Below are 54,688 nucleotides of genomic sequence, written 5' to 3'. Positions count from 1 at the left end.
ATGCTCTTCTCTTTTTAAATACAAATTTGGTGGAAACTGGGAGAGAGCTATGTGGATTGAGTGAAAGCAGCAACATTAGTAGAACACATCAGTGAAAGTTTGAGGAAAATCGGACTATCAATGCGAAAGTTATGAATTTTTAAAGTTTTGGTATTGGAACCGCTGGATGAGGAGACTACTAGAGGTTATGACGTAGGAGTGGACAACAATATAAAGAAAATATAAAGGGAATTCCACCAAAAAAAAAAAAATTCTCTAGCATAATGAAAGAGCAGTTGACTAATGGCTTTCAGAAAGCAGGGGGAATAATTGCTACCCTTAACATTTGTCAGTATCAAGTTGATGGAGTGTGTAATTGTCATGAAAATGAATTTTTGTGGAATTCTCTTTACATTTTCCTTATATTGTTGTCCACACATACGTCACAACCTCTAGTAGTCTCCTCATCCAGCAGTTCCAACACCAGAATTTTTAAAAAATTCATAACTTTTGCATTGATTGTCCGATTTTCCTCACACTTTCACTGATATGTTCTACTAATGTTTCTGCTTTCACTCAATCCACGTTGCTTTTGGGGTTTGGGTTCCCTTTAAGTTCAAACAAACAGAGCACAATCCTATAGAAGAAGATTTATCACCATCACAGAGAAACACTAATATGCGAGAATGTTTTCGTTTCTCAGTGCCATGGCACGACATTCGCAACGTGTGCAGCCTTGCACGCCTATATAGAACAAAAAGTTATTTGTTCAAGAATGTTATGAAATACATTTTTTCTTTGTTATAGAACTTTTCTTTTCGTGAATTCTTGATAATTTTTTAAATACACTATAATGGTCACAATAGCTAAGTTAAAGTTGTCACAACTGCACACGCAATGGACCATGATTCATTTCTATTGATTTAATCAGGGGGAAAAGTGTGCAACTCAAAAACGGTCCTATAAAGCAATGACATCATACCAATTGATTTACATTTTGGTGACCAACATCACGGCAGCTGCCGGGGGGGGGGGGGATGGTTAGTCGTTACACATGGATCTTCGACAGATTTGCTTAACACTTTTGTTTTTCTGGACCGACTTCTTAAAAATGTAACATTTCTAAGTCAACTAAACAACTTCTATGCTTGTCATTTTTAAGCTCCATTGGTGGGAATGTTATAAGCACAAGGTAAACTTGTCTTGGTATGCGTGCTAACTAATTAATGCAGTACAATTCGTTACAATTTACTATTACAAACACATGCGTATGCACGCCCACACATATACAATATGTGCACACGCATATACACATACACACATTCATAATATTTTATATACATAATAATGATAAACATATTAGTTACTACTTTATCTTTCGGGAAGTAGTCTATTTCATATTCAGATTTCATGACGAAACTTTCACTTTTTGTCTAATTACACTTACGCCTGCTCGAATATAGGCCTACATGAACGATTCACAATCTTGGAATCAATTATGAGAATGAAATCAAGCAAACTTATCATAGACCATTCTTCTGATGTAGTAACAGCTTATAGGCCTACCCTATATTCATGTTGTTGATGACCTTGTAAATGGTTCAATCGGTCTCTCGCATGGAATTAGAACTTTACATGTTTGTTCGTTGTACACTGTAAAAACATCGGTGTTAGATTTAACACCACGGGTGTTAAATCTAACACCGATCAAACTTCAATAGAGGACCACACCCACAGGTGTTAAAAATGCACTGTGATGGTGTTGAAAAGTGTTCACCTGACACTTCGTGGTGTTAATTTGACACTGTACCTGGTGTTATTTTGACACTGTACTGGTGTTAATTCAAAAATGACACCAAATGGTGTTGCTCTTTCACCCGTCCAGCTTCAATAAGAGACCACACCAGCTGGTGTTACTTTGGTGTAAATTTATTTTCACATTTTTTCAAAAATCTAGTATTTTAATGTAAAATTTTTGATCGTCTTGTTTAAATTAAAAATCAACATGAAATGCAGTTACTAAGAAACTCTTCAAAAAACAGTTAAAAATTTGGAAATGACACCCGGAGGTGTTAATTTAACGCCATAAATGAGCACCGAAAATTTAACACCAGCTCGGTATTCACTATTTAACACCGGACTTTTTGCAGTGTAGGCTGCTGCCAATTTGGTGATGTAATATTTTAAGAATGTTCCCTGTCATCGGAAGTCTTCAACATCAGTGACATTGAAAATTTCTTCACCTAAAATGACTCAAAACGAGTCAGAATATGGAATTCATGGTTTAACACTTGGGAACCCGTGGTTTGTCTCGCCAAGATGCAGTTCAACCGAACTAATAAAGCGAAAATATGTCCATATCGATATTCTTGACTGATTAAACCTACAGACGCACGCACCAATAATAACCGCATTGGGCCACGCGCGTCATACATGGCTGGAGAACTACGTCATAATGCGCATGCGGTATTGTGATGCCCTAATATTTTTACATTAGTGTTCAAGCCCGACGCAGTGGTATTCCGTTTACTCGAATCGTAAGCACGCTGGGACCAGACGACCAGGTGTGTGAGAACAGAAACCCAGTCGTACCGCTGGCACACGTATACACCCCAAATAAATGTTTTCTGAGACACACGGGACAGCATAACGAAATGGATAATAAATATTGTCGAAATTCCACACTTGACAGGAATATTGTCCTTGAACTAGCGAAAGTATTTCAAATTCCGCATTGTTTTGACGAGACTCAACAGGATATTATCTTAAAATCTCAGAAAATGTCATATTAATTTGTCAGAACGAGGAAAATGAATAAAAGTTTTCTGATAAAGAAAATGATATAAATTCCTCGTAGTTTATGTAGATTCGTTTGGCATAACATACGCGAATCCAGCAGACAAAGAAAAAAGCTAGTGTTGATTTTAAGGTGGTTTTCGACAATTTTATTCTGAATAACCCCCATTCACACTGTTGTGCTTTTAAGAACCATTTAAAAACACGATTGGGATAGCTTGAATCATTTTCATTCTTCCAATATCTTTTTTACATGTTAAATTATTTCTGAGAAATATTCTTTGTTGCAACACCATGGTAGGAGTACCTCAACAAAGAATTCGGAATGTCCTTTATTTAAACCACAGGCTTATGTTTGTGTGTTTGTTTGTTCATTTGCTTGTTTGTTTTGTATTATGATTATCCGTTCCTAGAAATAGAATAAAGGATTTAATTCAATAAGAACATTTGTCGTTGAATGTTGCAAGGACTCGCATGTATACTGAGATCTTCTTACTCTTTTAGCGAAGTTCGTTCTGATCGCCATTAACATTCGAGATGACAGCAAGGGAAAAACAAAAGATGCTTGTTTGTATGTGCTCTGTTGAGCTTGAATTAGTAATCCGTTGTCACCGAAATATGACAATATTCCTTATGCTTCCAGTGAACAATTGGGTAACACCATTGTTATTTTGTAATTCAAAAGAGATGCGTCAGGCTAGAATTTCTTGGGGGTTTTCGGCGATATAGTGCCTGAAATTCTTTTTAATACAACGAATTTGTCTCTGCACGAGGTGTTCACAAAAAAAAAAATGACAAAGACATGTTCTATGTCGTCTATCTGTCGAAGAGAAAGGTCTGGTCCAACATTATTGTGCCTGACAAAACAAACAAACAAACAAACAACAACTTAAAGTAATACTACGTGATTTCTCTTACAGTAAAAAGCCACCAAAATTGTTAATTGACATTTTACAAATATGGTGAAGTTAAGAAAAAAAAAGAATTGTGGAAGGTTCATTTTAATCGGTCATAAGATGAAATGAGAACTTATGTGCCATTTTAAAAAACTTACGTGCATGTGTTCACGAAACAGCAATATCGATTTCACCCATGTATATGTGATAATAATTCTTAGATAGAACAATGATGTCACCGCCTCACAACTGTATCATTTTAAAAGATCAGTTTGAAGCCGATAAGTTGCTACTTACAACCCACTCACGACGTCATCCCCTCTCGAGTTTCCTATACAGTATGTCCCCCCCCCCCCCAAAAAAAAAAAAAAAAAAATTACATTCGGATTTTCGCATTGATAACACCCAATATGATTAAACTGTCCAAACGCTACTTCAGGGTCTTAAAATATAATATCTTAGCTCTATTTTGCAGAATACCCCATTCAATTTGGTAGAGCGGTCACGGAGAAATGTGGATTGTTGTAAAGCATGGCATGAGTCTGATTCTTCCAAGTTCAGCACTTGAATGATCTTAGAGCTGCACATTAATGTGTAAACACAATAGACAGAACTTGGAGGGAAGAGATTCCTGACATGCTCTACAAAATTCCTCATTTCTCTTTGACCACTGAAGCAAATCAAATGGGGTTTTCATTAAGATGTTGGCAATGAGTTATAGTTTCATATCCTGATATCGTATTCGGATTGATTTACTATTTTTAAAGTTATCATTGCGGAGGGTCCCGTTGTATCTTTTTTTTTGGGGGGGGGGGGGCATACGGTATAGCATGTGCATATAGTGACCTGCTCGTAATTCATTGTTAAAGATTCCTTTTCAAAATCAGAATGTCAAATTAAATTGACTCAACTATAAAAAGACTTAGCATCATTCAATGGAAATAACGAAAACGTTACTTTAACAAGAAATCTTGAAAAAAAAAAGACTTAGTGTACACAAATCAATAGGAGAGTTGTGAGGCGATGACGTCAGCATTTGTCTAATTTGCATAAGGGTTGTGACCAATACCTCTGTTTTTGGAATTTTCCCGTGTCATATCTAACATCATGAAACGTCAATTGTTCCCTTATGTAGAATTTACCGTCTTTAGCGTTAATAAAAACATTGCAGTTACGTTTTAAAAGCGGACATCACATGAAGAGCTGCACTGCACTGGACAACTTCGCATCCATACGAATGTAATGCCTCCATGTCCAGGCCTAGTGTGGCGAAGCTAGATCAATTAGGTTTACCATACGTGAAAAACATCAATTCGCGCTTGTGTCCTGTCGTGAAATACAAATTAATTACGCGGCGATAACTATCGATAAATTAATTTTCCAGTTCAGTTAATGCATTCACCTCCACGCACATCACATTATGAATTCGAGCAGTTAATTTGATTTAGCTCACCGTATGATATGCCGGGATGCCATGGCGGGGGAAGGGTTACAGTCAATTTCATTCAGGAATGGCAACCGTTGCTTGTGATCTTCTTAGCAACAAATACTAAGCCTATTGATAGGCCTTAGATTATGGATTAAATGCAGTTTTCGTTCAATGATTTTCGGATCGCCACACGCTTACACTGTACGGGAGCTAATGGTATCAATGTAACAACTTCAATGAACAAACGAAGTCGCGATCCAATAGACTGGTTAATTTACCAAAGTATACAATAATTCACTAATACACTAACGTTCGTTGTAAAACCGTTATTTTGTATATTGTTCAGGCACTAACTTGACTGTTATTGTAGGTCCTACTGCTTTCTGCTGAATATATGGTTTGTAATAGATATAAACGTCCTGCAGCACCACCGTATATAGCTTGCAGTTGGTGGTTATTGTTTTAGGATTTTTGTTTTTATTTCTTTTGTTTGGTTGGTTGTTTGGTTGGTTGGTTGGTTGGTTGGTTGGTCGGTTGGTTGCTGGGTAAATTATCAAGGGCTATCGCAAGTTATTACTAACATCAAAAGGATATTTCATCAGCACACAAATCATATATAAAGAAATAATAATAATGATAATGATAATAATAGTAATAATAATGATGATAATGATAATAATAATAATAATAATAATAACAATGATGATAACAATGATAATTCCTGAGCAGAACAGGGTATTCAGGAGATTTATTCTTTAGTGTAATTTCAACATTTCTTTTTTCATTTCCATTAAATAAACAGGGAAAATTATATGCAATGCATTAAAGGGTGTGTACAGTTCTGGTCGAGGTGAAGATTTAGCTTTTAACGTTTTGTGAGATATTCAGAAACCACTCTATGAGATGTCACAGAGCATGCGGTTCTAATGGGTATCAAAAGTTTATTCGATGAAAATCGGTTTTGAAATGGCTGAGATATCCAAAAACAAGGTGAAACAAAGAGATACTGATAAAGTTGGGGCATGTCGCCTTTTATTATCAGCACTTTTTTTGATATCTCAGCCCTTTGAAAACCATTTTTCATCAAATAAACGTTGAATCCTTCTTAAAATTACATGCTCTTTCATATTTCATAAGAGGCTTTTCATTATCTCACTTAGGAATGTTCAAAACATGAATCCCTACCTCAACCAGTACTGTACAGTCCCTTTAACAGAACATATTTGTAATAATTTCAAAAACGTTAAATTAACAAAATACATGTGATCATGAGTAACAATATAATTGCATTTTTAAGGTATATACATGCATAGTACAAGGATGGGACTGGAAATGGAGGGTCCCACTAAAAAGCCAATTCACCTCAATGTCAGCCCACATGCCGAGAAATGGCTTAACCTTGACGAACAATAAGATACGCACTGTATATCTAACGAAACTATAATTGTTTGATTACAAGAAAGCATAATTTCAAATTCCATTTCAGTGCCTGAAAAATTATTTTAAAAACAAATATCTGAAGAGCTTGCAGTTTTCTTTCGAAGACAGATGTTTTAAATCTGTTTATCAGTTTGCAAGTGCGTGGGTTTGTATTGGCTATGCGTCTCTTGAATTATTTGAGATCAAGGACATTTGTTGAGGAATATTGCTGGGCTCATTTCTCCCATATTATGCGGATGTTGTACACGCGATTTATAGGCACAGACGCGTATGAATTTTTGCGGTTACCTCTTCGTCTGGAATGTAATCTGGGTGGGAAAATATGAACTCATATTAACCCCTTTTTAATGTCGATATCATCAGCATCCCCTTCCCTTTATCATAAAAGAGTTTTATAATAATAACAAAATAAAGAAATGAAAATTGTTTATGCATACTCCTTGGAATTTCCAGGGGAAGTATTCCTGTTATTTTAACCAAATTCTTCCTCGTCTCGTATTCGTCGTCCGGTGGTGTCTGGATGTCTCAAATACCTTTCCCCTCCTGAGTGCTTGTGTTTATCGTCTTCCGTTACAGCGCCATCCCGGACCAATCCATATAAACAAAGATTCAAAATGAACTGATATGTTTCCTTTTATTTCGGGGGCTTCATTTCTTTTCCGGGCCATCAAAGTAAGAAGAAGAAAGAAAAAAAAAACCGTTAGTGTCGAGCTCAGGGGACATTTTCATGAAGCGTTTTGTCAGATATTTTTTTCTGACAAATTTACTCTCAACCAATTAGATACAAGAAATGATTTTAGTAGCTTATAACAGTTTATCAGACAAAATATCTGACAAAATGCTTAATGAAATGTCCCTTTGAACATAATGTCATTTTAATAATCAGAATAATTATTATTCTGTTATCATCATCGTTATGACAATCGTCATCATCTTATATAGCAGGCATTTACTTGTTACACACGAGTCAATTAGTCTATTCCACATTGTGTAGGGTTTAGGGAAAGATCAGGTAAATATATATATTATATGGAAGTGTCTGATGTGCACTGAAAAATAATAAGAGAAAACCAGTGATTAGTAGAAAGATTAAAGAATTGTTTAAAAAATAATAACAAGAAATTGACTTTCATAGAATAATTATTGTACATTTTGGTTAGAAGGCGTTGTGGACTGATATCAATTCATTGATCTGACAGAAAGCACCTACTCTGACGGGCACACTATCTCTAAACAGCACCAAGGAAAAAGCGACACTCGATGCGATCGAAAACTCGTCGTGTCACCTGTATCTTACTGGTATCACTTGTGTGCGCATATCTTTAATTAGAGTCATGGCTATTTATAGAAAAGCTACCGCGATCGTTTCGTAGCCGACGGCCGTGGTGGAAAGCGAAAACGAGGATCGAAACAAAGAAACCTAAAAAGTATTTTAGACTTCCAAGCATTCCACGAGACAATAGCTGAGGTGTCGCTTGACGAAAGTGCCGACCAGCTCTCTGGATATTTGACAGCGGGGATTTTGCGGTGTTTCTCCGCTGTCAAAAGTTGGAATTAGTGGTCAACTCTGAAATTGACTGATCCTCAGGAATGTCGTATACAGACGCCTCGTGTGCATGTCGCGCTTTTGTTCTCGACTGTGTGCGTGATCACCGCCAACAATAGACCAAAGTAGCGAATTAGTCGCGCCCGATTTCCTCACTATCACCGCTACAAGAGGCCACAGAATAGGCGCCATTTGGGGGACAAGAAAGACGCTTTGTTGTTACTATCAGGGTTGCTACCGACGGACGGTGACTCTTGCAGCTGTCACTTTCGTTTTGACCTCAAAGTTTTTGTTGTCTGTATATTGCATTGTGCGTCCGTTGATAACTCTCTATAGGGCTTGGTCAATATCCACTTCACTTTGTTCATATACATTGTTTGATATGATCTACTTACTACTTATCATCATATTAATTCAACCACTTCATTGACCTCTTGAGCATCATTACCGACGAAGATTAAGGTTTAGATTACCACACTTCTAGGTGTTTAATGATGTAATGATAAGTTACGTTACCATGGCAATTTAATAGGGAAGTCTTCTGGTATGGGCTTCGTTCCATCCTGTCTAGGTGCACTTTTCTCATTAGTGTTATCTTCTTCTTCTCCTTTTTTGTCTCGTTCTTTCATTTATTCATTCATCCATTCATTCATCCATTCATTCAGTCATTCATTCATTATTTCATTCATTCAATTGATATATTGAATGACTCACATGATATGAGGGAAAGTAACTTCTCATTTTTAAATGCACGCAGAGCATAAGGTGTTTTTTCTTTTATTTTCTTTCTTCTCAATGGTTGAGTACGGTATAATGTGCAGAAATGACATATCAAAGGAAGTTTCGAAAAGCTGAACGACAGAAAGTCACCTTGTGTGGCGTCATGTTGTGCCAATCCAATTTGATGTCATTGCCATTGGGAATCTGTTTGTTTTTATTTGTATATAGAATATAATAGGCCCTTCATCCATAGACATTGCAAATATGGGCATCATTAATTGGAATAGTTTACGTCATATCTATAAAGATCATCATTATCGTGAACTCCACATTTCTAAAACGACATTATAGATAACTGCGATCATTTATAAACTTTTCTCAAGGAACGGGAGTGTATGAGAAATCGGACTCACACAACCGAAAAACCCAATTTGAATTGTCAGATGAAAGTGATATAAGATAATTATATCGAAATTATGATAAATATGTAAATGTATTAAATATTTCCGTAATTATGATATCACTATAACTATCAACATTATACTATTTTCATTGCCTGTGATCGATAGCAGGGTTGTCGTTATTGCTATCAACAAAGTTTCCATCATTGTTGTATTATCCATATAATATTGTATTGACTTATATTGACACCCATGCCTTGTTATTAGGTTTCATTTGATTTCAGGATATATGAACATTTTTATTTTGTTTTGTTTTGCGTCACTACCTGTGTGTCTTTGTATGTTGTTGGTTTTTTTTTTTTGTCATCGTACATCCTGGTCGCAGCACGGCTCAATGAATATTGTATAAAAATTATTATACTTATTATCATTTAGCATATTTTCTTCTACGTTAAAACAAGTACTGTCTACAATATGTTTTATTTCATTACCATCATAATGAATTATCCATTGCTTTAACTGTATTAAGATTAATTTTTGATAATGTTATTGGGAGCTAGGCTTATCTCGTGTTTGTTTGGTTTTCGTGTGTGTGTGTGTGTGTGTGTGTGTGTGCGTTGTGATCCACTTCTCACAATCTGCGCTTTTTAGTATATCACTCTTTCCATTTTTTTTTTATTCTTTGTTTGCCATTGCAAAGTGTAAGTTGTTTTTTCGTTGTATGATTATCGGTACGTGTATATTTTGGATTATCGTTATGACTTTATGACTTCTTTTAGATAACAACAATATAGATTAACAAATGCTTACATTGTACTTTTTGTTTTGTTTGATGGGAATAAAGTAAATATTTTGGGGGAAATGAAATTGAAAATTATATCTTCCACCAAAATCAGTGTACTCCAATTTCCAGCACGCAACCAAGAAATAGAGAAATGATCTGAAATGAAATTGGAGGGGAGTTCATTGGTGAGGAAAGGATGGAGGCAAGTTCATCCAGGCAGGAAATCGGGGTCTCTTACGGAAGTAGCCGTGGATCGGAAGTCTTTGGGTATAGTTGGCCGATATTCAAGAAACAGTTTGTTAGGCCAATGTACGTTTATCATTGTTGGTGTTATTTTTCAGACCACGCCAGATGATTGACTTTATGGATGAGTGTCAGTGTGGTATTCTTTTTAGTTGTTTTTCTTTCTTCTTTTTTCTTTTTTTTTTTGGGGGGGGGGAGGGTGGGGGACGGGGAATCTTTCACGATCCAGCCAATAAAACCACCGTGACATCCGATCGGAGACGTGATGTTATCTCGTGCCACTGCACGCGTCATTTCAAGGAGCGGTTTGAAACGCTGAACAGCAGCACGACAGAAACATATTTCCATATATGATATGACATAAAGAGAATTCAACATTTTTTTAAATCAAAAGTACACTCGGACTTTTTAATGACAGACGTAAAGGGTAATCTGATTCCTTTACCTCCTGAAAGAGGCAAGTCAAGTGCTCTTTCAAAATGAAAATGTGTTGAATTCTCGTTCATATCTCCTCTATATTCCACTATTGTGATGTCACACATTGTTGTAGCGTTTTATCCAGCGATGACAACACATGCATTCAACAAAACTTTAAAAATGCACAACTTTTGAAATTATTGTCCGATATTCCTCAACCTTCACTGTTTATACTACACATCTTTTTGTCCTTCCACACTATAATAGCTGTTTTAAGTAGAATCATTCTGCAGAATGATACAGCACATGGGGTACAAGGCATGTGCACTAAAATGATTATTTTTTTAAGTCTGTTTGTTTGTTTTTAGGACAAATCAAAAGCAAAGCTTTTATTACGAAGAATAAATGAGTATTTCATTCTTAAGACATAATTATTTACGTAAATGTATATTTCCATTATCTTTATGCTTTTTGACAGCATGCACGGAGCAAACGATGACCATGGTGAATGATGACATATTTAAACTCTTCTTGAATAACTGCTGGAAGACCGGACAGAGAGGTCAATGTGAAGGCGAATACTCATGATTTTAAAGCCACTAGTTCCCCGAAGTTGGGTGTGAAGCTTTTCAGGGGAATATGACGAGTTTGTCTTGACATGCGTGCATGTTTCTAGGCCATTCCGCGCACGCAATTCACCAGTTCTCCGGGGGAGAAAAATAAGATGCCCGTATTTGTGTTTCTTCGAAGGCAAATCTTTCAAATATGCCAACCGAATTCCACTCCAGCTCAACCCATCTATCAACGTCGAACCAAACTTTTCTAACCGTTTTCTTACGGGTTCACCTCTTAAAAAAGGAAAAAAAATATTTGCACGTCGCATCCGATATTGGCAAATGAGAAACGATTTCTCACTTTGACGTGCTTAGGTGGAAGTTGTTGTGGCGCGAGCGGAGCGACTCGAAGAAATAAGTGCCACAGCCTCAAAGTAGTTCGTGATGTGAAGTTGATCTAAATTGAAAAAAGAAAATAGCTCAGTCTTACATGCTCGTCAGACAACGTGAGAATTAATGTCCGATAGAATACTCTTTTTCACGGTTGCAAGATCAGTACGATACAACGAAAAGCCATTGCACGGATATTACCTTCAAATTCACCATAACCATGTATTAACAAACCTCAACATGCTTCTCTACGTTTTCTTTCAAGTTTAAACGTGTGATAATAAGAGATTTGGGGGAAAATATGTGTAGAATGATGATGAACACATAAAACATGACTCTAAGATGTTCCCCAACCACACGGACAACAATAGGCCCCTATGATGGTTGTCACATAAATTGTTTTAGCAACATAACTTACCATACCTATATCTCCTATACTTTTTTTTTTAGATTATCAAAAGCCATTAAGGTTCTCAAATCGTCAGAATAGCTAACCAAACTCGCGTGGATTCATGGGATATGAGAACTTGATTGTTCAATTCGACATCTCCAACATCAACTGGAGATGATTTTTGGTTCGTGCCGCGCGGACTGTCTTGTTGTTGTTGATGTTTTTGTATTTGAGGCGCGTCATTCAACACTGTAAAAACATCGGTGTTAGATTTAACACCACAGGTGTTAAATCTAACACCGATCAAACTTCAATAAAGTACCACACTCACAGGTGTTAAAAATGCACTGTGATGGTGTTAAATAGTGTTCACTTGACACTTCGTGGTGTTAATTTGACACTGTACCTGGTATTATTTTGACACTGTACTGGTGTTAATTCAAAAATGACACCACATGGTTTTGATTTGATATTTTTTGGTGTTAATATCAATGGTTTAACACCCGTCCAGCTTCAATAAGAGACCACACCAGCTGGTGTTACTTTGGTGTAAATTTATTTTCACATTTTTTCAAAAATCTAGTATTTTAATGTAAAATTCTTGATCGTCTTGTTTAAATTAAAAATCAACAAGAAGTGCAGTTACTAAGAAACTCTTCAAAAAACAGTTTAAAATTTGGAAATGACACCCGGAGGTGTTAATTTAACACCATAAATAAGCACCGAAAATTTAACACCAGCTCGGTGTTCACTATTTAACACCGGACTTTTTGCAGTGAAATATGAATATTTACGCCTTTATCTTTATAATATAGTTATTTTACATATAATAAATCAATAAAAAATTATAACTTTTTACTATCATTTTTATGCGCGCTATGTGTCTGCTGTTATACGGTTGGGACAAATAAGTTCTGGTGCATGCTGATGGCAAACTCTGATCAGCCCGGCTCGTTACATTGAGCAGGCTTCTCGGTCGCGCACACAGACCTAGATCCCTCATTTGCCGCACTCAGGACCCTCTGCCCAACGCATATATGGTGCACAAGCAGACTCCCGAATGCGATATATAAACATCAAAATTATAATATTATTTCATATATACTTTCCATTAAATAAACATATAATTTACAAATAATTCGTTTTTTTTTCATTATGTAATAAGCAAACATCCCCCACGCAATACGCAAACATCTCCCCAATACGCAAACATCTCCCCACGCAATAGCCTTTTGTCAAGGCCCTCTCGCTGTAATGGGCGAGCGAAGCGAGCCCAGCCGAGCGCGCCAGCGCGAGCGAGAGGGCCTTGACAAAAGGCTACCCACGCAAGGGATCGCCATCATAAGTTGTGATTGACAAACATTGTAATACATGTTACTCAAAACCTAAGACTGGGTCAGTGACTGTAGAAATAGTAGTAAAACACAACAGTGAACTCTGAGAAAAATTACACAATTGCACTGTTTAAAGCTATAAATCTTAAACAAAAACCACCACGGTTAAATACATAATATGCCACCATCGCTTGATGGGAAGGCGACTATACAACCGTTAGTGACGTCACAATATTGCAACAAGAGAAAAAATGTATCAAGATGTTAATTCTACATTTTCCCAGCATAATGAAAGAGCTCTTGACTTACCTCCTTCAGAAGGCAGGGAGAAGGATACATTCAGTATTCTTCAGTGGGTGTGTTTATACCTTCTCATTGAAAACGTATTAACGTTGTGACCATTTTCTCGCCTCCCTTTCTCTTCAGTCTTGCGAGACTCTAATTGGCCGCACTTCCGATAAATTATTATACACGGTCTGAAGTTCCTATCAAAATGAAACACTAATTCCTGCCATATGTACATAAGCGCATATTCTTGTTTGTTAGGTTACTAACATATGATTTCAATGATATTCAATCATTAAGGGCGTTGCAAGAGAAAAAAAAAATCTTCATGTGAAGGCTGACATTTTTTACCTCACCATAGTTGTCTATCATCTCTCTCCTATATATTTTCGACGCTGTAAGCCTTGTACTGTAAACTAGGCCCATTCTTCTGTGAAAAACATTTCACCTGCGATCACATCGACTGTCCACCCACGTGTATATTTTCGTTGAAATCCGCGATGGGAATTTTTCATTCATCTTCTTGTTATTTCCTTGTCTTTTGATGCGTATAATATTACGGAAATATTTCTTCTAGTATCCCAGTGCGGTTTGTTACTAATTCCCTCGATTCATCGATTAAGACGTTATAGCTTCCTCATAGATGAAAATCACCTGTAACGCATTAGGGTTTTTATTCATCTATTTGTTTTCTTACCTCTGTGTCACTTTAGGGTATGTTAAATTTGACACCCTGGAGGGAAGTGTTTGTTTTCTTATTTTGGAAGCCTATGTGATATAGCTCTTCCCTCTTCTGCATTCAGTCAGGTTTGGAGGAGGTTGGAAAGATTCGCTGAGCGCAAACATAAAATCATGAGCCAGAAGACAACATGTTGCAGTCTTATCGAGGAACCTGCGAATGATGTTGCCATGGTAATCAGAGTAGAGTGATTGTAGAACAGTCATAGAACACGAATAAACGGGAACATCTTTAAAAGAAAATCGAAAAATTGCTCCGACGGAGGAAGAGGTATTCCGCTCAAAATGAGTCCATCACTTCTTCAATACCATTTTTGAAGGTGTAATTTAAAGGACATTTCTGACCAGTTAAAGATTCGTCATAACAGAAATAGTAAAATTTTACAAGCGTGAATATAAACATTTGATGAAATTAGGATTAAAGATAAAGGAAGTTATAGAATTTGGAAAATTCACTATTCATTCTGGAACAAACAAGTGTGAAATGGTGAAAATTCAATTCTTCTGCCATAAGAGTAAAACATAATGTTATTTTAGGCATGAATAACTTCTAAATAATGATCAATCAGATCATTATTTTGGACTTGGTCATAATAACGTTTAATCGACAAAAACAAACAAACAAACAAATAAAACACACGCACGCACACACACACACACAACCTGGATATTCAAAGAGATGCTTAGTGGTACAAAACTTCAAAATTGCGTTAAACAAATACATACTGCTACTGAACGTTTTCGACGTGCACTCTTCGAAGTAGAACCGCTTCTTGTTTCATACGTGCGGTTCTACTCCGAAGAGTGCACGTCGAAAACGTTCAGTAGCAGTATGTATTTGTTTAACGCAACCTGGATATTGTAAGATTCAAACTATATGCCAAGTTGTGTTATGATGACATCATCAACTCACTATTTGTATATTCATATTGACTGTTCGAGAACTGTTTTGTGAAACTTATAGTAAAACTTCACAATTGCATAACTTCCCTAATATCTATTCGTGGTTTTTTTTATGATATCTTCACTGTTTTAATGGTAAAATTTTATTCTTTCTTACGAGACTATACTTTTAACTCGTCCAGAATTCCTCTTTTATGTCATCACCATCAACTGTGCTATCGATATAATTTTCTTTATCATCATTTATCATTATCATCAACTCACTATTTGTATATTCATATTGACTGTTCAAGAACTGTTTTGTGAAACTTAGTAAAACTTCACAATTGCATAACTTCCCTAAAATCTATTCGTTCTTTTTAATAATATTTTCACTGTTTTAATGGTAAAATTTTATTCTTTCTTACGAGACTATACTTTTAACTCGCCAAGAATTCCTCTTTCATGTCATCACCATCAACTTTGTTATCGATATTGTTTTCTTTGTCATCATTTATCATTATCATGCTTACCGTTTCTGATACTTAGTTGTGGTTACAGGTTTTGCTTTGAAAACTTTTACATGATTTTGATTTTGTTATTTATGAATTTCTCTTTATTGCAAGTGCAATACTACTTGACTGAAAAAGTATGCAACCGTGATATAAATAAACTGAAAAGAATCTGTATCTTTGATAGCAATTATTTGCAAGGCTCATTTCCATGTGAATATCAATATTTAGCTTTGAAAAAAAAATGAAATAGAACATCGTTTGGTTAGTGGGGCTTTAAAATGCACTCCGGAGGATAAACTTGTCTTTTAAAGAGGCCTCACCTAAGGGTATGAGAATTGTGGTTTCAGATTTGGTTCGTTTATGTGACATGTTTGTGTGTTATTTGTTTAGAGTGCCACCGTGATAGAGATGAAATCCTATTGTCTGCTCAGCTATTTGTCCCCAATATTTATCCGGCAGGTTAGTTTTCGCTGCTGGTGGTGGTGCATTCGTACATCCAATATCCTCTCGTCCTCGCATCCTCCCGTCCCCGAGAGGAAAACATAACAAACAGACAGAAAACAAAACCCGCAAAACATCCCAACAAATTGACACGGATGTTGGCGTTAAATCTAATGGAGGAAGTGGTAACAGGAGTAACATCAGCAGGAGTTCGTTAGCTGTTATCATAATCCTTTCAACGCTGATCATATTTTGGCATCAGATACCAGCGAAGGAAAAGTAGCAGAGAATTGTATCATCTCCTTCCCCCCCCCCCCCCCCCCCCCCATCTGCACCCACATCTTTTTACCGTAACAGTGGAAAGGTTGAGAAGGAGTTTCGGCGAAGTAAAAAAAAAAAAAAAATTATAATTCTCTGAACAATTAGCTCGCTCCGTCGCAGTCTTTCTTATTATTGTATGTGGGTGGGTAGGTGCGTGTTGTTGTTTTTTTTTTTGTGTGTATGTGCGTGTTTTCTATGTTTGTGTTTTTTCTATGAACTTTCTTACTAAAAACGTAGTGACGTTCTTATCACGTGGTACTCTATATTAGTGATATTTAATGGTATACCCAAGCTGGACATTATGTATATCATATATCGTTATATTTTATGCATTTTTTTATTGAGAAATGCGAAAATATATTGAAATTCAAATATAAATACATTAATATTCAAATATAAATTCAACATAGTTATTCACATATATCGGTATTTTTCTGGAGGAAATTTCTATAGATTTTGTTAGTATGCACGGAATGAAAAAAAAAATTAATGATCTCTTTTCTGTCGTATATGAACAACATCTTACATGAATCTAACCCTGTGAAATTAACTCACCCTTACCTATGATGACACCCAGTATAAGTCAAAAACTTATAAGAATTCAACAGGTGTAATCCTGAGCTTGGAAAGTTCAATAAGATGTATCCAAGGTATGGTAAGTTTATATGAAGACTGGATTAAACTCATTATACTTCAGTTTCCAGTGGTCATTGAGTTTACACCTGAAGATGTTAACTGATGATGCTTCGACAATATCAGAAGAAAGACTGTTTCAGGAATTCACCGATCTCTGATGGCTGAAAGAGTATAATCTTTTACTATGTACGACATATTCCCTTACACAACTTAAACCTTCATATAAATTAGACAAAAGTATACACGCACAACTAACGTTGTCGATACGTATATAACGACACAAAAGATCAACAAATTCAAGCCATTCTACTGACAAATTAAAAAGATAAAGAGATGTGACTTGAATGCAGGGAGAATTTCTAGAGTCAGTTTCTCTAATATCATCTCAGTGTGGCGCGTGAGTATATAGTCTCTGAAATGAAATTCGGATAAGGTCACTTCGTCGTCAAAATATCTTGTTTATGTTTGTTTACCGTGACGTGGCAACCTGTGACATGATAAAACAACATGAAACGACGGTGGCGCCCTCTCAATACTGCCGATTCATCTCATCTTCGTTATCTGTGTCCCAAATTTAATCTGAGAAAAATAAGAGGATGCGCTTTGATCTTGACCCGATCGCGTCGTGAGTTATCAAGATGTCGCCCAACCCCTGCTCGTCACAGCTGACAAGATACAGCTATATTTTATCCATGTATTATACTGTGAGTGTACTACACTGTGCCTACCAGACTTGCTGATGTTGTTTTGTGATGTTCCCCGGGCGACGTTAGTAACATGTTTGTTTAGAGGGTGGGATGGGACTTATAACGTCTGCATGCCTGCCTCACACCCGATCCCAGCCGCCTGAGCCCAGACACGGTCCCGGGTGATGGCACGTTACGTGAGACACTGACAAACTTCTGTCCTGACTAGCCTTCAATAAAATCACTGTCGAAAAGTTAACATGCAAAACATCAAAACAAACAAACAAACAAACAAAAACATTAACTCTGACAAGATGCAAAAGACAATTGATATAATTTAATGGAACAATCGCAAATACATAATGATAATATGGAAGGTGATATGGTGGTGACGTCACGATCTTACAGCTCCTACACGGCTTGCCTTATGCAGAATTACGAGAGAGAGATCGAGGGGGGTGGGAAGGGTGGGATCTGGAAAAAATATCGACAGAGCGTGTATAGTTTGTCATGGTGACTCATTAGATCATCATGCTATATAAACCCAACGAAGGTGATAATGTTCAAGATCTATGATTGACTGACATATAAATCTGATGATATCATCCTATCTTGAAAGGAACTGGTATAAATTCATGAATAGAAAATGGGTTCATGGTTTTTTGCATGACAGATTGCATGATAACAGTGGTTTCCGAACGGTTCCTGGAAGACACTGCATGAGTCACATACGGAAAATGCAACTGTTACTTGTCAAATAACATTTATATTCCTCACTACCGGCACAGACTATACGCCAATGATTTACATCTTTTATTATTATTATCATCATCATTCGATTGCTTATATCGTCTCAAGGTGAAAGTTTGTGGGACTTTCAGTGCTCACTACACCATGAAACGACTTTACAACGTCTAGAAAAGTTGATTTGGACTATCTTAATTGCGTCAGTTCAGCTATTGATATTATAAAGTTAGCACAAAACCTCCATCTTCACAGCATCTTTATAGATGACGTCATCCCCTTCACATCGCTACTTATACTCGTTGATAGAATTGATACTGAGATGATTACAATAAGTATGCGAGTTTCAGATTGTCCCACTTATTGTCCTTTTGTATTTTGTAGTAACGAAAACTTTTTTTATAATTTTGTTTTTATTCAAACAAATCAATCCTGGGGATTATGTTGTTCATGTCATCTTGTGCAGTGCGCGTCGCCCCTGCTCGCAGCACTATGTAACGTAGCGTAAATCGATCATTGTATTACTTCCCAGCGGATAGTCACGTGTCCAATAGGCTGAGTAGATAAAACCATGTGGAGCTAAAACTGCTCAGTATCATAATTAGGAAGTGGCTGTGGGGAGTTTATTTGTGTGATGTGATGTCCTTTCCACAAAGGAAAATAAAAACATCGTCGAATAGCTAGATACCGTAGTTCATTCACACGAAATGACCTTTGATATGTCTGATGTCCATGTTAGAATGAATGAATCTTTTTACAAGTATGATAATACGGCAACGGTCGTTGACCAGTAAATGTTTTAGATTTGTAGAGTCTAGCTCTAGTTCAGGGGAGTTATGGTAAGCATTATTGTATCCATATTTGTTTTATGAATGTCTTTAACAAATGGAACTTATATTTCAGTAATGTCATAGTTAAAGGAGAAATGCGAAACTTTTGTGAATAGCATACCAACTAAGTTTACAATCCAGCATTTTTATTTTTGAAGATTCATTCGAAAATGGAATATGCTGTGATATGGGGAAGGAAGGAAAGCAGGCTCGTGGTTTTTAATCTGCGTACGATTTAGGATTTATGGGTTTTCTCGCGTGACATTGATGTTTGTATTTTGTCGGGCCAGAGCTTAAGAAGAACGGATTGAGACTAACGCGGGTGCTGATATGAAATGAACTTAGAATTGAAACACTGAAGAAAAGAGATGTAAAAAAAAAAAAAAAAAACACCGGTCGAGCGGGAGGTATAAAGAAATTGGACACATACCTGAAGACGACACGCGTGGACAAGACCACGGATGGCGGATGGGAAGGAAATGAAAGTAGATCAGAGAGCAGATCACGCTTTATGACCTAAAAAGATCGGAAAAGATGAGACAATGCTTTACGAAAACGTTCTAGTTTTTCCTTTTGATAGGCAGAACGATGCTTATAATATCCTTTATTTTTTATATTTATGCTGATGTCGCATTTTGTCCACTTCCCTCACATCTTTGTCTTTCCAAAGTTGATCTAGTGGCAGGCACCAACGTCATGAGTTTTTATAGTGTTCGATCATTCAAATCGGATATGTTCACATAGCAAGATGGTTAGGTATTTTGCAACTGTAATCGTCCTTTGAATAGACGCCGACATTTAGCTGTTACAACAATGCCAATATCCAAGTCACATGCCAGTTCCACGCCATTTGTACTAAATTCACGATTTTTTAATGATTATATTCTTGAGGATTATGTCTTCAAAATTTTGTGGTAAGTCCAGCTCGAGTATACATTAAATCACTAACATTCAATAAACCTACTAACCCCGAGGACCGGAAGATTTGTCGCTATGTTGGCCGTGATGTAAAGTCAACTATCTTGACGAAAATATCAAGGCTAGATACACGGTCTTTTACTCTCATAATTTCCAACAACATAACACATGTTTTTTCATGTATATAGTCGTGCTCAGATAGCGCTGTAAGCATTCATCATTTTTTTTTCTGCAAAATTCATTATATCATTTTTGATATTTATGGATTCTTAATATTCAAAAGCGCACCAACTCGTCATTAATGGTGAATCTGACGACTTGATAAAGAGTTGTTTCCATTCGTTGGACATCGGCGTCAACATGGCGGAGTATTATTATAAGGCCAAGAAGATCCTTGGAGCACGCCATTGACCATATATGGCAATATTATTGAACTTGGAATCAGTTTAGTCCAGGAATAGACCAACCTAGGTATAAGGTAGTAATGTACATACAGGACAGACGGACTGATTCACTGGACTCGAGTCAAAACTTTCAGTTTGCAAAAGTTTTCTTCTTTTTTTTCGCAGTCTGTCTATATATTAATCGTCTTATGCGGTTTGTTCCACTTCCTTCCCATACCCATTATCCTCTTCTTCTCCTCCTCCCCTGCGATGACCCACCTTCCTAGTTCTCACAGTTTTTCAGACATGTCAAAAATGAGATCGCCGAACCCACGTCCTCGACTCAAGGCCTTATCGTTCATCCGGACACTGCCTTTCTCAGTCTGAAAAGTGCTTCCGGATTACGCTTGACGTATGGTGCACAGGATAAGTAGGCCCTTCTTGGCAAGTTACGAGCGATGTTATGTCATCCAACATTATTTTAATTCACATTTTTAGTTAAAAGAATAAAACGACAAAAATACCACAGTATGGAAAATGATTTTGTGAAGAAGCACACGACACGAAATCAATTCATTGCTAAATATCCCTGGTCGTGGTGGTGTAAGATTTGCTATGCAGTCTTGTCGAATCCCAGGCAACGGAAGAGTATCGCATAATGCGCTTCCCAACGTGAGAGGGCGATGTTTAGAGTTGATTACAACGCCATGTGATAGAAATTCAGCGTGCATCGCGGCGGCGGACTAGACGATGTCATATAGGCGGTAACAGCAGTACATGTACCTGGCTATATACGCCATCCTAATGCTTATTCCACCCAGGAAACAATTCGCACACAACTCTTCAACTCTAAATCTTCATTTTAGAACCAACTAATGGAAAAAAATAAATAGAGATTCGTTTCTTCGAAAGAGATGACCGTCGAGAACGGAAAGTCGTGTGACTCGTGTCATCATCGAGGAAATGGATTAAAGTGATTCACTGGTTTATTGGGTATTCCTCCTGTCTAGATTATGTTTCTACCATACATTTAATAGCATTGATAAATCAAAGAATTAATAGAAGAAGAAATTGATCGATTACATTACATCAAACAGATGAGAGGAGTACCCCAGTGGAGAATGGATATATCCTAGGGGTTATATACTCGAACCACCTTATATACTCGTATGTATAATCTCATTGGTTCCTATAGACAGATAGTGAATACGATACGTATTATGCACACATACACACCTAAAGATGTACTTACATTGAAACAAATATAGACAGGCATAATCCACAGGCATATACACATATTGTGCACAATACAGGACTAACAGGAGTATTCTTTTGCCCCATTTGTTTCCTTTTTCAAAGTGCGTTCACCTTTCAAGTTTTCATCCACATCATATACTAATATTCAACGAGTTTCATCTATCTCTCTATTCCAACACTTTCGCTTCCTCCCCCCCCCCCCTCCCGTTTTTAGATCGGCAGCAAGAAAACAAAACAAGAGTGTCATATATTCTCGGATTTCCTCAGGTCCTAAAAAAGGCTTATCATTGTCTTGAAAACGAAACGTTGAACGGATACTATTTAAAGTAATCTCGCGATAAACTATAAACGATTATAGTTCTGACACGAGTCGCCTCGCTCCGTTTATCGAGCAATGTGATAGCAGCAGCAGTGATGATTAACAGCTGCTGTAGATACGAAAACGCGATTAGCTCGTCTTCCCGCATTACTGCCTGAACTTCGAAAGCGATTTTTTTTGTGTGTATCTCAAATGGACAAGAATTGAGTCAACTCTATAAGCGATGATATATATTAATATATATATATATATATATATATATATATATATATATATATATATATATATACATACATATATATATATATATATATATATATATATATATATATATATATATATATATATTAAAGCCATCAAAGCATCAACAGATGCCTACGTCCTCCCATCAAGAAAGGTTCTATTGCTATTATGAAGCATAAACCAAAATTTGTTAGTGTCTCTCGAATATCTTATGTAGGCCAAAAAAAAAAAAAAAAAATCAAATCTTTATTCCGAGGGTGATTAAGCTCGAAATAACTCAGAATGGTAGCACAGAAACCTATCAGTATTATAGTGTCAACAGTAGGAAATAAAGAAATCATGACAACATAATATCGAGAATATACACTCGTGCGTATACTAACAAAGGTGTAGGTACGTGGGACTAGCTGATATAGCGGTGCCAAACAGCATAAAAAGGGCATGCTTTGCTAAAAACATGGTTGGACATGGAAATATAAAAAGAAATCGATTACATAATGATTTATATGCTTTTGTTCATACGCTTTTTGGAGGGGGTAGGATATAGCAGAGGCACTTAGCCTGATGAATGATTTACTGCTCCTTGGGATCGCCACCGGGATCTCCACTCGGACATTGTAGTGAGTATTCGTGTCATTACTGAAACAATTTCAGGCAGTTGTAATTTGTTGGGCTGGCAACATTCATGTATTTTCATTGCCGTTGAATGGATAGTAACTATCATTGTCGCATGGAATGATAACAACCACACGTTCACACACAAGCCGCGCTACTGTAGTGCACAGACTTACGTGTATTTTGACAATACTCCTGGCTGTAGTCTTACTTTCCGTACCTCAATAACCACAGTGCATGTGTTTGCTTTGTTGTTCGCGTACTTTGTCATGCTCTGATGTACACTGACAGGCGACAATCGCTTCAGAGAGATCGGACTCTGAACGCTGTTGACACTGCCATAGTCAATACTACACTGTTGCTTGTTGAGTTTTACCTAATTATATAGTTTGTAAAGCACAACACTCTCGCATAGATTTCTCACGAGTTCATTTACAATATTGCAATGAACCTTGAACGAGAGAAAGAACAAAGAAATGTATGATAGACTAAAGCACTTGATCAAATTTTGTTCTGTTAAGCCCGCTATACAAGTGTTTGCTGCACGAAAAAATGCGGCTTCCTCCGTAAGACTACTGACATCAAACGGCATGCACGTGGTCGTACAGCGCTGCACGTCTCGTACAGTTGCATGCTCGCACACAAAACGTACGAACGAACTCTGCATATTTCGTGAAGAAACTCCTGGTTAACAAGACTATATCTCATGCATATTCATATTATGTTCTGCTACCTCTCGATACCGGCTCGAGTTACATAAAATTCCACTTTTCCCCTTCCCTGGTGGCCCCTTTCACAACCCAACACTACCCCCTTCACATAATTTCAGTGCATCAAGGATTCACGTGGGGAAAAAACTGTGACCTGTTGTATAAACACATTTTAGAAGCGATAGTTTGCGGGTTGAGATAACTTTATAACCTCGCCATGAAGGGAAATGAATAAATATATGACTTGCATAACGCACAAACATAATTTAAGATCATACTTTTAGGGATCATTTCTATAGTATGCATCTCTCTTTTTTACCATAAAAAGAGTCCCACTGAAATGCCACGATGAGGAGCAGTAGCGTTTCCCTCTGAGCGCGAAGCGGACATCGAGTGATATCATTCCGATATCCTGCTCGTTGTCATTGATGACCGTTCCTCCTCTCCTTCGGGGGAAGAGGAGGAGGGAAACGCAATCTGAGTGGTATATTTTTATTACAAAATGCGAAAAAAGAAGTCAAATTGTAGCAATACAAGCCCTGCTACCAGTACCACATTATGGTTTTGTTTTTTTTAATTCCAGAATTTATTTTACTCATTTATTTATTAAAGCCAAAAGTGTAATCGTAGCAGAACAAGTCTGGCTACCACGTTATTTTTTAATTCTAGAATTTATTTTACCATTTATTCATTAAAGAAAGATTTTTTAATTCTAGAATTCATTTTACTCATTTATTTATTAAAGAAAGAAGTGTGATTGGAGCAAGACACATCTGGCTACAACATTTTTTATTTCATTTTATTTATAATTTATTTATTTATTCATTTATTTATCTATTTATTTATTCATTTCTATTCATGTATCACTCACAAAGTTTAAGACCCCAGTATTTGGTTTGAATGCTGAATTTATAGATTAATTACATGAAAATATTAATGTGGGAAACCCATGCTTCTTCCAAATGCAACATTCTCAAATTGTTACTAGTGAATATCATGGACTCAATTCAAATGTTCGTTCAGGGGGGGGGGGGGCAAATATTGCATTATGCATAAAGCTAAACCCATTTATTTTTTAAAATCTTGTGAGTGGGGTATGCACCTATATTCCTGGGCATACTTTTGAATTAAGTATGGATCTTCTTCTCCTTCCTATCTCTAAAGAATTCAAAAGATTTGAATGTCTGTATTGTATCATACTGTTTCGATAATTATGAATATGTGTTTATTGTCCATGCAGGGCCTCCACAAACAACAGTATTAAACTCACTGATGGAGCGAACCTGTGTAAACAAGACTAATAAATGAATAAAGAACAAATAAATAGGTAGGTAGATAAATAGATGAATGAAAATATGAACGAATGAATACATAAACAAATAAGATGATTAAGTAATCAAAAAATTGTTACAAATAATCATCTCTGACAAATATCATGTATCACAATAACTATTGTAATTATATTAAATAAATAAATAAATAAATAAGATGATTAATTAATCAAAAATTGATACAATGTATAATCATCTCAGACAAATATCATGTATCATGATAACTAGTGTAATTCCATAGTGGGGAAAATGTCCCTTGTACAGTCTTTGTAATCTTTGGATCTTGATGGATTGGAGAAAACTGACAAGGTGATAGAAACAAAAACAAGCCCCCATTAATAGCACCGAGACTGCAAGCAGTTGCTAAATATCATTCTTATATGCATGTGTAATGCATATTTAATGAGTTAAATTTTCTTGGTGTTCTTGTGTCCATCCCTTTTTGCACAATCTGATCTTTGGCCCTTCTATTCACTGTGGCCCTTAACCTGAGTCATCAAAATGAGTTGGACTTTCTCTGTACATTCAGTGCTTTTTCAGGTAATTGTCTATTTAACATTTCCAAGGAATGATACTGCATTATAGCATGGACCCTACCAGTAGGGTCCATGATTACAGAAATATCATTCAGAGGGGTCTGTTGTGCTCAGAAAGGTGTAAGATGCTTCAGGATAACTTGTCAAAAAAAATTTTTTTTGCCACTTATCTGTAAGTGACTTGCTGCAAGTCATTGGCAAGTAGAAATGAGAGTGCCTTGAATAAAGGCTAGCACAGAAATGGCTACGGATGCTGACAGATTGTGACAGCACACTTATGATTTTACATTAATTACTCTCGCACAATTTCCCACATCAAAGTACTACCAAAAATTTGTGATAATTCTTTCCAAGCATGTACATGACATGTATACATGTACAGTTGAACCTCTTGTATCCGGACAAGTCGGGACCGGGGCTCATCCGGATAAGGGATTTGGCCGGATACTGGAGACTCAATGCTTTATACATGTACATATATACATACACATGTACTGATGTAGCCAATTGTAGTCCCACATGTAGTAATGTGTATACTATATGTACTGCAACCTTTTCATTGTTACATTTGGGGATGTTTGGGGATGTTAAAATGTCTGAAGGTAAGCAATTTGGGAGGAAATTTGATGTAATGTATGTTAATCATGTTGGAAGTAATACGTAATTCATGTGTGTTTGTGTAGGAGTTCTCAAGGAGTTTGGAATCCCCCTTTCCTCCCGTAATTATCTAAAAAATTCACGGCGAGATTGCGTCCGTATAATAGAGAGATCCGGATAAAGGGAGGCCGGATAAGAGAGGTTCAACTGTACTGTAAAACCAGAAATGTTTGGGTGCATTTCAATATCACGAGAGCCAAGATTTGCGAAATTAAAATGCACACAAAAGTTCTTGTCGACACTATACGCACTGAATGCCTGCGGCAATTCACGAAAAAATTCAGTTTGCAAAAAAGGCCTCTGGCTCTAATTCACGAAAATTTCACACTGCGAAAATATCTTGCTTTACATTATAAGGTAATAATGCACACGTCAATGAAAACAAAATTGCTGTGTACTTTGAATATATATTTGGCACCACATTGATAAACAAGAAGAAATCATAGGTGAAGAAACAAATTATGTTGTACACAAGTAATCCACATCTGAATCAGCTTTGTTATTACAAGCAACACACAGTTTCCTGATACACACTAGATAATACCAGTACTGTCTAGGGCAAACTCACAGATTCATCCCAGTATGTGTATATTTTGTGTTTTCAAGTGGCATCCATAAACAAAATTCAAGCAACATTGGCTTACAGGTAATGCATCTCTTATCCTTTTTTCCACATCCCTCCTGACTCAACAAAATTTTATCCATAAACAACAACTGACATGAATTCACATGCAGTAATAGTCACGTGCTTCAATACAGTTTACCTTGTTGCTTATATACTAATAACCTGTTGCCATTGACATACAACAGACTGTCCTTTTAAATATTTAAATTTATTTCCAACCTACACTAAACAGTAGCTTCTTCACCATCCTATTCTTGATATGAAAGACTAATGTTGAAAACCATTTTTTTTTTTTTTAAGGAGAGGAAGTCATAGAAACATCACAGTAATCAACATTTTCAGAACCAAGATATGGTGCTTCACCCAATGATGGTACGGGACCCCATTTGATGATGAAATAAGATCAACATGTCAGTTTGGACCACACACAAGGGTCCTGACGGACTTTTACTAGAACTGAGCAAAATGTGCACCATTCTTCCCTCTCAAATTTCACATACATTTGCACATGAGAACAGGTGAAAGAAGCTTGGGATATTCACATGATGAAAAAGGTTTTATATGACCTAGTGGCATACCATCCAAATCAGAGTTTGGTAACTACTGTTAAGCCAGAAAAGTTCGCATGCATTTTAATTTTGTGAATTCTGCGAGAGCCAAGATTCGTGAAATAAGAATGCATGTGAAAGTTGTTGTCGACACTATATGCATTGAATGCCAGTGGCAATTTGCAAAAATTTCATGCCACAAAAAAGGCCGTCGCAAAAATTTCATGCTGCGAAAAGGGCTGTCGGCTCCAATTCATGCCAACTTTCATGGCATGAAAATATCTTGTTTTTATTACAGGGAATTTCATGAGAGAAACACCATGGGCACACATACTCTACGTCCATGCATTCAATGTGAGTAGGATGATGTGCAATTCAGGGTTCTTCCAGGCTTACACTAAAAAGAAAAGATAAATAAAAAGTCTCTATTATATGGGTGTTACAGTGGAAGCATAAGAGAGGTGCCATGATATATTTCAAGATTTTACATTGTAGTACTTTCACTGATATATTCATTACAATAATCTATGAATAAATAAGAGCAATCATACACATCTATTTACAATTTTAAGATAGATCACATTAGGAACAATAGCTATCTATAATCTTGACTACAATATGGCAAGAATATCTCAGTTACGGTCATCACACAGTGTTTTCTTCACATACTTGTTGTACAAACTGGGAGATATAGAAGATCATGCAGAGCCTTTTCTTCTTTTTTTTCCAAACCAAGTTCAAAGAAAGCAAATTAGAAAACATGGTTATACAATTGTACATGTACAAACAAGAAGCAGCATAATCATAAGTCGTATCGAAGACTGTGACAATTTGTCATTACAAGACACAGAATTGTTTCACTAGGCAGTTGATAGAGCATGATCTACAGATTAAAGGTAGTACTGTACATGCTTTCTCTATGACAAGTCCTTGTTGCTTCCAAACACTTTTGCTTGGCAGTCGGTGTACCTACGGCACGTACATGCACTGATTTAGTCCAGTAAAGTGCCCTTAGGTGTTCCAAAAGGTAATGAAAGCATAACTCGTCAATGCCTCTTCTCTCTATACGCTTTAATTAAGACACATGAAAGTCATTCTATAGAGATAGCTGAGAGACCTCATTTGCATGCTAATTTAATGTGAACAAATGTCCAAAAACTGCATTTGCCATTAGAATAATTCTGCAAGTACAACGTGTAGCTCTATCTACTTCAAGGTATGACAGTTACAAGAAATGAAAGCATTTCACAAAATTCTACCCATGGAATGTTTGAAGTTTCTTCCAGTTGCGGTAAAATAGCAGAATGTTGGTCAATTATGTAAAGTACATGCCATATATTTTGCGAGTATAATTTGTTTTTGTTTTTGTTTTTTGTTTTGCAAATTGGAATATGCAGGACAATTGCCTATGTGGTTGAAATCACAATTGAGAATGACATTGATGAAAAGAGAAGGAAACATCCATTTTGAAGAGATACATTGTACAACACACTTGCTTAAGGGAGGTAATGTTTTCACGAGTTGTTTTGTGAATACCAGTCGGCGCATGAAATTTGCAAAATGAAACCATCGCGAAATTTACCACATACATGCTACGTTTATGGCTGTGGATTGAAAGCTCAAGATATATTCTTACTGACAGAGGCATCACTTGAGCATAAGGCTACAATGAACGCATGTCTCTTGCAGATATTCATATGTTGCAAGGGTTACCACATTAGTGCTGTTATCAATGTAACAACATGTCTAAATGTAACAGTTACATTACATTGAAAGACCTTTACTTTAAAAAAAAAACCAACAACACATAATTAAAGAGTCCTGGAGCCTGACTTTGTCAGACAATTCTTGTAAAGGTCTAGGAATGAGAGTTGCTGCTTGGCATATAATCAAGTACGTTGCTACTTGAGGACTGTGAAAAGTATTCCTTCTTTTTTTCACAAAAAACAATGCACTAAAAATACAACATGAGCACTGGAATGCCATCTCCACAGTGTGATGTTGGTTAGTTGTACACTGGACATATGCCTCATCATTTCCCATTACAATATCGACTTGTTAATGACTCCACTGATCAAAACAGAGTTACCTTTTAATATTTTTCAAGACTTCCAATCAAATAATGCACCCAAGCAAGGATTTGCTTTCCTTTTGGTAATCAAAACATTTACTGATTCTTACTGTCATGATCATACGGACCGTTATATGATCGCAGGTCTTTGTTCAAAGATCCCAAGCACTACCACCTGCTATGAAGATACTGCAATGCTGCATTTGGGCAGCATTATTTACTGGGTTTCGTAAGTCTCCACTCCTCTACGAAAAACCATATCATTCTCATATCACCTCTCCCTACCCCCTCCTACCCCCCCCCCCCATTCTCTCCAGCTGCCTAGAGAGTCCAGCAGTTGGTCAACAAATTGACGAAGTCCTCGTCACTCTTGGTTGTGATGCTGACGCCCTCGTAGTAATCCTCAAACTCCCCGTAGGACAGCTCCTTGACCCGGGATCCAAACACCTCCAGGAAGTCAGACAGGACCTGCTCCTCAGAGCACTTGCCTGTTGGAAGATAAAAGGCATCAGATGTGTGAGAATAAGACAGAGGGTAGTGGTGGTGATGACGATGTCACTACTTCAGCATCGTGCCCATCTATGACAGCAGTCAAACATCATCAGCTGTACCCTAGAAGGGCGTTAACACATAATAACTTATAAATTAATGGTGTTCAGGCCCTTCTGGCTCTCATTCAATGACATTTTAGATATATGCCTTTACAGATTGATGACCCCCTTTGCTGACCTTAATTACAAAGCTGTTAGGATGTGTCGTTTAGAATGACCTGTCAGAGTTCAGTGACCTCTGCCAGAAGTCCCCCCCCCCCTCACCTTGAAACTTAAATTCTGCCTAAACCTTGAACAAAATACACTAAAATAATTTCAATGATCCAACTATAAGTGAGAAATTACAAAGGTATTTAGAGTGTATTTCTGTTTTGCTTTTTTGAGTTCTGTTTTTGCTTTTGTTTTGTTTGTTTGTTTGTTTTTTGCCTGAAAAGATGAATGCATGCTCGTAGAGCATTTCTACATTCCTCCTTTTACGGAATGAGGGAGAGTGACATGTCACGCTTCACAAAGGTTAAGATGATTTTTTTTTTCCTGGTATATACATCACAACACTCATCATGACCCCGGTCATTGGATGCAATCTCAGTGTACACCTACAATACATAGCATCCACCCCCCCCCCCCCCCCCCCCCCCCCCCCGATCATTCATTACCCAGCTGCCTATAATGCCATTGTGGGTCAAGCCATGCCTAAGTAATTACTCAGGACCTACAGGGTCCCCAGGCTCAGGCTCCTAAGAGGAGAGATGAACTGAAGATCATTTGCCTGGGTGATGGACAGAGCTGACTGGCAGTAATGAGATTAAAAGGCACACTATTCTATTAACTCGTTGAGGACGAGTCCCGAGTATACTCGGGCAGGTGTCTATGGGAAATGCGTGTTGTAGCAAAATCAGTCTGTCCTCAATGGGTTAAAGTGACTTTTGATCATTCAAACCAACAACCCATCCCACGATCACAGAGAGAGCAGACAAAGCAGTCCTGGTCAGATTATTGTCATACAACCTTACATGATTTCATCTGTAATGTTGGATAACTTGATAAGGGTGGGGGGGGGGGGTGGTATTTGCACACCCTGAGAACAAACTATTTTCCTTAGCAACCATCAGCCTTGCTCACATTTGTCTTCCCTTGCAACTACTAGTAAATGCCAAAAGGACCAGACTCAAGATTTAAGATTTACAGAAGGTAGAAAGCAGGTGAAAGAACTATGATCAACTCAGGCTGCATTTATCATCTTTCCCCTGTTTGAAATGGCTTTCAAAAGCCGTTTCCAAAGCCCTTTTGAAAGCCGTTTCCAAAGCCCTTTAGAAACGGCTTCCAAAATAGCTGCGTTTATCAACTCATCATGAACATGAAAACTGGCCTTGTCACTGCCGAGGAGAAGGCATGGTTCGTAACCGCAGTACAAAGCCATTTCAAAACAGCTTTGCGTTTATCTCGCTTCAAAGGGCTTCTAGAAACAAGTTTCTGGAAACCTGTTTTGGAAACCTGTTTCAGAAAGCACAAATTTGTGGTTTTCAAAAAGGGTTTCCAAACCCCATAATCAAAACAGCTTTGCGTTTATCATCTTGTAAAAGTTCCCTGAAAGCCGTTTGGAAAACCTGTTTCTGCGGAGAAAAAGAGTTGATAAACGCACCTTCGGACTACTGGATTTAAAAAAACAAAAACAAACAACAAACAACAACTCAATAGATATGGAAATATTACAAAAATTCCAATAATGGATTATGTTTGAGATAGGGAAACACAACATCATAAATTCATGATGATTTTTGTTAACATAAACGTAAACATTAAAATGCTCCCTAATCCATTCTTTCTGCCTTTCTTTGCCTACCACAAACTGTGGATAATATAGAATGTGTGACTGGGAGACTGACACAAGTGCAGCTACCTCCTCTCAAGAAGACATAGTGAGTCCTCTACTCCACCACTCTTACATGCATATCAGCTGAGACTTCTATTTGAATGCCTGCTACCTAAATCAATCCTTGTCTACATATTCAATTACCTACTAATCAATACGCCGCTTTAAGAGGAAGGACATCAAAAATCCTGTTTAACCTTTTCTGTGCAAGGGACTTTGGACAGTGTGTATAACGTTATAGGATTTTCTGTGCTAACAAGTACTCGGGGCACACAAAGGGTGAAAACAGCCTAACTTTGCAGAGTGAGCTATTAAATGTTGATCAAAGTGGATGAAGAAATGCTCATGAATTACAAAATCATAGAAACTTATGCGCTCACTGTCAAGATATCCACCAACACATAACACCATGCTGATGAACCATGTCCAAACTGTTCTTCTTCTTTTTTTCAAACCATCTATGTGTGAAGCAAGAGTAAGGTAACTCCATTCACATACAGTTGAATCTTTTTAAAACAATAACCATTCATTTTCAATCACAATTTTGTGTTCATAGCTTCATAAGTTAGAGCTTGATATATGATTATTACACAGTAACAGAGACATAGGTAGCATGCGATACAGGCCCATGGAGCGTGGGGTTTTCCACCTGGGAACATTGTTAATAAATGCCTTTAAAGGGGGTGGGGGGTTAGAAGGTCTAACATATTCAGTGGGCACCCATATTAAGAGCATGGGACGGCACGTGCGACCTTAATTAGGCATACTAGACACAATCCCGTATCTGGCGGAGAACTCTTATCATTGGTTGTGACAGAACAAAAAACCACCCAACAACAATAGTACAGCTGACTTGATGCATGTTGACCACTGACATTTAATTGGTAGGAAATAATATTGGCCTTTCTGGGGTGGTGACTCACATCTTGCAGGGTTATAGAAAGGTTTGACAAATGAATGAATGAATATATGAATAAATCAATTAATGTTTGGATCAATAAGTAAGTACACCACCAAGGTTTTGATGCATTTAAGAGAAGCTAATACCATGATGACAAAATGACAGTTATACAAACTGTCGGGGCAAGAAGAAGTACTGATAACGTTAATTTGTTTTTTCTCTGGCCGTTGCCATGACAGTTAGTTACTGAGACAGGAAATCTTTCATGTCAAATGCTCTCTGAAAGGGGGAAGGTCGTTCTCTACTCAGAAGGCTTTGCTGATATATGAAAACACGACTCTGGATAGAAAGACTACTCCAAAAAGAGTCCTATGCACTGAGGGTGAGTACCATGGTGATACAACAGTGGTACAAGTCCTATCTATAATATGCATTGTTGATCCTATGCCACAACAAAGCAGTATTTGATTTTTTTTTTAAAGTAAATCTACTTGTTATGCAATTCCAGTTCTGAAACAGTCCTCATCCTCCTTTTTCCGATGTGACTACATGTTCAATACACTGTGACTGCTACGTACAGATTCTGACAGAGTTGATGGGGTGTGGGGTAGAAGACCTGCGGATCATGGTAATTAAGTTTACCTTTTCTTGCCCCTGGCAGTCCTGTTTGTTACGTCACAATCTAGGCAGGCTTTTTATTTTTGCTTTGCTGATGTGTTATAATTAACTTTTTTTTAGTCATGTTGCATCAAACTTGTTTTGTGTTTGTCTATGAAGACATGTCTGATATGCCTAATTATTAATGATAATGATAATAATAATAATAATGATGACGATGATGATGATAATAATAATAATAATAACAATAGTAGTAGTAGTAGTAGTAGTAATAATAATAATAATAATAATAATGATGATGACAATAATAACAATAGTAATAATAATAGTAATAATAACAATAGTAGTAGTAGTACTGGTAGTAGTAGTAGTAGTAATAATAATAATAATGATGATGATGACAATAATAATAATAATAATAATAATAGTAATAATAACAATAGTAGTAGTAGTAGTAATAATAATAATAATAATAATAATGAAAAAAAGCTGCTTAGAGAATATAACATGCTTACTTTCCATACGATTTTTAAACAGGTGTTCAAGTCTGCTTAAACGCATATCATGATTGACAATCCTCTGTACATGTTTCACTAACCTGCCGTGACCAACGGATGCTTGTGAGCCCTGAAGAATTTCTTGACCTCATCAATGCCTGCTGTGCCCGACTTGTTGGCGTCAATTTTTCTGAAGGCCTGAAAAATGTGGTGGAATGCAACTTTTGAGGTAGCACAAGAAAATCACAGGCAATATAGACACAGCACAAGGTTGCAAACAACGCTTTGGTTTTGAATTGGTAATGCTAAACAATTTATGTTTAGTACTCAGGGCATATCAGTATGACAAAGTGACATTCATGTAATTTTTTTTAAAGAATGAAAGAATGCTACATATTGCTAATATCTAAACATTAAGAAATTTGCCCTCTCCAGCAAAAACGAGTCATTTGCATAAAACAGGTTTAATGCTAATTCTTCAGGCTCATCAAATACTTAGAAATCTACTCACCAATGCTCTCTGAAGTTGTAATGAATTGTAAGATTTATGCAACACCCTGGGATATTGATGATTACTATAAAAGATGCAAGATTTCACTATCAAACCATTTCTATTTTTGTTTTAATATCTCTCCATCTATACTGTGATATGAGATTTAAAGAGAAAAGTCAAATGATAAAAATGAAGCAAGAAACAAACTTGAAAAGTTAACACATATTATCTGGTTCCTACCTTGATGACAAAATGCTTGCGGAATTCACTCATCTCCCCAATGAAAGCCCTGCAAAACTCGCTGTAGTCGATGGCGTTATCCCCGTTCTGGTCTATGATAAGCCACAGCTGGTCAAACAGCTAACAAGGCACAGACAACATTGTGAGATACATTTAATAGCAAGGTGCATAAATCATGACAAACACAAAGAAATAATGAATATGCATGTATTCATGATGGGGTCATGAATATGCATGAATTGAGAGACTGTCTACACCTGGTACACCTGGTCATCTGGTCCCTTTTCTTCTTCTTTTTTTTCTTCTCCCTTTTCTCAGCCTCTGTGTATTTCTATTGTAATCTTCATTCATATACTCCTTCTCCTCTCTCATCTGAGATCTTTCACTACATGTAGCTTCCATTGTGACCCGTCTTTCCCTGCTTTCTTAGTGTTCTCGGTGGCGTCTTATTCTGTGCGCTTCTTGTATTTTCAGTGTTTTCAGTATTGTCCAGTGGCCCAGGGCCACCAGAATTACATATTGGGCCACCAGTTTCTAAGGAAGGATATGTATTGGCAGCCTAATTGGGCCACCCAAATTTTGTGAGTGTTTACATTGTTTTCATGTGGTTTTGCCTGTCCAGAAAAGGGGAGAATAAGTTGTGGCTTAAGGCTTCATAACTGTATGCATTACACCTAGCTGCCATGAACAGGGTTGCAAGATAATCTTCACTGCTGTCTATTTTTGTAAAATTTTTTTTCTATTCGTCTTCTAAATCTTATCTATCCAGTATAGCAGAAGGTTTATACCTTATGTTAAACAAAATGATTTTATGATTATTTGGTGTCATGGAAAATTATGTTTATCCCTTAATTTAATATAAAATGTTAGAATTAGTTAGATTATGCAATTGAAGCCCTATAACATTCCTGCTATATTTATACTTCAATCAAGATTTTTAATCAATCTAATCTTTTATTAAATCATTTCATTTTCTTATGTTTTACTTCCTTATTTCTTAGTCATGGTGCTATTTGATGCACTTTGTCATACCTGCAAATTTTCACACAATTATCATGGTTTATTGTATTATTCAAATGTTTTATCAATTACAATATTTTTCATGCGTTCTTTATTTTTCTGGCCCCCAAAGAAAAACTTAGTGTCAAACCATGCATATGATAATACATGCTGATGTAAAAATGGGAAATTGCACATACCATGCATGCTAAATCAAATTTCAATATTCTTAGAAGAAAAAAAAATGGTAAAAAAAAAACAACATGTTCCTTTTATTAACCAAGAAATAACATGCTAAATATCATTTAAATATACTTATTTGGCAGCTCCGTTAAAGACACAGAAAAAGATTTTTTTTCTTTTGGAAAAAGCAACATGAGAGACAGTCATTTGTGTATGTAAAAATCCTGCACTGAATTTCCTGTTATATTTCTATTGGACAATTAAACCGAATTGAATTGAATTAAATGGAATTGACTTGATTTGAATTGCATGGAATGGAATGGAATGGAATTGAAATGATTTGATTTGATTTGAATTGAATTGAATTGAATTGAATTGAACTGAATTGAATTGAATTGAAATGAATTGAATTGAACTGAATTGAATTGAATTGAATTGAATTGAATTGAATTGAATTGAATTGAATTGAACTGAACTGAACTGAACTGAGTTGAATTGAATTGAATTGATAATGTCCACACCTTTGGATCTAGCTTGATGTGATATGTCTTCAGGGCTTCCATGAGTTCTTCTCGGTCCAAAGTCCCATCCCCTGACCGGTCCATCTTCTTGAAGTGCTTTCCCAGTCCAGTCAGTGTCCGGCTTGCCCGACTCAGGATCTGCTTGTGTATTTCCTCTGGGAATGTGAAAAATGCATAATAAGTTTGGTAACCTCATATGAACTTGGGGAAAAGATATGGGGATATTTTTCAAAACAGAAGAAAAAATATTGCAGATCTTTGCAATCTTTCCTTGTATTATATGAATTGACACCTTATACCAATAGTTGTGCAAAAGAGTTTGAACGAGGAAATTTGGTAGTTCAATATTTTGACAATTAGTGCATATTATAACATTTTCATAAATACCTTATCTACTGTGCATGCTTTTGCTACTAACATCACACTAATGAAAACACCTGAAAACTTTTTAAAAATCTATAACTCTCTTGTTTAGAACCAATGGAGATGGAACTTCTCCCATCCTGTCTGTTTGATTTTACTTTACTTATTGCAGCCAACTTTAGCATGATGTGACATTGCTCTGTAAAGAGGCAACTGTAATATAATACACATTGTAGGCCTGCCATGATAGGATATTGACCGTCAACAGAGATGGGATTTACTTTGAAGACCCCATACACATATAAAGAATATTTGAAGTGATGATGTCGTGGGTAATCTAGTTGAACACTTTTTGAATCTCTTACTTATTTTCTTTTTTCTACTACTAAAATAAAACCGGGTAGACCGAGGTGGGTGATTGATCGAGTTAAGGGTCTTTAGTTAGGTCCAAAACTGTTTCGTCTTCATACTCCACCTAAGACGATGGTTTCTGTCCTACCAGACCACCACATTTGGTGGTTTGGACATCTGCTCCTGCTCAATGCAACCCAGTAAGGTGTCATTAGAGGGCCTCCATCCATGGAATTCGCCCTTGGCCTGCACTATCGGTTGGATGAGGTCACAGCGATACTTACTCTGGACACCCGAGATGATCTTCCAATCTTCCGCCTCCTGCTTACTCTTCTGAGGATTCATCTTCTTACGGACCTCCGTGGGGTTCAGCGGGACATTGTCACCAAACCTGTTGACAGGGAGAAAGGCAGAAAAAATCATAAAGAATTACATATAGAGAAGAGTGACTACTCTGTCCTAGTTTTGTGTCATGATTAGTTGTTTTAATACCTCTTTTCTACTCAACAGAAAAAAAAATACATGTACATCCATAGAGACAAACATATTGGGCAGAGCTATAAAAGATCACTAACAATGTTGCATCATATACTGCAAAGCATGAAGTGTATATAAATGTTAAATCTTTATTATAGCTGAGGAACAACCAAAAACATACCAAAAAGAGAAAAGGTATGAACAATGATACTATTCTGATAAACTAGCACAATTTCCCTTCTGAATTGACAGCATTTGCTTTCTGCGAGAACAGATGCCAGACCCATTCAGCATTAAATCTGCCAAAAATATTTCTGTGGGCAAAATTCAGAAAATTGTTGAAGTCTTCAGGAATGACAATCTTCAACAGAGCTGAACAAAAACATACATGTATATATCATTCCAAAAGCTTACATGATAACATCATCTTTCGAAAAAAAAAGAAGAAGTCATATGCCACATACAATAAGGCAGGTTAAAAGTCTCCAGCGATGACCAATAGCACTGTTACGGTGTCATACATGATAGAAACGTAGAACACTCACACAAACTCTTTTTTCACTTCTTCGTCCACGTCCGTGACTCGTAGGGTGACAATGGGTTTCTTCTGCAGAGTCTCTGGTAGAGATGGCTGATCGTCTGTCTCAAAACTTAAATCCTCTCCCTGAAAAAAAAGAAAAGAAAAGAAAAAGATTTCACCACAAAGAAAATACAAAACAGAACATAACCAAAAAAATTCCAGCAAAGCACAAAGCACTTTTGTCATGCAATTATAGATAACTCTTTTATACTGCCGATAACTCTGCATGCATCTGGACTTGACATCTACCCTGTTGCTTACTGAAACAGAATGTGTGATGTTCCAATCCTATTGGGAATTACAATACAAAAGGCAACTGATTACCTTGTGCACAAAAAGAATAATCTATTCTTTCTCTTCTGCTCACAACTGTCTCATAAAACAATTGATGTAATGATTATATACAACTTTCCTCACTTAGATTGTCAAATATCCTTTTCACAGAATTGAATGTTTTTGCATAATATTGTAGCTTTATGTGAATCAAATTCTATTTTACAAGGACATATTGTATTACATGCTGCAAAACCTATCAACCAGAGCAGATCATAGGCTGTATGTTATGTGAAATACATAATATTTTTCCAAGCTGTTAATTAGTGCCAAGAAGATACAATATGTACATGTTAATACATAAAAAACACAAGCTGACTGAAATGTCAAATGTGCCCACTTATTTTTCCACACAATTCACTTGAGGAAAGTGGGCGGGTCATGATTTATACCACGTCTGACTCATTTACGAATGAATAAGACCCATTCATCCTACCCTTGTGATGTCCGCTGCGGTGTAGACTAGCCCCTTCCTCCGTCCAGCCACTCTCTTGTATGACCCTCTCTTGATGAATGGTAAGGCAGATGCTCTGCACTCAGAAACAAGAGGAGAGATCTTGTTTAGTAATATCCTTCACATCATTTTTCACTCGATATCAAATACTTTTTGGATTAAAATATCATATCGCAATGACACTTAAATTGATTGTTCAAAAATTTGCCATTGCAAAAGTAAGTTATTACAACAGGAAAATACTACTCTTGGGGACTGCCATTCAAGATATATTATATCGTCGCTGGGGCGACAAGACCTCGTATCTACAAAATGTCAATTGTTCAGGAGAGCCAAAAAACATGGCGGCCAAAGCGCTGTGGTGAATGGGATAGCCTTTCCTTTGACATGCCGTGGTGGCTTCATTTTTGGAGTAAGACAGTTGGGATATAGACAGGACATCACTTAACCCATTATTTGACCATTAATCCACAAAAGTCATTTTCACCAAAATTGCAGATACAAGGTCTTGTCACCTCAGCGATTATATGCACCATGAATTCAGTGAGTCTAATTTCTTGTAAATCCGGACTTCTCATCAACTTCAACAGTGGTTGAATTTGTGATTGTGGAGTAAAGTAATGAATGGAGAAATGTATGCGTGCTTGTAGCATTCATGTCGGGAACAGAGTAAATATTTTCATGTGTTATCAAATTCACACAAAGCATAAGAATCCCGAAATTTGCACAAATAAAAACCCCGCAAAATATATGGTGTTTACACTATCAAACATCTAAAACTTGATGTTTAGAGCTAAGTTTGGGAGGAAGGCCTGTACACAACAAACAGTAACTTGATTCTTTTAACATCACGGATGTCAAGACAGAAAATGCATCAGACGAAACAGAATTATAAGTATACTTTCTGAGCAATTTCTTTATAATAATGATATGCTTTGCAACATCTGAACTGCAAGTATTACAATAATATAAACTACTACTACAATTACTACAACCACAACAACCAATACAAGTATTACTGCTACAACTAACACAATTATGATGACTGCTACTACTACTATTCTACTATTGGTACCAAAACACTACTTTTTCAGACGAGCTGCTGTAGTCAATAATGATAAAACAGTAAAAAAAAATTGCTATAATGATGACAAGTGCATCACTACAAACGATGAGAAGGATTTTCAAATTGACTGAACATGTGAATTGATAACAATTTTATCACAAAACAGGTGACTGGGCTGCAGTGTTGATGAACTCACTTCCTCCCAAATTGCCTGAACTCGTAAATGGTCATCGTCTTGTCCAGGGCAAAATAGAAGCCGCACAGTTCCTTGAGCGCCATGTTGCCATTTCTGGACACTACACGGCAGCTGAAGCTCAGCCGCTTGGCAAGCAACTTTTCGGTGGCTGTACCCGACGTCTTCACTCTACACAAGAAAGAGATTAAAAATGAAACAACGACAACATCTACTCCATAATCTAGCAGACTTAGTATGTGACCTACCACCATGAAACCTGAACAGAGTCACTTGACATTATTTTTCTGATTTGGTTTGATTAGATGGTCTAGACTACGGATTTCCACTGATGTACTTATGATTTGTCCCACTTTATTTCCAAAAACCTACGACAGAAACACAAACAAGGGGTCACTAGATAAACACGGATCTGGAAAATCAGCTTTGAAGTTTAGCTGAAATCAATCATGTAGAAGACTATGTATCTAATTACAATGAGGCAATTCAAAACATAATAACATGCCCAACCCTCTTGATGATAGAATCAATCAATCAATGAATATGAATTCCTACTGAAAGCATTCTTGGACTCTTGACATTTGAATAGTGTGCAGTATTAAGTTATCAAACTTTTGGCTCTTGAATGAACTTCAAATTTTTTGTCATTAAGTCAAATCATGCTGATTTGCACTTTTTGTTATCTTAGTGTTTGTGACGTTTTCAGACCAGCAAAAAAGCAAAAACACACACAAAAAAAAAACCACAAAAAAACCCCACAAAAAACATGGCAAACTATTAAAGTTGCCATGGCAGCAGAAAGAAAGCAACCAATAAGCTCTGGGCATTTAAATCATTGCTAAAGTAACTGCAATTATTGCAATGCACAGCTATTGCAAAATCCTTCATAAAATGACACCTCTGAAATCATCAGTATCAATATGCAGCAATCTCCATTCTCACATTCATCACAGGTATCTCTGTGGGATAGAAAGAAGAAAGAGACAGAGAAAGGAGTGGGAGGGGAAGAGGGATTACGATTACGATACACCAGCTCATGGTAATAGACACTCACTTGGTCTCATGAAGATTGCGAGGTCTCCAGGATGTAGCTCCATAGCGACCATAGTTTGATGTTGGTGTTGACACCTGGTTTTGTTCTGGGTCACTGATTGGTGCTCTACGTTAGTTAAAAAAAAAAAATATATAAAAAGCCAGACACATATAATTTCAGACAATCAAACTAAACAAATTACACCAGTATAGATGGACATGAAATTCATCATCTGTCAGTCAGATTTCTTGATATTCTAGGAGTCTCAACCTGTTGGGGAGAAACTGATTTTGCTAGAACACCCGTTTCCCATAGACACCTGCCCGAATATACTCAGGACTAGTCTTCAACGGGTTAAAGTGTGTGCAAAACATAATACCGCTTTACAAACATGAGAAACCTTGCAGTAAAGTGAGGGATGTTCATGGATTAATCATGATCAGAGACTGATATCTTACTGACTTTGTACATTGCAGACATTGGTCTTAATTTGTGAAATTTTGTAAAGAGCACAAAAAATGTTTAAGTAATGGAATTACATAAACTCATGCTTATTGTCATGTTAGCACTGTTAGAAATCAATGATCATTGAATACAAAATCATGTATGATTTAGCTCTGTTTTCAAAATCATTACATCCACAGAATTTATTATCAAATCAATTCAAGACTGAACACTTCATAGAGAAACATCAACTTCACATTCAGGTAGTTACTTGATGAGGTCTCTTTAAAGTGAACACCAGGAGGCTTTCAGTTAATAAGTAGAACCACTGTGTTTGAGCTGGTTATTCACCGACTTATTTGAAGTATGTGAAACATCATCCTACTCAAATCACAAACTGCAGCATCATGTTGCACACTATAAGCATAAATCTATCTAATATCTTAAGTGTTGAAAAAGATCCTACTCAAATGATTGGCTGAGAGCTGTCATGTGACCAGTCTTTTATTTTGCCAGAAGGCAAAACTTCACTTTTCACCAGGCATTGAAATACTACTGACTGGTACTATGACTGCTTGTCTGTGCTCAGCTGTAGTGCCAATGAATTACAAATGTATTGCACCTGTTTGTGTGTGTGGCTCATTTAGCTTGGAGCTGGTGCTGGCATAGGGATCATTTGAAAATGGCCACAATAGAATTTAAATCAAGTCACCATTATATAAAACAAATAATGCCCATTAATTGGTCCAGTATTGGTAAAAATAATTATCCACTCTATGTATTACTTTTGAAGAGTCCAAAATACAAGATACATTGTTCTTGGCTTTGCCTCATGTGTTTCTGACTGTTCCTAAGTTACTATTGGGTGAATAATCCTTACTAATGCCCTGTGTAATGTCTTATTTGGACATTAGTCCACTTTTCCCAAAATACCAACAAAGTCAATGTACCTTGACAGCTGATCAACTAGTACTGTTTCCATAATGTGCTGCTTCATACGTTCTGCCGCTACATGCTCCTACATACATTGAGATAATTGAAAAGAAAGACAGGGGAAGTAATAAAAGTAATAAAAAAAATTGTGTAAACGGAACTTCCAACAACGAAAGCCTTGTCAATATCAATACATAATTGAGACGAATACATGGCACTGACTATTACATTAAAAGAGTGTACACTTTTCTTTCTTTTTTGGTGCACGAGTTGGGAAAAGAATGATATTATCTTTAATATATCACTGTATATGTACATGTAAAATAACAGATAAGGGATAGAGGTATCTGCTTCGCTCTGTAGCAAGTTCAAGAATCGTGTTTGTCAAAGTCATGATTCAGTTGTGTGAATGAATAAATGTACATGTAGTAGTACAAGATTCAGCATTTAAAGCACAAAAGATAATTTGGATTGATGTCCAGTAAAAGTGCTGCAAGGTTTGGAGTACCTGAGATTATTCCAAAGTCACTAACAGGGTAGTTCTCTTCAAGGGAACTATGTAATGCACAAAAAAAAAAAACAACTAACAAACAATCAAACAAACAGTATGTAAAATATATGGCACATATTTAGATATTTTTTTGCCATATACAAGCGATGATTAGGTATTATGAATCAATACAAGTCAACATGTTTTTGCATTGAATGGTTCCTTTAACAAGCCAGTCAAATCGAGTCAGAATCTCAGAAATATTATGAAGTCAGATGACAAACAGTTTGGGCTAAGAGAGATCCAAGGTATGCCAAGGACACCATCAGAGGATACTGATGTTTTTTGTTTGCATTTTCTAACATCAGACAGAAATGTCAAACTCACGGCTGCTATCTTCTTGTTGACTTCTTGTCTATGGCTAAGCGAGGAATTGTTCCAGCTGGTGTTTAGGGGCTCATCCGCATCATCATCCTCATCCACAAAGCTGGAAAGATGTTTGACAAACAAAACAGAGACAACAAAACACAGAAATGTCAGAAGATACTGTTTATGCCTCAGAAAATGACACCATATTTTTTTCCTCTTTTTCTTTATCTTGATATTAGAGGATGTTTACTCACAAGAACGATAAGCATCATACAGTACATCTTTTCATGGCATCAGTCAGTCTGCTAGACACAGCATGGAAAGAGATGTTTACAAACTTTAATGATGTCCAGCTCTGGGGTAATAACTAAATGCTATCATACAGTTTTTGTCTGCCTGATAAAGGAGTCTCAACAACCCACAATGTGTCATTATGATGACACAATATTATTAATTGAAGATTGAATAAGTGACATCTGAGCAGGTCCCTGGGGTGGGGTACAGGAATAAGGGACCAATAACGCTTTGAAGACACAGCCAACTCTTACTTTCAAGACATGATCAATGTTGGCATGTGAAATTTTTCTTCAATTGTCTCACTCTGCAAATGAAATTTGTTAGCTCAAAAGTGCTGATCTGTGAATGTAACAAACATGTCAGAAAAAAAGGAGCCATGGGATTCAAAAGGAACCATTTTACCCCTCTGATTAATATTCTCTTGCTTTCATGATCAATGTTACGTGAAATGAAGCCATTTTGTTTCTTCAGAAAGTGGTCAGTTTTACAACAAATATGTCTCAATGTTTAAATGCAGATATCACAGCTAAGACTAGACACAAGCACACTAAAGCATTCATTTATAGATGATGTCTCTTGACAAAATGACTAAGAATAAAGGATGTGAGTTGCTTGAATGCTTGTTTTTGACAATCTTGGGTGGGCAGTGTCAAAATTGAAACAGGTAAACAAGAAAGATTGGAGCTGCATATTGCAGACAGACTTTTACAGGGAAACAACATGCCCTCAACCTTACATCAGACTGACTTCTGACTTTAGTCACCTTATTTTAGAATTGCTGATTTACAGTAGCTATAGGCAATTCTTATCTCTTGTAACTAGTTATTCCTACATGATGTACTGTGACATTTTAAAACAACATGCTATTTTCAGATATCATCATAAAATTGTGTGCATTTTTTCAGAGAACATTACGTGTCAATAAGCGAGTCCAAATATTTTGAGCTTTTGCTATAAAAAGATGGAAGGTGTAAAGGTTCCTGCTAGAAACATACTCTGTGTCTGCCTTCTGCTGCTGTGTCACTTGCTTTCCTTCCCCCTTCTTAGACTGCTCCTTCACCTGCTGCTGCATGTCATTCTGGTACTCCTTGTACAGTTGTTTGTGTCTTTCAGAGGGAGGTGGGACGTTGCTTGGCACAGCGGGCTCATCCCAGGCATTCTGCACGACAGAGGAGAGCATGAATCAGCGTTATCATCACACAAGTTTTCAGGCTTACAATGTTAATTCCATGATTCTGATATTTAGTAATTCTCCACAAAGTTGATGCACTGCACATCCCTTTTTTTTCTTCTTCTGTAATTGGTGGGTTAAATCACATATTTGAGTCGAGTTAAACTGGGTCAAAGTGGTTCTGGTAAAACCCAAACTTGGAAGCATTCTTGGGATGTGAACCAGAGTGCAAAGATAGGTATTAAAATCTTGCCAAAAATACAAAACAAGACAAGACGCTGGGACACAAACCAGTGATAAGTTCATCCTTCTATATGGTGTCCACCCCCCCCCCCCTTATACGTACACCTAGGGTAGGTATGATAAATAAATATTACCTTGGGCTTCTTCTTAGATTTGTCAGCAATGTCGAGTCGTGGAACATTTGCTGGTCTGGAAGAAACACTATGGTGAGAGAGAGGGCCCCCTGGGGTGTGGTGCAGAGCAAACGGGGCCTTGCTGGTGCTCTTTCGCCCAGATGGCTTGGGATGGTAGTCATGGTAACCCCAGCTGGAAGCAGTAAAGTGCAGTGATATGATTTCATTTCGCAATGCTCAAACCTAGAACATTTTATGGACTGTTTTCCTCTGTTTATCATAAGGTACCAGAAGTCATTGTTATGTGATGAATACATACTTCAGCAATGTCTATATAACTGTATATTGGTTGGCAACATCATATAACATGCATAACTAACATACACCAACTAATATTCAAACAAACTTCTCATCTGGAGAAGACAGTTCACATGAGAGTAATACACTTTGCAACTGAACTTTCTTATAACTTCTGTGAAGACTACATCTATAAAGAATGATAATAAACATTATGATTAACAAGGAAAAGTAGAAATTACGCGATGCGTAAGATATGTCCCCGCCGGAAGTAGCATTTGGTAGCAAAATGTACAATATCGGTAAAAAATCAAGGTCAAAGGTCAAAGAAGTCAAAGGTCAAAATTCTGTGTACAAGTTTTGAAGCCCTCACCTAGTGCCATCACAAAAAGCAAACGGAATCGAAATCGGGTTAGAAATGGCAAAGGAGTAGCATTTTGTAGCCAATGTACAATATAGGTCAAAAATCAAGGTCAAAGGTCAAAGAAGTCAAAGGTCAAAATTCTGTGTAGAATTTTTGAAGCCCTCACCTAGTGCCATCACAAAAAGCAAACGGAATCGAAATCGGGTTAGAAGTGGCGAAGGAGTAGCATTTTGTAGCCAATGTACAATATAGGTCAAAAATCAAGGTCAAAGGTCAAAGAAGTCAAAGGTCAAAATTCTGTGTAGAAGTTTTGAAGCCCTCACCTAGTGCCATCACATAAAGAAAACGGAATCGAAATCGGGTTAGAAATGGCAAAGGAGGAGCATTTTGTAGCCAATGTACAATATAGGTCAAAAATCAAGGTCAAAGGTCAAAGAAGTCAAGGGTCAAAATTCTGTGTAGAAGTTTTGAAGCCCTCACCTACAGACTGTGGTGCCATCACATAAAGCAAACGGAAATGAAATTGGGTTAGAAATGGCAAAGGAGTAGCATTTTGTAGCAAAATGTACAATGCAGGTCAAAAATCAAGGTCAAAGGTCAAAGAAGTCAAAGGTCAAAATTCTGTGTAGAAGTTTTGAAGCCCTCACCTAGTGCCATCACATAAAGCAAACGGAATCGAAATCGGGTTAGAAATGGCGAAGGAGTAGCATTTTGAAGCAAAATGTACAATATAGGTCAAAGGTCACAACTGAAATTCTGTGTAGAAGTTTCAAAGCTCCCATGTAGTGCTATCATAATATAAAGCAAACAGAATCAAAATTGGCTCATAAATGACAGAGAAGTAGCAAATTGAACATTTTGATCACACACGGACGCACAGACAGACGGACGGACAGACAGACGGACGGACGGACACACGGACACACACACGTACGGAGCCCGTTTCATAGTCCCCTGCTCGAACTCGTTCGGCGGGGACAATTAAAATTTATTTGTGGATTAATACAGTGGAGGTTCATGAGTCCAACTTTTCGAGACACATGGATTTTGCTAAATCCTCTTTGTGATAAGCATTATCATTAAATCCAAATTGCAAGAGCCATGTTTCTTGAAATCATTTTTTTTTTTTAATATCACAGCAGTTACCAACCAAAAACATAGAGGTCAAATGTGATAGTAAATAATTTTTTGTTGCTTCAAAAAGTTGGTGTTTGCTTTCAGATTTGTTTGTTGAGGTAAAACTTATGGCAGAAACAGCCCTCATCAAAATATAAAGATATGCTACAATTGTCCAGCTATAATCGAGACAAAACTGTAAATGGGTTTATAAGGAAGTTGAAGCTCATGTTGGTTGACATGGTTTCTGTTTATTCAAAGTTTGTAAGGTATACAGTAGAAGAACACTACCTCCACCAGGCACATATACTCACAAACTCACACACATACAGTGTGTATACACATATGCAGACACATATTAAAACAGACACATACACATACATATACCCACAGACATAGATGTAGACACAGACTCATACACAGACACAGACAGATACACAAAGACTGACCCTGACCTACATGTATCACAGACACAGACATAGATAGACACAAACACAGACACAGACCAGTTGTATCACAGACACTGACTCATCATAGACACATACAGTGCACTCCCGTTATAACGAAATGCTCGGGACCGGCAGTTTTCTTTCGTTGTAACGAAATTTCGTTATAACCGAACAAATACAACATATAACGAAAACAAGGAAACCACAATATATGTCATATCCCGTTTGCTGAATAGTCATCATACACTAGAAAGCTATGTGAAATGTGATGGGATAACTGTATTACAATAATAAACGCAAGTTCCCCTCAGAAACTGTGCGTGACACAAGGAGCGAACTCACAGTGGTGTGAAGCGTTCACCCATTCAGAGACGCTATATCATGCTTGTTCCGCTATGTATTTTCGAAAGCAATTTGCATTTCATTATAACGGAGCGAATTTCCTTTGTCTTTCTTTGTCTGTGGCGCTCGGAAAAGACTTCGTTATAATGGAAATTTCGCTAGAACCGTGTTCGTTATAAGCGAATTTTGTACCATAGACTTTAATGGTGATAATTTTGGGACCAGAAGATTTACTTCATTATAATGAAATTTCGTTATAACCGTGTTCGTTGTAACGGGAGTGCACTGTACTTGAGTATATAGACAAAGACACAGACCCTGACCCATTACAGACACAGACAATGCAGACACAGGCCCTGACCTATCATAGACATAGACACAGACACAGACACAGACACAGATCTTCTGGTTTCTCTTTCTGTGTCATAACAACACTAACACCAATGCCTGAGATACCTGACAGTGCTTGCTGTGTCAGGAGGTGACATCTTCTCCTCGTAGTCTTCGACAGGTTTGGAGAGAGTGTCATCATAGTCTGCTATCCGGCTCAGGTCTAGGTTTGGTATGCTGTTGACAAAAGGCATCAAAATAGATACAATGTAAAAAGAAAGATGCAGATACATAGCTCCACAGTCAAGAATGATTAAGATCAAAAGAAAGATATAAAATCATTATAAGAATGAAGATGGTGAATATGATGCTGCTCATGCTGCTGCTGTTATTGATGATGATGATGATAATAATTATAACCAGATAAGCACTCTGAGAGCGCAGACCTCCACCAAGCAGCTCTTTCCCACCACAAATCTTGTTCTTCCATACAGACAAGAGATTTCCACTCATACCTGTATAATGCATGCTGAAAATCACCCAAATCCCAATTTTTACAAGCCTTTTGTTGATGTCATCAGTTTCCAGTTGTGCGAAGCCTCATCCCAGCACAGCACGCACCTTAGTGCGCGTATGCAAACCTCAAAAATGAGTAACTTGAACTCTTGAAGTTCATTGACCCTATCTGCCAAAATAACAAAAATCCTTCAAAAAAATCATAAAAATTCCTGGACTACTACCAAAATTTAATCATCTGTTCCTTGTGTCATTATCAACCTTTCCTGCAAGTTTCATCCAAATCATTGGGATATTTTGCACACAAACAAACAAACAAACCAAGGCCGGCAAAAACATAACCTACTTACTTGGTGGAGGTAATGATAATAATAATAACAATGAAGCAAAAATGATGTCAATTCTACTATTACTACTCCCACCATTAACAATATAAAAAACAAACATCTAACACTAATAATAATGTCAAATACACTGAAGTCTTTTACTATGGGTAGCCCTTCAATGTCAAGTGCTCCATTCCAAAAGCAAGGGAAACTGAGGAGGTTTTATGCATTTGTCAAACTAAATTTCTCAGATATAGGCAATGGAGCATATAAGTACCTCACAAGATACTGTAAAACATGATATATTCGCGGGACGAAATTTTCGCGAATTGCAGCCGACGGCCTTCTTCGTGGCATGAGATTTTCGTGATTTGCCACTGGCGTTCAATGCATATAGTGTAGACAAGAAATTTTGTGTGCATTTTAATTTCGCGAATCTTGGCGCTCGCGAAATTCGCGAAATTAAAATGCACGCGAACATTCCTCGTTTTACAGTACTGTATGGAAATAACATTATCATCTTTTCCCTCCTACGTATCTAAAAACCATCAATCCAAGCTGTACTCACTTGCTTGGCTTGGGACCATGACTTTTGACACTTGTTGGTCTCCTGTATTCCTCTACCTGCGGCTGAGTGACTGGGCCTCCCTGTCAAAAGCAAGTCATATTTCTGATCATTCAGACCTAGCTCGTCAGGTTATTGTAGGGGGGGGGGGGGAGGGAGGGGCCTGGGGAAGGGTTGAGGCTGTACTGGCATGGCTTCAATGTCCATGAAGCATGGCAACTGTACACAACCTTGTATCATTAGCTTAATTATCACACATGTCAGGGCATGAAACAAATCATTTGCTCCCATGTGCCCACATTATGGACATTTGGGCCAAGGACCTTCTACAGATTTCAAGGCAAACATCTGTTTATCTTACCCTGGCACATCACTGGGTTTTAGTTGCTGCCCAGCACACAGATAGATGCGATTTCAGAACCCTACACATACTTTTTTTTAAATGTTTATTACGATTTCATTCAAATCATAATGAAATCATCATACAGAGAAATTCACAGTCATAAATGTTAAACCTTATGAAAATAGAGTTCATAGATACAAATAAAACACACAGTGCTACAAAAAAAACTACATCATTGTGGGTGTAAAAAGCAAAAAAAAAAATGATAAAAACAGCACATAAAACCTTATCTCGCGATTCCTTTCCATAACAGTCATTTCAAATGATATTAATCACCTCTAATATCAGCATATTATAAAACAGATGTGAATAAAAATCTTTTTATGGTGATTCAACATACATGCAGTTTGAAATGCTCCTCCTCGTCTCCCCCCCCCCCCCCCTTCAAACCCAAAGATTACTCCTCTTTGCTAAGAATGCAAATCTGACTCAAGATACAGTCCAGTGGGGCTCACAATCTGGCAAACATTAAAATGCAACTGTTGCTATCAAATATTTACATCATTGACATCTTCCATTGAAAATGGGTACAGTGTTTGGGTTGTACACATTTACCTTATGAAAGCGTGTACTTTGAGAATAGGAAGACATCAATTTTAGTAGTGATATCCACATTGAAAAGTGATCATCAAGACTTGGCAAGTATGCAACCTATATCAAAAGTATACAGTCATACTGTACTTCCTGGTGAAAGTTTACTCATGAATGCCCCAAATCCCGATATTAGTTTTTTAGTGCTGACCTAGTAAACCTAGTGACAACTAAATATAAAGCATTTTTTAAAATTTTAGATACACAGGGCAATTTTAAGTTCAGTGCTAGTGCTTTTTCAACACTAGCACAGGCAACTAGAACCAAACTTGAAATCAGTCAGTGTAGGGAGGTTGACCTAAAAATTATGACATATTTCCGGTAGTTGGGCCTGGTGTTGAATGTTGTCTGCTGAATCAAGCTCCCCTGTTTGTGTTTGTTATTGACGTGCTTTTTACCATTGGCCAACACTATCCCCTTGGGATTATTTTGTCATTTCAAGTTCAGGTTGGTGTTAGTGTTGTGCGATTCCCACAGATTTTGTGGTAGTTTGATACCAACACCTGTGGTTGGGATCAACAATTGTGATCAGTGTCGCTTGCATTTTAAACTTGACCGATGGTGATGGAGCTCGATTTAATTTATAAAGCAGTTGTTCAGGAGATAGCACTAACACTAGCACTAACACTAGCACTAACACTAAACTTGAAATCACCCAGTGTATGATGCATCAAAAGCTGATGGTGACATGTTTCTCTACAGAGCATTTGGGTGGGAATTATTAATTGATAAAGTAAATCACATTGATGACATCTTCTATCTAGAAGTGACACCTATCTTGTAAGCAGGATTCAGGGATTGTCCATCTTTGTTGAAAGACAAAATATATTTTGAGAATAGATATCTTTTCCAATAGACACTGTACACACACAAGTTCTAAAGGCAACATTTGACTGACCCAAGGCACTTGAAAGATGCCACAAGCATTTTCTTTTTCAAAAAAAAAAAGGGGGGGGGGGGGGGTAATACACAATATTAACACTAAAGTTCTTCTCTTGACTAACAATTGGTAATTTTAGCTGAAATTTGGTAAATGCTGATTTCATATCATGCATTCCACATTTACACAATAGATCTAATAATAATGATTTAGAAAAAAAAAAAAAAAAAAAAGATTGAGGGAGGGAGGGGGCAGGGCCAGAGAGGGTGACTACACTGAAATGGTTGCCATGCAGTGTCACCTGACTCTTTCTTGGTTTGCCAGCCGGTGGCTTAGCACCCTGTCTCGGTGCTTCAGGGGTCGTGTGTATCGAGGTCATCTCTGTGTACTCGCCTTGCTGGGTTTCTTTCCTCTCGCACTGGACACGCGATCATGGCGTGGCGTCGGTGAGCCATGGATAATCAGGTCCATGGTGAGTCATCAGCTAACAGTCCCAGCTACCTGATTTAAAAAAAAAAAAAAGTAGTAAAGAAGGAAGAAATAGCAAACTTAAAAGGTGATGGCATGCTTTGTGTTTGAGGATATCACTAATAATGAAAGAACACTGTCAACTTATTTTCTATACAATGAGAATGCAGAGGAGACAATGGGTGATCGGTGATGGTGTGCAAGTGATGGCCAGACATATTTTGTTTTATACTTAACTATATGGTAAGATCTACATATTTTTGTCACTCAAAGTGCTTCCAGTAGTGCAGCACTTCAATTCAAGATCTGTTACAGCTTGCATGTTGTTCCTATGCATTTACAGATTTATATCATACAATATTTAAATATCCAGCAGAAACTTTAAAGTTTTCATATGCAGCAATATTAGCCATAGAATTTACATTATTGTTTTCAAGTATCCAGTAACTACAAGCCCGTTGGAAAAGAGAAACATTGTTCCTATCATCTTACCCCCTCTTTTCGAGTGTTCTTTTGTTAGATTGGGTTGTATATATCAATCAAGCCGTAAGCAGAAACTTCAAAAATATCCAGTCTGATCTCACTTGAAATATTGCTTTCACTCAACCCACTAACGTCGAGCGTAACGAGTAAACGTTACGTAAATTAGTAACACGTTACATCAACAGCGCAGTTGTTCAACGACAACGGTAAACGTTGCGTTACTGTTAACTGCGACCAGCTGTAGCAGCCCCATACGCATAGCGTAATGGGATGCGTATGGGACTGGGGCTGGTAACGCACCGTAACGTTACTGTGTAGAAAAATACACACGCACGTTCACAAACCCCACAGGAAAAGTTGAGCTGGCGTTTGCTACCATCATATTTTGCCTGCTGCATGACCAGTACTTACTGAATAAAATACATCTAATGCCAGTACAAGTATTACGACAATTTATCAACATATTCGATCAGCATAGAGTTGACTGTTGTTAAGTCCAGGGCTTTCGCGTGTCAGCGGTATCGATCGAAAGGTGTGCCAGCCGAACTGTCGGGGTACAAACTGCCGTGTGCCGTTACTGCCCTCACTAACTCAAGGCAGCACGCAGGTTAGTGGCACTCCAGTAATCATGATGTCTGTATGAAGTATGTGGTAAACGCAGGATATCACTGTCCACACAGTGTAAAAAGACATAATCACAGCACACTTTATCCTCACCTGTAACAAGAAGATATGACCTACGAGGAAGAAAAATATCAGAAACAGGTGCTCTTGTCATGAGTTCTGGGTCGTCCATTCAAACGGCGTCAGGTATGTTGGCATGGTTGCCACAACAGAGGGCAGCATGACAGACTAAAATCACTCACCAAAATGCAGCGATGTTTTTGAATCCAGTCATGTACCGACAGATTGAAGGAACTCCACTTTTACAATATTATGACGTAGAGTAGTAACCAGTGCCTAAATCTTTTATGTAGGTAATCTAGTTAAATGTTTGCATCCTTTTTTACTCTTCTCGTTACCAGTTATGGTATTCAAACGAATCAAATACAAACAAACGAACAAGAAAATACTAAAAGGTAAGATTGAAATGGTCGTCCAGGTGCTTGACAGGAAATTGCGCGGCATACCGTACTATGAGTTTCAAGAGTAGTTGGTAACGGGGGGCGGCCGCCCCCCCCCCCCCCATCCAAAAAGTGGGGGGGGGGCAGAACGCATTTTTGCCCCCCCCCCCCAAAAAAAAAAGCCCCCCCCCCAAAAAAAAAAAAATTAATAATAATAATAATCATGATAATAAAAATAAATGAATAAACAAAGAAAATAAAATAAATATGTATATATATATATATGAATAAAAGGGAAAAATATGGCTACAAACGGCAGCTTTTGGACTGTAAAATGTCAAAATTTTCAAGCTCGCTCGCTTCGCTCGCTCGCATCCAGCAGTTGAGCCCGGTGCGCCTCCCCCTTAATTTCTAAAGCGAAAAACATAGCTACGACGGCAGTTGTTGGACTCTAGAATGTCAAAATTTTCAAGCTCGCTCGCTTCGCTCACTCGCATTGAATCGTTATGCCATTCTCCTAATGTTGCTGACAGTAATTGCCAGTAGTTGCGCCCGATGCCCCCACCCCTTAATTTCCAAAGCGAAAGATAAATATAGCTACAAACGGGGGTTTTGGGACTGTAAAATGTCAAAATTTTCAAGCTCGCTCGCTTCGCTCGCTCGCATTGAATCGTTATACCACTCTCCTAATGTTGCTGCCGTAATTGCCAGCAGTTGCGGATGCCCCCCCCCTTAATTTCCAAAGCGAAAGATATGGCTACAAACGGGAGTTTTTGGACTGTAAAATGTCAAAATTCTCAAGCTCGCTCGCTTTGCTCGCTCGCATTGAATCGTTATACCACTCTCCTAATGTTGCTGCCAGTAATTGCCAGCAGTTGCGCCCGATGCGCCGCCCATTAATTTCCAAAGTGAAAGATAAAGCTACAAACCCCAGTTTTGGGACTGTAGAATGTCAAAGTTTTCAAGCTTGCTCGCTTCGCTCGCTCGCATTTTATTGTTATGCCATTCACCTTATGTTGCTGACAGTATATAATTTGTCGATCGTTTCACACCGTCATTCCATAATCCATGTGTATAAGGAAAACTTACAATGTTCC

At 37.3% G+C, this 54,688-nt stretch overlaps 1 protein-coding gene and 1 non-coding gene across 2 annotated transcripts; one reads left to right on the top strand and one right to left on the bottom strand.

The window, feature by feature from the left end:
* Nucleotides 1-24,111: 24,111 nt before the first annotated feature.
* On the top strand, nt 24,112-24,329 carry LOC139745230 (small nucleolar RNA U3). Its single transcript, XR_011711877.1, has one exon. It is a non-coding gene; the product is annotated as a small nucleolar RNA U3 (small nucleolar RNA).
* Nucleotides 24,330-29,932: 5,603 nt separating this feature from the next.
* On the bottom strand, nt 29,933-52,047 carry LOC139745229 (calcyphosin-2-like). The gene is given in 17 exon segments (XM_071655636.1): nt 29,933-30,099; nt 34,153-34,249; nt 34,785-34,904; nt 36,488-36,642; nt 37,486-37,592; nt 38,224-38,342; nt 39,028-39,121; nt 40,308-40,475; nt 41,359-41,463; nt 42,732-42,799; nt 43,592-43,678; nt 44,862-45,029; nt 45,419-45,590; nt 48,422-48,532; nt 49,706-49,785; nt 51,878-51,961; nt 51,964-52,047. Coding segments are annotated over 17 exon segments (1,986 nt in total).
* Between the last annotated feature and the right edge of the window lie 2,641 nt (nt 52,048-54,688).

The sequence above is a fragment of the Diadema antillarum genome, unplaced genomic scaffold (assembly GCF_040938485.1).
Source record: "Diadema antillarum isolate AM-2024a unplaced genomic scaffold, OU_Dant_1.0 seq00001243_RagTag, whole genome shotgun sequence".
Taxonomy (NCBI): Eukaryota; Metazoa; Echinodermata; class Echinoidea; order Diadematoida; family Diadematidae; genus Diadema; species Diadema antillarum.
The sequence above is the reverse complement of the archived record's forward strand: the minus strand, read 5'-3'. Positions and strand labels throughout refer to the sequence as shown.